The following is a 70,742-nucleotide window of genomic DNA, read 5'->3' on the forward strand; positions in this document are numbered from 1 at the left end:
TTTGGCTAAAGAATTCAGAAAGTACAAAATAATATCAAATAGAAAAGGAGTAAGTTTTCTCGTCGAGAGACTGTCTTCCGTTCCTTTGGTGATTAGCGCTGTGACTGTAATGTCTATGCTGACGTCACAGCTTCCTGATGGCACAGCCTGATTCAGTGTCTACTAACTCCCTGCTGTGAATGATGAGAAATACAGTCACATCTGAGGCCTTTCCATTTCCTGTTCCCCTCCTGTGTTTTTCTTACTTTATTGTTTTCCTCTTTATTTTTGGTTGTGACTGTAAATTTATTTCTTTATCTTTTTTTGACAGGGTCTCACAATATACCCCTGACTGACCTGGAATTTGCTATCTAGACCAGACTGGCCTTGAACTCACAGAGATCCACATGCTTCTCAAGTACTTGGATTACGCCCTGGAACTTTAAATTCTTGTTTGGTCAGTATTAGTGGAGGCCTCATCAAGGCTCTGTTGCTATACAGAATACCTACATATGAAGAACAGAGGTTTACTTTAGTTTATGGTTCTATAGGGAGTGAGGAATCCACGATCTAGACTAGACTTCTGGGTTATTGACAGGAATATTTATCTTCTGGTTGAAACTGTGGATGTTCCCATTTCTCAGCACAGATCTTGCAGGGTTTTTTTTTCTTCATATTCATTGAGGGTCTGTTATTCGGTTTATTCATATTTAGGATTGTATTTTCCCCTTAAGAACTGACCCATCCTTTACTGGTATAAAATGACCTTCTTTATCCTATTAATAGTTTTTGCTTTGAGGTATTTTGTTTTTTGCTTGACTTTGAAAACAAAACAAAACAAAACTGGCCTCTCGTTTTCTCTCTTCCTTTCTTTGTGTGTGTCTGTGTGTATATGGGGGTCTCTCTCTGTCTCCCTCTCTCCCTTCACCTCCCTATCCTCTGCTCTGGTGATTGAACCCAGGGACGTGTGCATGCTAAGCACATACTCTACTATTGAACTATAGTCTCTGTTTCATCTTAAAAACTTTTAATTACACTTTATTTATTTGTATGTGGGAGGTGGTGGTGGTGTGTTGGAGGCGGGGCATAGAATGTATGTAGAAGCCAGAGAGCAACTTGCAGAAATCAGTTCTGGATTCCAGGAATTGACCTCAGATTTTCAGGCTTGATGGCAAGCACCTTTGTATGCTGAGGCATCTTGCTGGTCCTTTGTATTTCTTGTGATTTATATTAGTGGTTTATCTTTTCCCATTTTTAAAAACATTTAATTGGTTGCTATACCAACTCAATAGCTACATTTAAAGTGTGCTTTGCAGGCAGTGTCTAGTAGATTCTTGCTTTAAAAAAAAAGTTTTATTTTAAGTGAAATGTTTATGTGTGTCACTGTGGGGGTATGTACTTGTGAACACAGGGCCCACAGAAGAGGGTGTCAGTTCCTCTGGAGCTGGAGTTACATGAGGTTGTGGGCTGCCTGAGGTGGGTGCTGGGAGTTGAAATCCGGTGCTCTGTAAGAGCAGTGTGTGCTCTTAACTATTGAGCCTTCTCTCCAGTTCCAAAGTCCTACCTTTTTTTTTTTTTATTGGATCGAAGACTTTGTCTTCTAACTGGTGTTCTAAAATATAATTAGTAATGTTGTTCAAGTAGATCACCTTCTGTTTGTTTTTCTGTTTGTCCCATCTGTCATTTGCTCCACTTTTTCTGAACACCTTTATAATTCTATTTTACTAGCTTCTTAAAGATTAAAATATAATTATTTTTTCCCTCTATTCCTTTCCCTTCCTCCAACTCCTCCCATGCCCTGCTCCTTTGTTCCCTTTCAAACTCCTGGTATCTCCTCTCCCTAACTGGTATCATTATATATATATATACATAAACATGTAAATAATATAGATATAATCTACTGAGTCCTTCAGTGCCGCATGTATATGATTTCAGGCCTGACCACTTGGAATCGGATAACCAGTTAAGAGGTTCCTCCCTGAAGGAAGATTATTTGTCCATTTTTTTGAACTAATAGAATTTGTGAGAGTGGAGTGTGGGGCAGAGGTATAGTTCCTGCACACACACATGTACACTGAGGCCAGAGGAGAGCATAAAGAATTCCCTTCTATTGCTCTTTGCCTTGTTCCTTTGAGGCAGGGTCTCTCCCTGAACCTGTAGCTCATGTTTTTCAGCTAGACTGGCCACCAGCAAGCCCCAGTGATCCTTTTGACGCTGCCTCCATAGTGCTAGGTTTAAAGGCAAGTGAGAGACCACACTTGGCTGGTTACACGTGAACTGAGATCTGAGTTTAGGTCCTCAAAGCTGTGCAGCAAGCACCCTTAGTCACGAGCTAGCTCTCCAGGCCCATAGAAAACTTCACAATTTTGCTTTATCTCCTTTATTGCTGTATCAGATAGAATTTATTTTTGAGGCAAGCACAAAAAACAGCTCAGTAACCTGGGACTCTATTTAGGTTGGGTTATGCACTTCCCGAACTTTGCTTCTAATAATGCAATCGATAGCCCAGCTCCGTTACCGGGAAGTGCTATGCATGTACAGTGCTCTCTGAATAATGGCCCCAGCAACCCTGGACCTCCACCTGCATGGAGCTACACATACATCTCCTCTCTGATCTGTGGGGTAATTTTTTTCCCCCTGAGCAACGAATTTTTTTTGTCAATTCTTTGAGAATTCCATACAATATATTTTGATGATATTCATCACCTACTTCTCCCCCAGATCCTCCCAGATCTACCTTCCCACTTGCTATCAATTTCATGTCCTTCCCCTTTTCTCTTTTATTTATTTATTTAGGTGGTTTTTTTTTTTTTTTGACAGGGTCTTTCTATATAGCTCTGGCTGTCCTGGAACTCGCTCTATAGACCAGGCTGGCCTCCAACTCACAGATCCACCTGCCTCTGCCTCCTTAGTGTTGGGATTAAGGATATGCACCACCACACCCACATGCTCTTCTTCCTCCTCCTCCTCTTCCTCCTTCTCTTCTTCTTCTTCTTCTTCTTCTTCTTCTTCTTCTTCTTCTTCTTCTTCTTCTTCTCTCTCTCTCTCTCTCTCTCTCTCTCTCTCTCTCTCTCTCTCTTTCATTCTCCTTCTCTCTCTCTCCCTCCCCCCTCCCCTCCCTCTCTCTCTTAAACAACTCACTTCCAGTTTGTACAGACATACACTCCAGGGTTTATCCATGGGAGCATGGTCAATTGTGCACAGGGCCACACCCTTAAGTAAAAGTGTCTCTCCATCCCCTAGAGGCCATCAACTGTTAATAGTTCCTTGGTTAGTGGTGGGAGCTCACGGACAAGCCAGTCCATGTTATAAGGTTGATTGTCTTGATCTTGTGCAGGCTTTGTGTAGATAACCACAACTGTTGTAAGTTCACGAGTGCAGAGGTCCTGTCATGTCCAGAAAATATTGTCTGGTTCTTGTCCTCCCAAACTTCTGGCTCTTACAGGCTTCTTTCTGCTCCCTCTTCAGTATGGTCCCGAGCCTTGGGAGTGAATTCATGATGCAGGACCCCATTATTCTCTGCACTTTGTTCGTGAAAGATAGTTTCAGTTCATATACATTACCAATGTATCTGGGTACAAAGAACGGAAAGATCTGGCTCGAACTGGTTTGGAGTTCATTCACAATCAAATAAAACTGTGTCCTCAAGTGAACTTCTAGGGAGAATCCCCAACTTACCATCTCATACCTATGCATACTTGAGCATGCTTATGATTAAAATCAGATGCATTGTGGGCAGGGGCACATACCACAGAAAAACGATTACACAGAGTCATCTATCAATTAGAGGAGAGAACCACTCTCACTGTATCCCTTAGTGACTGAAGTCACCCTTTCACTGAACTCCAGAAGAGGAAGCCCCGAACAATAAGAGGGGCACTTCAGTGTCTCCACTCATGTGCTCACTGCTGTCTTGCAGCGTCTTCTGATCTGTTCTATTATTTTGCTTTTAATAAGGTTTCTTTGCTACTTTTGCAAATCTGTGTGGGCTTTGATTTCAACTCTTCCAATAAAAGGCCAAGAACTTGGAAACCCCTCCCCCCATCCTGACCCAACCACCGGTAGCCATTTTGTCCCTTTAGTGGCTGCTCAAAAGCTTATATTATCTATCATTTTCTATCTTAAAATATTATACACATATAGTGTAGGAATTTTGCTATATATTACATAGCATGAGAGCTTTACAATAGGGGTTGGAAAAGATGGTTCAATGGATAAAAGCATCTGATGCTCTTGCGGGAGACTCAGATTCAGTTCCCAGGACTCACGAGGTGGCTCACAGCTATCTGTAAGTCTATTTCCAAATCGGATGCCCTCTCCTGACCTCTGCAGGCACCGAGAGTACACGTGGTGCACATATATACACGCATGCAGACAAGACGTTCGTACACATAAAATAAAATTTAAAAAAGAACCTTATAAGAGTGTACTTCCATTTCTCCCCTCTGACATGTTATTGTCATACAGCCTACCTTTCATTTCTATAAGTCCAGATAGAGTCTTTCTAAAAAAAAAAAAAAAAAAATCCCTGCCCCACTTTGAGATAGGGATTTATACAGTCAAGGTGACCTCTGTAGTCACCCATGTAGTTTTGGATTATCTTGAACTCCAGATCTTCCTGTCTCTAGTTCCCAACTTCTAATTTTACAGGCATGCGACACCACACATGGCTTTTTGTTGTTTAATGAGACAGTCTATGAAGCCAAGGCTTGCTTCAAACTCACATCCGTCTTGCTGCTCCAATTGTTGAGAATACAGACACGAGCCACTACAACCAGCTCAACTTGTTGAATGTGTAGAATATACGTATAGCTGTCTTAACACCCATCTCTGCTAATTCTAGTATCAATCCCAGTTCTAGATCACCTTCAGTTGATTGTTCTGGATAGTGGTTGTTTCCGGCCGATTTGCGCATCTGACCACTTTGGATGTCAGGCATTATGAATTTTATCCTGCTGGATGTTGGGTATTTTTACATTTCTACAAACGTTCTTGATTCGTTGGTTACAACTTGCTCCTCTGGGGTCTTGTTAGGCAGGTCTGGAGCAGCGCTCAGGGTAGGCTAATTTTCTACTGAGGCAGGCAAGGCTCCTTTGGGTGCTCTGCCCAGTGTCCTGTAGATAAGTTTTTCTACTCTGGTAATGGAAACCAACACTATTCCCAGCCCGATGCAAAGGACCAGAACTGTTTTCTCTAGTCCTTAGTGTCCCTTGTTTTCTTTTCCTTCCCATTCTTCCTGCTCCTCCCCAAACGACGTTCTGTCACAGCAAAAATCCCACTCTGGGTCCCAATCTGTCTGTTTCCCATTGCTGTGACAAAACACTGCCCCAAAGCAGCTTTCGGAGGGAAGGGTTTATTTCTGCTTACAGCTGTAATCCTTCATAAAGGGAAGTCAAGGCAGGAACCCAAGGCAAGGCTGAAGCACAGCCATGGAGGAGTACTGTTTACGGCTTGTTCCGCCTGTGTTCTTGTATAATGCAGGGCCACCTGCCTAGGGTTGGCATCCCCTTCCATGAGCTGGGCCCTCCCACAGTAATCAGTAATAAAGAGAATGCAACACAGGCTAACGACACAGGCATTTTCTCGGTTGAAGTTCTGTCTTCTCAGATGACTCCAGCTTTTGTCAAGTTAAAATCTAACCAGGACCCTATACTCCTCCCGTGTGATAAAAGCCTGATTCATGGATGTCTAGCAGTTCAAAGCATGTTAAATTCAATTAGTTAAAAGCTTTTCTTTTACCATCTCTCTGGGTGGGGAGGTAGTTCTGTGGGGGTATTACCTTGGCTGTCATTCACATGTGGCCCCTTGGCTTGGTGATTGTTCTAGTTTATTGGCATTGTGATAAACAAACACCATGACCAAAAGTAACCAGGGGAAGAAAGGTTTTTATTTACTCTCATGTGTTACAGTGTATCATTGAGAGAAGCCAAGGCAGAGACCGTGACAGAGACCATGAAGGAACTCTGTTTGCTGGCTTGCTCACTTTACTTTCTTGTATAGCCCAGAACCACCTGTCCAGGGGTTACACCACTTATGTGGTGGCCTTCCCACAGGAACTTGTAATCGGGAAAATGAATCCACAGACCCACAGGCTGGTCTAATGGAGGCCATTCCTCACTTGCAGTTCCATCTTCCCAGATGACTCTAGTTTATGTCAAGTTGATATAAAACTAACTGGTATGATGATTTTAAAAGGATTTTGGACTCAAGGTGTGCTTGTGAGGAGAGGCTGGGAGTGGTGATGGTAATGTGTAGTTGGGTGGTAGTTTGTCTCAGGTAGCCCAGGCCTTGGATTCCTGTCCTTAGCACTACACAGTAATGAAATACATAAATAAATGAAACATTAAAAATTGTTAACTTGTATCCATGGGACCAAATTGGGACCAGTCCTCTACAGGGAGTTTCCATTGCTTCTGCCCAGATCACAGCAGTCCCGGGACCTCTCTAGTAAGGCAGGAGGCTCAGGCTCCAGGATGTGTGTGTCACTCCCATGTCACAGTGATGACTAGGACACGTGATCAGAATGGCCTTAGATCTGTTTAAAGCTCAGTGCCTCAGGGCTGCTTCACAGTTTGCTCCTTGAGGGCAGTGGTTCTCAGCCTTCCTAACGCTGTGACCCTTTAACGCGGTCCCTCATGTGGCGGTGACCCCCAGCCATAGAATTATTTCATTGCTACTTCATAACTGTAATTTTTGCTACTGTTATGGATTGTAATGTAAATAGCTAATATGCAGGATATTTGATACGCGACCCCTGTGAAAGGGTCGCGACCCGCAAGGTTGAGACGAGAATCGCTGCTTTAGAGGGAAATGGATGGGGGTGGTTTTCATATAATTTTTCTGAGAGAGCTGGTAGCATGTGGTCTGCTGTCCTGTGTGCCTAAGCAGAGCCCACCATTATTTTTCCAATCAAATTTTTAGTGTAAACATCTTTCTGTCTTCAATTTGGTACAATGCATGGCTGAGAAGGCTGCAACCTGTCGGGACTTTAGAGTTGCTAAATGTAGGTCCAACCCTTGGCCCAGATCAGTTATGAATTCAGCCCAACATAAAATTGTAAACTTACTTAAAACGTTCTGAAGGGTGAAGAGCTTCCCCCCCCCCCTCCATTTCAGGGTTCTCGAGCGTGAACTTTGTAGACGACGATGTCGCCTGGTAAAGTCACGCAAAGTAAACACGGAACTGCAGACCTCTGGATTCTAGGATGTGGCCTTCGGCCACTCTTCACTCCGCGTTGCCCAGAGAAGCGAAAGGCTTGCACATTCCTGCGAGTCCAAAGCGTCATTTTCCTGCTGTGTAAAGCAGGGGGTTTCAATCTCTTTTCCAGGTTCCGGTGACGGCCCCGGGGGATGTCGCTAATGGCAATAAGGTTTGTGATCCCCCAAAGGCTGAGCTGTGCATCCTTTCTTTTTCTCAAGCCCCCGCAGCGCGTTGATGGGGCTGGCCCGGCCGGCCGGTGGCGCCAAGTCCCGGGAGAAGCGGGCCGACCCGCCCCCGATGGCATTGCGCTCGAGGCGGAGCCGGGCCTCTAGGGCCGCCTCCTGGCGGCGCAGTCCAGGAGGGAGATCCTTGGGGCTGCTCCTCACCACCTCCCCTTCCCCGGGCGGCCTCACGGTGGCCGCGTCGGGGTGAGTACTAGGGGCTGGAGATCCGCGGCTGCGCGCTCCGAGCGGTGCTCGCCGGGCTGCGGGGCTGGTGGGTCCATCGGAGAGGGCCGGGCGGGCGCGGAGTCGGCGCGGTCAGGCCTCGATGCGGCGGTCCAGCCTGGCGAGCGGCCGGCGGGGCTGGGGGACCGGCAGAGGCCCACCTCGGCGGGGCTCCCCCTCGGGCTCGGGCTCCGGCTCTGGCTCCGGTTCGGGTGCCGGCGCCCCAAACGCCCAGGACCGGGGAGATGTTGCGCGCAGATGGGGAGATGCAAGGCGCATCCGCAGCGTCCAGCGTCCCGGTGCTGGCTCAGGCTCCTCCACCAGGAAAAGGCCCATCCTTGTGGGTCAGGGTTAGACAAGGTTTCACCTGGGGAGACAGCTCAGTGGAGCTGCACAGGTGAGGGCCGGGCGAGCGCTGAGCGTCCTCAGCAGGAGGTAGTCACCGGGGATTTGAAGGACTTGAGACACACCTGCTGTGGGTCGGGCATCTGATCCCTCTAGGGTCTGTGGATCCGTATCTCTTGATGTTCTGGCTTTTCTTAGATAAAGGTGATTAACTCTTGGTTTGGGGTTCGGGTGTTGAAGGGTGTGGGTGATAAATACCTAGCGAAGGCCTTTGGGGGCAGTAAACTTAAGATTCTGAGGGCGCTTGTGGTTGCAAAGTGTGGCCAGCTGCTCAGGTTCTGACTGGTCTCCCCACTGTTTTGGTGATGAAAGAGCAGAAAGAAGGTAATTTGAGAGCTGAGAAAAGGCCTCTGTCTCATTTTAAAAACAATTAGCGCTCTCTCTCTCTCTCTCTCTCTCTCTCTCTCTCTCTCTCTCTCTCTCTCTCTCTCTGTGTGTATGTGTATGTGTATGTGTATGTGTATGTGTATGTGTATGTGTATGTGTATGTGTATGTGTATGTGTATGTGTATGTGTATGTGTATGTGTATGTGTATGTGTAAGAAACTTAAATCTCAGGTTGAGAAAGTGAAATTTAAGATAGAGTGTTTTGGAAAGCTGTTCCAGCACCCTGCCAGAGAGTGATGGAACCTGTCTCCAGGAAAGGAGACAATGCTTTGTTGGTTGGTTTTCTTCCTCCTCCTCCTCCTCCTCCTCCTCCTCCTCCTCCTCCTCCTCCTCCTCCTCTTCTTCTTCTTCTTCTTCTTCTTCTTCAAGTTAGTTTTAAAGAACGGGTTTGGGCTCTGTGGACACTGAAAACTCCATGAGATAGCACAAACGTTTGTGTCCCTGACCGCACTGGAGAGAGGTCCACAGTTTTGAGGGTTAAAAACAATCTCAAAGAGAATTGCTGACCATGCTGAACTGACTGAGGAAGAGTAGGTAGGCAGGGCCCTAACAGCGACTCGGTTTATTACATCTTATGTGCCACTTGATGTAAGTATTTAGTACCTTTTCTAAGCTGGGCTAGTTATGGTGTGTGCTTTATCTGGAGATTCGTCCAAATGCCTTGGGAATCAACCACCGAATCTCTCCTAAAGACCTTTTATCCACAGTGGGGACATCCGAAGCAAGTCAGTCCTGGCCTGGAACTCGCAATTACAGTCCAGACTGGCCTGGGAGTTGGTGGTGGTGGTGGGGCGGCGATTCTTCCGCTCCAGTCTTCTCAGTACTGCTATTATAGCCATGAACCACAGGTGACTCCTGGCTAGTCTAGTCTTTTTTTTTTTTTTTTTTTTTTTAAACCATCAGTGAACAATGGTGTGTGTCAGAATTATCCAGGTTCCTGTTTAAAATATAAATTTCTTGGCTCCGCCCCAGACCATTGGAACAAAACCTTTGGGTGTGGACCCAGGAATAGGAACTTTAAGAAGAGTACACAGGGTTACGGTTCTCTGGCTAGTGCGGAAGTTCACTGACAGCTGTGTGTGTGTGTGTGTGTGTGTGTGTGTGTGTGTGTGTGTGTGTGTGTGTAGACAGGTGCTGTGGGATGTCTTTCTGTACGCTGTGAATATGTGTTGCTCTGATTGGTTGATAAATAAAGCTGTTTGGCCAATGGTGAGGCAGAATAAAGTTAGGCGGGACATTCCAACCGGAGAGAGAGGAGATGAAAGCCTCTGAGTCCTCACCCAAAAGGGTCTCAGCTGAACTGCTTTAGTTCCTGTTTCCTCACACCTTACATACCTTTCTCTGTCCAGCCGTCACTTCCTGGGATTTAATATATTGGCTATAATAATGGCATTTTAAAATTTTAGAATATTTTAATGGACAATTAGTTACTTTTACCAGAAAGCAACAACATTGTTTCTGGTAATGAGCCACCCCCAACCCTGAATTAGAAACTTTCTCAGATTTGTCTCAGTGACTATTTCTACTATTTTGTACAGGTAGAAGAAGACATGCACACACACATATGTTGTAGAATTGGGATTGTGTTTTATGACATCTTTATGGTTTTTTTTCCTACTTGTCTATGGTGAGCCCTTCTACCATAGTTAGTGTCTTTTAAACACCCACTTTGGGGTGTGCATGCTCATGTGCACACTTATGTGCACACTTGCATGAGGAGGCCAGGGGACAGCCACTTGTGTCATGGGTTAAAAGCCTGTGTCAGCATGCCTGGCTCTTTTAGGTGGATTCTATGGATCAACATCAGGTTCTTATATGGTAAGTACTTTATTGACTGAACTCCAGTCATTATACACCCTTTTAATAAAAGCATATGTTCTAGGATTTACTCTGTCAGTCAAATCAGGTTCCTGTTATTAACTTTTAGGTTCATTTCAAGATTTTGTTATTTTAGCAATGCTGATATCAATACCACTATCTCCTCTGATCATACACTCAATGATGGAATCAAGAGTTTTATGTATAGCAAAATGCATTTTAAGCATCCCATTTTCACATATCTTCTTACTGTTTTTCCTTAACTGATGTATCTCAGGGTTCTCTTTCGTCCCGGGCCCATTCTCTTTCACTGGATCTCAGACTTCACTGCGTGTACGAGTCACCTCTTGTATAAGTTTCAGTCCGGGTCTCAGATGTAGCTGTTTGGATCTCTCAGTTCTGGAGTGGAATTTGGAAATCTGCCGCTTTCTACACTCCTTGAGAGAGCCGCCAAAGCACATTTGGAGCCACAGATGAGAAATGCTTTTAAATAAATGGCAGATACACTCAGAGAATCCAGATTACTCACCTGTAAACAGTCACACACTTGGTAAGAAGTTGAACTATCACTTTGAGATATCAGAGGCCTGTTTTTTTTCCCCCCAAATTATCTCAGAGCTTCTCAGCTCTTAGGGCCATGGGTAGACCTGACCTGTAATGACTGCAGAAGGTGGAGTTTTTTTTTTTATTTTTTAATTTGTTCTTTCATACAATACATCCCTACCAAAATTTCCCCTCTTCCTCCCCTTCCAGTTCCTCCCCCATCTCCCTTCTCCCCCAAATCAACTCCTCCTGTTTCTCTTAAAAAACAAAAACCCCCAAAACAAAACAAAACAAAACAAAAAACCCAAACAGGCCTCTCGAGGATATCCACCCAACATGGCCTAACAAGTTACAATAAGACTGGGCACAAACCCTCATATCACAGCTGGACATGCAACCCAGTAGGAGGGAAAGGGCCCCAAGTGCAGAGAAAAGTGTCATTCCCCTCCCCCACTCCCATTGTAAGGAGTCCTGATAACACCAAGCTACACAACTGTAAGGTATATGCAGAGGTCCTGGCTCAGACCCATACAGGTCCATACTTGTCACTTCAGTTTCTGTGAGCCCTGCCTACTTGATTCTGTGGCCCGTGTTCTCCTGCAACCAGAAGGTGAACGTCTACTGACCCCGCTGCAGAGTTCTCAGAGAGCTGGGAATGGCATAGAAAGACAGACTCAGTGAGCCTCTACTGAAAACTCCCAGTGGAAATTCTTGTGACTTCTGCAAACGTATATTACATAAAACAACTTCAGTCATTTGCTAGTTGGGCTTACTTCATGTTTCCTGACTGTTTCCTGGCAACTTTGGTTATAAAATGGGTCTTGGGGAGCCACACGCATGCCCTTGACGGGGGTAGTGGATCCTTGCCCCTTCCTCTTTCTCTTACTTTTTGGCTCCAAGGTAAGAACTTGTGCTTCCTACAGGCTGCCTACCATGATAGGTGGCCTCACCACAGCCCATAAACAACGAGGCCAATCGACCATGGGCTGAACCAGGTCACACTGTGAGCCCAAATAGTTCTTTTCTAAGCCCATTATCTTAAGACTGTGCACTATCGGACAGAAAGTTAGGAGCAGCTCCCACAGTACAACTTGGGTTCACAGAAGGGATGAGCTGAGGTGGTGGGTGTCATCCAGAGCTGCTTTAGAAAGGTAAATGGAAGGGTGCTAAAGTGAGCCTTTTCAATTGTTAAACTTCTAAGATGATACTTTGTATCTGTTTAATCCCTTTTCTTCCTCCTTAATCTCTGTTTTCCACATTCTCTCTCTCTTCCTCTCCCCCTCTCTGTTCCCCCTCTATTCTTCCTCTCTCTTCCCCCTCTTTCCTTCTCTCTCTCTTCCCCCTCTCTCCTTCTCTCTCTCTTCCCCCCTCTTCTTCCTCTCTTTCTCTTCCCCCTCTCTCCTTCCTCCCCTCTCTTCCCCCTCCCTCCTTCCTCTCTGTCTCTCTGTCTGTCTCTCTCTTAAATATAGTCTCCCTTTCTTCAGTAGGCTTGAATTATGTCATATCCTTATTCATATAGTGTATCTTAGAAAGTTATGTGTTAGGTTGATTTGAGGCATCAGGAATACACAGAGTTGGAATCTTTTTCAGAATTGAGTTAACTGGAGCTATACTCAGATTCTGACTTTATGATTTTTTTTAACATTTTATAATACTTTAATTTTAGGTTGCTTAAAAGTTTTGAAAATGCTAGAGAACATTCATCTAGCTTCTTCTAATATAGTAACCCCTTTACACAGCCACAAGACCTCTTATCAATACTATCTAGACTTCATTTCTCAATACTGTTGATGGTCTTTATTTGTCAATACAATATTAACAGGTTTGCAAGGTGGGCAGGTCTCACCTGGTGATGTGATAGCCTCTTTAAGATTATGTTAGTTCCTCTGTGTAATTCCCACTTGTGGTTAGCACTTGACGGAGAGTCTTTGCAGCTAAGCAGAGCACAAAACTGTTCATCCTCAAATTTCCTCCATTAATTTTAATGTCCATTGGTGAAACTGGCTGGAAGCAATGATGGCTGTAGTATTTGATTTTTTTATTCCTGGCTCCTAAATTGGAAATTTCCTGTAAGAGAGAGCTACCTTTTTGTCTCCTATCCCTTTCTTTATTACATTACTTATATCAGTATATACTCATGGAAATTCATTGTATTCTGTGTGTTAAAATACAGGGCCACATTAAAAAATATTATTAAACGTTTCCAGTGTGGAAGTTGAAATGACTTAAATTTTAATACTTGTTTATTTAGTGAGTGTGTGCGTTTGTGCAAGCCACCTCTGCACATGTGTGGAGGTCAGAAGACAACTTGTGGGAGTGAGTTCTATCCTTCTACCATGTGAGTTCTAGAGATCAAATTCAGTTTGGCAAACTTGGTGACAGGTGCCCTTATCTGAGAAGCCATTGTGCTGACTCCTATGTGGTAATGGTTGTTATCATTTCTATCCCATTCTTACCTCAAAGGTGCCATAGGCTTCAGGATAATGGTTACTCAGAAGTAGTCAGTTCCTGGGAGCTCTGGTGGAGTACCAGTCATCAGCTTTTCCTCTGTGCTGCCCCAGAGAGTCTCAAGCAGCAGAACCAAGTGTCCAGGGCTACGTGCCCACTCACACACCCTGTCTGTGGTACATGTGGGTAGCCTCAGAGGTATTGAGATGCTGACGTTAGTGTTCTGAATGCCACCACATCCTTTCTGTCTGGTGCAATGAGAACACTTAGTGCATAAATGTGTGGTACCCACCGTATCTGCTGTGGAGGCACCGAGAGGGTGTATTGCTAAGAGATCTCCCGAGAACGGATGTTTATGCCACGTTGCTATTGGTTATAACTTCCATATTAGGTTGTTTTTATTATTATGGAAAGTTTAAAAAACACAGACATAGAAAGACAAGGGCCCTTAGGTTAATATCACATACCTAGCTCAATGTTTTACCAATTTTGTTTCATGTGTTACTCTTCTTTGGAGTGAGGAGGGGCAAGCATATTTGAAAAACAAGTTGCAGACATTTAAGGTCTGGGAAAAGACTGAACTAAATAAAGGCAATACTTCCCTTTCTGGCCCGTGGATGTCTGAGCCTGTGCTTAAAAGTGGCAGGTGCTCAGAGTGCAGTTGATGTGTTGAGGGAAGAGAAAATAAAAACAAAGTCTAAGGCAGATTTCTAGAAGGGAAAGGTGGGTGAGGGTCATCCTAAAATAGTTCCTTGATGTTGTCTGAATTTGCTTTCTGCAGATTGCTCTGTCATATCCCATATCAGTGTCTTGATTAAATACAAGAATGGCTCTGGGAAGAGGGAGAGTCTCACAGTTATTTAAGGAATAGGACAAATAAGCCCGATGGTGCCTTCCCGAGCACCATCTGGGAGTCACCGGCCCTAGAGATAATTTCCTTTTGAAAAGCCACCCTGTTTTTACTGATAAAAGTATTATATACTCATTAAAGAAATGTGGACATTATTGTTAAAAGTATCTGTACTTCAGCAACGTTATGGTTATTATTTTGGCTAATATTCTGATAACACATGAGTTAGAGTGATAGATGACAAATGCTTGTAGCTCCGGGAATATATGGCAGGTGTTTGGGTGTGCCTTCTCTTTAAATTCTTACAACATCATTATGAAGTGAGTATGTTCCAACCTCCCAAGCTTTACATAAGCTAGGGAACTGTGGAGAGAGGTTGTCCCCAAGTCTCTGGTCACTTAGCTGACATGCCGAGAATGGGGTGGGAGATCCCTCTTGAGCACAGAGAGGCGTTTTAACCACTTCGTCTGTTCTTTTCCCCCACAGAAACAAGTTTTAACCTTGAACTTTCTTCTGTATCATCAGTTTTATGGAAGACACTTAAGCTTATAAGGGGTAAGTGATTATTTTTTTACCTGGGCCAGATTTAGTCTCAAGCGGGATTAGGAATGGAGGCCTAATTATTAAGCATTAGTCACACTCTTTGCTTTGAGCGTAAGTGTCTTGTCTTTGAACAAATTCCATATATTGCAGTTCAGAAATATGAGTTTGTCATTATTCATAGCTCTTTAGTTCTCAGGTAGAATTCTTAAAAAATATTTTTAAGGCTGGTGAGATGGCTCAGTGGTTAAGACTACCTATTTCTCTTCCAGAGGATTCATATTTGGTTCCTAGCACCCACATTGGGCAGCTCACAGCTGCCTGTAACTTCAGCTGCAGGGGACTTGATACTCTTTTCTGGTCTCTGTTGGCACCTGCACTCACACGCATATACCCATACACAGGCATATACATAATTATGAATACAATCTTAAAAAAATCATTTAGTGCAATTTTAGATTCACAGAAAAATTGAACAGAAGGTATGAAGTTTTCAGACCTCACCCTTACCCCCTGTAGTTATTTACTTATTTATTCACTTATTTTGTTTTTTTTCAAGTCAGGGTTTCTCTGTGTAGCCCTGGCTGTCCTGAAATTTGCTCTGAGACTTAGGCTGACCTCAAACTCACAGAGATCCTCCTGCCTCTGCCTCCCAAGAGCTGGGATTAAATGCGTGTGCCAGCACCACCTGGCCCGGCCAGGTTTTAAAATTAAGTCAAGCCTCCCCACATCCTGTAAATGAGAGAGCTACATGTGTGTTTTTAAAAAAATCTTTTCTGCTCCTTACACTGCATTCATTTTGTGATCGTAGGTTCCTTTAATTCATTGAGAATTTCCAGGCAGTATTTCCATAACTAGCTTTTAGAAAAGCAGTGTTCAAAGGCCATATTTACAAAAGACTCTTATAAAACATGATCACCAATTCCCACATTTAAGTTTCCCGAAAAGAAGTTCACCAGTCCGTAAGGGTTTGTCTAGCTGGCCCAGAATCCTGATGGCTTCCTGCCAACTGAGAGGAAGAGAGCAGGTCTCCAGAAAGGCATTTGAACTAGTCCCAAGGAGAGGGACAGGAAGATGTAGGAGAGTGAGAGGGCCACAAGAGGCACCTGGATGTTTCAGTTGCATGCATTGAGCCTATCCAGGCATGAAGGAAAGAAATGAACTGCCCACATGAGGGGTGTGGTTGATGAACACAGGGGCTTACACCCACTTCCCCTCTTTAACCAGGTATGTGGTCCTGGGCAGGTTAATTGGCCTTTGTGGGCTGGTTTAGTGGGTCAGGGTGCTTGCTGGTGAGTCTGACACCCCAGTTTCACCCTTGGGGCCCACACGATGTAATGCGTGAACAACAGTTCCCACAAGCTGTCCTTGAACCTCTGTGCCCAGCCCCATAGGTAAATGTCATTTTAAAAACTAAAATTCTTACAGAGAATTGTTTGCCCGTTCCCATTTTCCATATGTATTGAAGTCTTAGTTCCCAATGTGATGGTACTTAGCGGTGGGGCACAAGTACCCCACTCCTTTGGGACATTTAGGTTAAGGTAAGGCCATGAAGATACAGCTTTCATGTTGGGATTAATAGTCGTATAAAAAGAACAAGAGATATGCAATCTGGATTTTAATCTTCTCTCTCTCTCTCTTCCTCCCTCTCTCTGTGTGTGTATACATAAATAACAAGGAAAAGCCTTTGGGGATTTAACAGTACGAGGGCCCCTAACTAGAGGCTAGCCCTACTGGACCCCAATCTGAGATTGCCAGAAAGCCTCCAGAAGTGGGAGAACTGAAGTCATGGTGTTTTCTTGTAATAGTCGAGCAGGGGTGAGGCTGAGGGACTGCAGTCTGTGAGGCTGCCTAAGAAGAACAGGCCCGCAAAGAGCCCCAGGTCACCTGGCAGACAGGTCTCTTAGTGTGCACAGGGAGCCGTAGTTCCCATCAGGGAGAGTGCCAGCCAGCTCTGATGAGGACCTCAAGGGGGCTGGCATACATACTTTATGTATGTATGCATTTCCCTTTATTTTCTTGTCACTGGTGATTTAACACCTTGTGCTCAAAAGAGCTCTCCTACCCCGTTGGTTTGGCTATGGAAATGATCCCGAGTCTGACTTTAGTACTTGCTGCATTTCCCTTGATAAGATGTTTAGAATTGGAGGCGTAATGTGACTTTGCTGGTGCAGAGAGGATGTGGGGGTGTTGTAAGCTGTGCCCCACAGGTCCTCAGCAAGTATTCTTACCATCTAGTGAATTTACCGGTATTGGTGCTAGACCTTAAGTACCCTGAAAAGCTGCATTTTTGTTAATAACTAAGCATAGCTCCTCTTAGAGGCGAATTTATAGTATCCCACCTCATGATATTGAAGTATGAAATCAGGACACTTTATCACCCGTGAGAAACACCATTGATAAAGTGGTGGTCCAGGTGGCTGCCACTGGCCATGCCTGGACTAGTATCTTTAATAGCAGTGAGAATGACGGTGACTATTTGGTGGCCGAGTTAGAGTGTGGCAGGAGGGTGGTCAGTACTTTATTTGCTCGTCCAGCCCTGTAGGAAAGTAGATGTTATCTAGGTAGGTGTTATTTTACCCCCACTTTCCAGATAAGCAAATCGAGGCTCAGTGAGGTGACTGGGAATAGATCTCATGGCTGATATGTGGTAGAACTGTGGTTTCTGTCTGAACCCAAGTCACTGATCTCTACTTGTTTTTCCTCATAGATTGTTGACCTCCTCTGTTTGGGTCCCCTGGTGTTTCTTGTCCCACCCTACCTCTGTTGGACTCTGTCATGGGCTAGCGTTTCCCCGAGACTGCGACTTGACTGGGATCTGGTTTCTAATATGTGCTGGGGTCTGTCATTTTAGGACAGGATTTCCATCTAAAACAACACATCCTTTGTGACTGCCTTTCGGTGGTTTCTGGACCAGAACTGCTGGGCAATGGCAATCATCGCTCCTAAGTTGTCGTCGTCGTTACCTTCTTAGTCAGATTGGAAAAGTCTGATTGGAAACGTCTCCACTCCAGCTGAAGCGGAGATACGCACTGCTCACAAAATAAGAGACATGGGCTGTAAGCCACCGTACCACCTCTCCCATAGGTTACGATTATTGTTGCTCTTTACCCTGTGCCTGACTGTGGTTGGATGGGCCACCAGCAACTACTTTGTGGGTCCTATTCAAGTGATCCCCAAGGCAAAGATCTTCATGGCTAATTTCCACAAGATGCTACCTCTGGGGAAGGCAGAAACTCTGGCCCACGATGTAACCATGAAAAAAGCAGAGCTTGGTGACTGCCCTTCTGTGTCTCCAAACCTCAGTAAGTATTTGCTGTTTTTGTTTTGTACTACAAAAAATGATTTAACAGATGTGCAGAGAAGTACAAACATCTGGAGAATACAACCTAATGAAGTTTCACAAAATGAATACACCTTGGAGTCAGCATGCCAGTTAAGAAATGGTGTCTCCTAAGGATTTTGTAGGGCCCATACTTTTTTCCTTCCATATCCTGACTTTAGGATTCACTGGTCTTTGAACTCGACACTGGCAGCATGTGCTGTGACTCAAAATTCTGCTCAGCTGCTACTTGGTTTATTCTCGTCCACATACAGTTCAATCCTATCATATGAGTGAACATCATTTTATCATCCATACTGCATTAGGTCATCTGATCTGGACTTGTGGTTCTGTTCCACGTGCTTCTCACTTTCTTTCTAAGACAGTGGGCTGCCTGGGCATGCTCTCCTGGATTAATGGTGGAAGATGCATGTAGCTAGAGTTTTCCTGCCTGGCCCACAGTCAGGACGAATCTCTCTCACCTGCCAGTCCCACAGCCACTCAGACCTGACCAAGTAAACACAGAGACTTATATTGGTTACAAACTGTATGGCCGTGGCAGGCTTCTTGCTAACTGTTCTTACAGCTTAAATTAATCCATTTCCATTAATCTATACCTTGCCACGTGGCTCGTGGCTTACCGGCATCTTCACATGCTGTTTGTCATCATGGCGGCTGGCAGTGTCTCTCTGACTCAGCCTTCCACTTCCCAGCTTTATTCTCCTCCTTGTCCCGCCTACACTTCCTGCCTAGCCAGATGCAAGCATGGGCAGTCTTTCATTTGCGTCTTATCTATTAGTGCTCCTTTGGCCGAAGGAGTCAGGAGATTAGACTAAGTTCTTCAGCGTTGTTTTAGGCTTATTTCTTCAGGATGTTTTGATTTCTTGCCTTTCAGCGTCAATGAACAATGCATTGGTTTTAGTGGACATGGTATATTAGAAAGAGAAAAATTTTCACATATATTGATTCTTCAGAGCATCAGAGGGCTCATACTTTCCCGGAAAGCTCTTTAAGCCCTGTCATGTATTGGTCCCTGCTGTCCTTTTTTAAAAAAATGGTTGCTGCCTTTTAAGCCACAGCTGTCTGAATCAGCAACTGCAACTCTGCCGCTCCCAGCAGTGGTTAGGCCGCAAGGGCCACAGCTGGAGGAAAACCTGTTCCTTCATGCTCCAACTCTTGCAAAGCTACGAAGGGAACTTAACTAAACCTCTGTCCCTCTAAAGAACTCAAGATTCAAAGGTTAAGGTGGAATTCTGCTCTTCAGAGAGACTAACTAGCAAGTAGCTCACCACCTCTCCTTGCTCCAAAAAGCCCTGTACTTCTTGTCCCTTCTTATAAACCCTTTCTCACCTGGCTTCTCCCTACCTCTTCCTGTCAGCTAGTTGCTGACTCAGCCTCCTGAATGCAGATGAATTTTATTTCACCAAACATATCTTTGCATCATTAAACACACGTTCCAGAGCATAAGCGAAAATAACACACCTTGAAATAACATTCTACAGCAGGTCCCCTTTCCCGGAATGTCTTTCCTCAATCCATGTCTGTCTAGTGGGTTCCTATGTAATCATCTGAAACTCAGCTTAGATCGCTTTCCTCTTCTAGGAAGGACTCAGGGATTGCCCCCGCACCAGCCCCAGCCGGAGCCCCAGGAAATCTCAGCTCCTTGTGTGCTACACCTGCTGTTCTGGTCACAGTGTGGTGCTCATCTGTTTGTGTTTCTTTCTCTGGAGAGACAATAAACAGCCGTATGTGGACTGGGTGCCCTGTTCTAACTGCATAGTCCAGCTGCTCTCCCAGACAGGCATCTGTGGCTCCCTGTGTACACTAAGAGAATGGTTGTTGGGTGGCCTGAGGCTCTTTGCAGATCTGTTCCTAACCTGATGTAGAAACTGCAGTCTCTCTATCTTAGTATGCCTCAGGCTGTTGAGAGAGGCCTTAGGTACAGCGTGTAAACAGCTTGAGAATTTAAAGCCTGTTCCGTGTATGTGGGGTCTCAAAGCCAGTGTAAGGTACTGGGAAGGTTATCTTAGTCCCTAAGCAGAATTCTGCCTCCTCCCTTACTAGTCAGGACAGCCTTTGAGTTCAGGTCAGAAAATGGGGATTCGTTACTGCAGTCTGATATTTGAAGCCTTGCCCAGGATTGATTACCATGGACAGTCTTGAGTTTCACTGGCAGATGCTGTGTTAGCTGGAAATGTCTACCCTAGTGGCTTTATGGGAGAGGAGTTGCAGAGTATGGGTAGTTGTCACCCTGGCTAGGGAGTAAGGTGGGCTTCAGCTCCTTCCTAGCGCCTTGCCTGCAGGAAGCTAAGCATGAGGGGTGGAGGGCAGAAGTAGGAAAAGGGCCCTGTGCAGGAATTGAGTCTACAGAATGTTCTTGGCTTTTGTATTTCCCCCTTCTTTTGGTGGAGTGACTCAGTCTTTTCTGATCTCTAGTGAGCAGTGAGGTGGCAGGCACGCCTCATTCAGAAATGGATCATGGAGCCAGAGTTGATTGCCCAGGCACAGGACATGCTCTCAAACACCAGTTATGTGCTTTGTCACCAGGCTGGCATTGTCTTACCGTTCTATGTACAGTTCATGACTAAATGAGACTCCTCTGGTGCCCACGGTGCACCAGGTAGAGGTAGAGGGCCAACCAAGCCTTCATCCGAAAACCCCAGGGCTTTGTGCCACAGCCCCTCTTACGACATGTGTCCTGTGCTGATTGCAGGAGGCCAGAGCAAGCTCATTTTTAAGCCAGACCTCACTTTGGAGGAAGTACAGGCAAAAAACCCTGAAGTGTCTGGAGGCCGGTATCGCCCTGAGGAATGCAAGGCTCTGCAGCGGGTTGCCATCCTCATCCCCCACCGGAACAGAGAGAAGCACCTGATATACCTGCTGGAACACCTGCACCCCTTCCTGCAGAGGCAGCAGCTGGACTATGGCATCTATATCATCCACCAGGTGAGTGTGGGGCTTTCCCCGGGCCTGCACCCCTCGGAGGTAGCATCATGTCTGTCTGTCTGTCTGTCTGTCTTGGGTGAAAGGATTATCATCAAAAGTAAAGTTTTCTTCCTTCAGAGAGCAGAGGAAATTCTGATCCTGAGTGTGGAGTCACGGACCAAGCTCTGTGTGAAATGTTACTATCCTAAAATGTACCCTGGGAGGAAGCCTGGTTTTTGTAAGCCCTCCCACATTAACCAGCACTAGCCCATACCCACCCCTGAGCTCTCCTGCCTCTCCTGTTCCTTCTGGGTTGGTCTTCTGCCTGTTGTTATTGGGTGTGGCTGTGCAGGAGAGATCTCAGGGATTTCGTGGAGTGCCAAGTGGTACAGCCCACCAGTTCTGTGGCTTTCTAATCGCCCCGGCCTTTAACTCCACCACTATTTATCATGTCAAACAGGCTAAGTTTATTTTTCACTTTCCTGACTCACTCATTTGGCTTCCAGAAGCAGTTAGTAGGAACAGCATGTAACCAAGGGTAGTCCACCTTGGAAGAGCTCAGCTTTAAGGTCAGTCAATGGTGGGTGACTAAAGAGGCCTCTATTTGGTATTAAAGTTTATTAAAAGAGAAATAGAGCATGAATTTAAACATCTGTGTCTAATCGTTTTACTATCATGCTGGGCCATTTAAATAATACCCCTTCAGATATTTATAAACTAAGAAGAATGGGGGCAAAAGTCATTTACTGCTTACTTAATATTGGATGTCGCTGATAATACCAATTTTGGGTAGAATTGACAGCTCTTGGGTTCTCCTGTGTAGAATATACTTTGAAAGACTTGATAATCAGGGCCTTATCTAGTCCATCTGTGTCCAGTTTTTAGGCCTTGAAATAAGACTTTAGAGTTTTCTTTTTTAAGATTTATTTTTATTTTATGTAGATGAGTGTTTGCCTACATGTATGTAAGTGCATCGTGTTCATGACTGGTGCCCACCAAGGTCAGAAGAGGATGTTGGGTTCTCTGGAACTTGAATTACAGACGGTTGTGAGGCGACATGTGGGTGTTGGGAACCAAACCCACATCCTCTGCAAAGCAGCAAATGTTTTTAACCACTGAACCACTTCTGTAGCTCCAATAGCTTCTTGTTTGTGGTTTCTTCTTTGAATGGGGTCATATGTCACCCAGGCTTGCCTGAAACACAGCCAGGGATGATCTTCAATTTCTTATCCTCCTGCCTCTGCTTCCCAAATATTGGCATTGTAGGTAGGCATCCCCACACCCACTTCCGCTGATGCTGGAGGTTGAACTCAGTACCTACTGGGTGCTGGTAAGCATTCAACCAACTGAGCTAAATCTCCAGCCCACTTACATGGTTTTAGAATTAATTTTGTTTTTAATGTCATTGGTCAAAAATGGTGATTTATTGAGTCTGAGTTATTACTCGGGATGGGTAGCTACCAAAGTATGGTACTATTTTTAGTTTGCTTTCCAAAATTATTTGTGTGGGGGGTGCTTGTGCTTGCTGGGGCATGATGGCTTGAGTTGTTTGTCTCCTTCTACCGTGTTGAGTCAGGGTCTCTCTTACTGTGTCTGCTGTTGATACGGCACGTTAGCTTACCTGAGAGCTTCCAGGCCATTCTGTTTCTGCCTTCCGTCTTTCACAGGAGTGCTGGAGGTGCAGCTGTTGCACCCCATTTGGCTTTTTTTTTTCTTTAGTTGGACCGGTCATTGGTTGGCCACTCCCACAAGTTCTGTGCCACCTTTACCCCAGCACGTCGTGCAGGTAGGACAGCTTGTAGGTCGAAGGTTTTTGTGGCTGGGTTGGTGTCCCAATCCTTCCACTGGAAGCCTTGCCTGGTTACAGAGTCATCTGGCTTTTTATGTGAGTTCTGGGGATTGAACCCAGGTTGTAAGGCGTGTGTGGCAGTCTCCCAAGCCCTCCTTTTGTCTCCTGCTCCTCTTCCTGCTCCTTCTCCTACCCCTCCCACACACAGATTGGCCAGGCTAGCCTGATGAAACCCTCAATCCTCCTGCCTCTGCTCCTGAGATCATAAGCATGTGCCATCACCCCTGGCTAGGTCTTCTGTCATTTGTATGAACAGAAACGTATCTACTTTGTTACTCTTCCAGGAAAGTGCTGTGGTAATGTCTAAATTGCATGTACTCTTGTTACGATAAACTGCCAAATCAGACTTTATTCTCACAGAATTTGATTTGCCTTGAACAAAGCAATACCGAAAAGTCCTTGGGTCATACTCCGTATGGAGTGTTGATGGTATTGCAGGTGGAGTTTGGTTAGATTCCTCTGTAAGGCCACTGAGGAATAGCCTCTGCCATTAGTGTTGTAACAAGATTTTTTTTTTTTTTCTGAAGCCGTTTCCAAGAAAGTTTTAAGTAGCGTAGAAGTATTAGCAACAACCTTCTCTGTTGACGGGTCACAATTTCTTGATCTTTGCTGGCAAGCTCTTAACTTAATCTCTGGGAAGTTCAGTGCCAGTGTGTAAGGTTAGCCGGAGATCAGCGGAGGGCTGACAGGACAGTGATGACACAGATGGATGTGACAAGTCCATTCAAGAGGCTTTGCGGTTTTATATGGAGTAATAAAGACACTCTAGAAATCAAGCTTGGAACACTTAACATGAGCTCTAGCCTCGGAAATTTAAGTACCCCATTAGTGTTGCTTTGTTTTTATTTGTATTTTTAAGCTACATTAATTTTTTTGTGTGCTAAAACACCACATAAAATTTATCATCTCAGCTGCTTTTTTCAGTTGTTAAGAACTATCTCGTTAACTTTTAAGCATACTTAGTATTCAGTATGTGGGGTGCGGTAGGGTGTGGGAAGATGATTCAGCAGTTAAGAGCACTTTGTGCTCTGGCAGGCGACCAGTTTGGTTCCTTGCACTCAATTCCAGCAGCTCACATCTGCTTGTAACTCTAGCTCTAGGGGATCTGATGTCTTTGAGGGCACTTACTCTCTCGTGGCATATACTCACATGAACACACACGCACGCGCGCGCGCGCGCACACACACACACACACACACACACACACACACACACACACACTGAAAAGTATTTTTAAAACAGTAAGGATGTTTTCTGATTGGTATCTCAGCATTTGGGAGTCTGAGCAGGAGGATTGCTGTGAGTTCTGGGCCAGCTTGGTCTACAGAAGGAGGAATGTCTCAAAGACAAAAAAAATTAAAAAATTGTAGAATATAAATATGTGTGAAACGCAAAGCCCAAACTGGTCTTTTGTGATCATTGCTTTTCCTCTCTGGATCCTGGTGTGCGTTGTCTTGTGAATTCGCAAGGGTAATGTGCCACCCCGGAATGGGTGTGGAGGGGAGAACATTGGGGAACCTTATCTCCAGAGCTCTTTTCATTTTGATTTCCCTCCTCGACAGACTGGAAGTAAAAAGTTTAATCGAGCCAAGCTCCTGAATGTGGGCTATCTGGAAGCCCTCAAAGAGGAAAAATGGGACTGCTTTATATTCCACGATGTGGACCTGGTGCCTGAGAACGACTTCAACCTTTACACGTGCGGTGATCAGCCCAAGCACCTGGTGGTCGGCAGGAACAGTACTGGCTACAGGTAAGGCAGCTCTGGCTGTGCAGCGGATAAGACTGATCAAGGCTGTAATGTCGTATCCAGAATGAGGTAGAGAAGCAAGAGATGAGGCCCATTTTCCCTTAATGTGCAGAACAGCAATTAAAGGATGAAATGGGGGGGGGGGGGAAGACCTCCACAGCCTTGGCAAGAAGCACAAAGACAAAGGGAAAGGAGAGCAATGTAGTTCAAGCATAGCCAATCCTGGTGGCTTCACCCTGCAGCACCTGTGGCGGGACTTGACAGGCTTTCACACACAGTGGGATTCTAGTAACTGCCCATCCATCCTGATTTCCTCCACTGGGCAACATGATCCCCCCCCCCCCTCGCCCCCGGCCAGTGTTTGGACATGCTGTCTCTTTTGAGGATAGCTTGCCAGAGTTCTAGGGAAAGGTGGGGGTACACGTGTCCACCTTAAGAGTCTGTTTGGGAACCGGGATATTCAGGACAAATTCCTGTCTTTCAGAGCCACCATGGGAAATGCCACCATCCCTTCATTCCTCTCCATTTTGGTCCCCAGGAGAGGAACACATGGTTTTTAATTGTATTTTATACCAGCTCCTAGTCAAATACAACTGAAGGGAAATATGGATTGAGATTAAGTTCTAGGGAAATTAAACTGAGTGCGTGCAGCACACACTTCCCTGTTACCTTCCTCAAAGCCCTGCCATTCATGTATAGACACTAGGCTAGGGGTCAAGAGGCCAGTTTGAAGAGGCAGCGTAAGTACTGGTAGACTGGGACAGGAAGCGCCTGTGGACATGCGTTAATCTGCAAACACAGCTGTAAGTGCTTAAGTTAGGAGGGCGGGAGAGGAAGTCAGGATGCAGCTAAAACTAAACGGTGAAATACATACGGTGGGGGACTCTGCCAGAACTCAGAGGGTGTGAAAGTCTCTTGACACTTTCCTTGGTCTTGGCTCCCATGGTGCGTCTGCAGTACAGGCCTCTCACTTTTGGACTGACTACCTAAGAGATTTCTTTTGTAACTCTCCTGAGAATTCCTCTCAGGGTAGGAGCGTAACCCACACCTGCACCCGGCTTATGAGGTCCCTGGGACGAACCAAAGTTTGATTCCACCAAAGTTCACCCTGAGGAGCAATGTGTTTATTAGGCTTATTTATATAGATCATGGGTGAGAGGCCGCTGCAGTGCAGAAGGATGTGTGACCCTAAAGCAGCCTTTCTGGATGGTCTGCACTAAGCATGGGGGGCAGTTTCCCTGTGCCCACATAGATGGTGGTCCATTGGGCTAACCTTCCCTAGCCCATGTCATGTAGCACCCTCTTGAGACCTCAAGACCATGTGTAGTTAGGGCATTTCATACATATGGCTGGGAGGAGTAACTGGGAACAGAGGTGAGGGTCCAGTGATCCTCTCTGCTCCCTCCTTCTATACAGAAATGTCAACAGTCCACATGCCCAATTGGGATTGACTCTTTAACTCTGAACTTTAAGCCTCTCATTCTGTCTGAGCAGTTACACGGGATTGTTAAGGACAGATCTTGGACTGAGAGTCTAGAGTGCATCAGTGTGTTAACCGGTCATCAGCGGGCGGAGATAATTGCTTATTCCTGCTGGGAACTGCTGTTGACTTATACTTTGGTGTCACCATCATGGATTCCATCAGATGCTGTGCACTCTAAGAGACAGCCCATGCCTGAATCTTGCAGTTCAATTTGTCCTTACATTGCTGCTATTCCCAGACACCACCCACAAGCCTTTGTCTCCCTTGCATAACTGAATATGCTTACCTTTTGATTTAAATGCAAGCTCTGAGGAAAATGATGACCCTCAAATAATCTTGTTTGATGACGTGTGTGTGTGTGTGTGTGTGTGTGTGTGTGTGTGTGTGTGTGTATGCATGTATGCATGCGTGTGTGCACACATGCTGATTGATGGGAGTTAAACATAAGGCCCTTCTTGCAATAGGCAAGTTCTCCATCACCGAGTTATACTTGCCTGTACTCCCCATCTTCATCTGTTCAGACTTAGATTTTTATATTGCATGGCTTCCATTTTTCCTGTCTTACTGTGCGCATCATGCAGACGCCTCCGTTTTCGTGGCTGGGGAGAGGTAGGCCTTCTTTCTCCTTAACATTGCTATCATGAGCAAAATTCTGCTGGTGGCTGGCAGGTCCGATTGTAGGCACTCAGTGTCTTCTGCCGGCAGCTCTGTATCGCTGTGTCATGGAGCATCAATCAGCTCAGGGGGTTCACTGTCCCCTTTCGGCCATGGGGGAGCCATCTTCCAGTAAGTCCCCCAAAATGACAAACACGAAGGGAAAGGGGAAGGACACCAGCTCTGTGTTCTCTAGGCCTTTTAGGAAGCTTAGACTCGTTCCTTCGGTCACATACAAGCGAGTCTACAAGAAGGGTACTGTTGTAGGCATCAAGGGAGTGGGCACTGTTCAAAAAGGATTGCCCCATTAGTGCTATCATGGCAAAACTGGAAGAGTCCACAACATTACCCAGCATGCTGCGGGTATCATTGTAAAGAAGCAAGTTAAGGGCAAGATTCTTGCCAGAGAATCAATGTGCGGATTGAGCACATCAGGCTCTCCCAGAGCCAAGATGGCTTCCTGAAGCAGGTGAAGGAAAACTACCAGAAGAAAAACGAAGCCAAAGAAAAGGGCTTCTGGATGCAGCTGAAGCGCCAGCCAGCCGCTCCACTCAGAGAAGCACACTTTGTGAGGACTGATGGGAAGGAGCCTGAGCTGCTGGAGCCCGTTCCGTGTGAATCCATGATTTAATGTACAAGAGGGAATAAATAGCCTAGTCTGTGAAAACAAAACAAGCAACAAGAAATATTTTCACTTGCCACGCGTTCAGTGCGAGGAAGTCAAAGTGACTGGCCCAAGTAGTTCAGCCGCATGATGAATTTTACTGCCAAGAGTTCCTCTGAACCTCCCCCTCTCTCCCCGCCATGTTCTCCAAGGACTCCATTGTTAGTGTGTGACTACATTTTCCTCATTCTGGGGACCTTACAGCCCTTTAAAATATATGTGTAAACTCACCCGAGGGCCAGTTAAAACAGAAAAGGGACCAAAAGCAGAAGTCGGTAAACACAGGCGTTTGGGGGATAGCCGTGGTGAGAGCAGTTCTGTAGTTTTCCACGGGAGCACCTGCTCCTCCTCCCCGCAGCAGAGCTGGTCTCAGGTGCTCTGGTCTTAGTGCTCCTTAGCCTATGCTTGTCCTCACCAACTTCTCACCACCGGCTCCTCCCCTTTTCTACAGATCTGGGTCCTTCCAGGCTCTACTCTTGCTGTGGCAATGAGTCCTTTCTAAGAACCCTGGCGTTGTTCAGTTCTGAGCTCTAGGCAGGAAGAGCCATGATAGCACTGTGCTCTCAGCCAGCTGCTGAGGCATCAGGAGTGGTGGTATTGGCAGTCCCCTCCAGCACGTGCATGCTGGGTCTCTCATGGAGACTGCTCTTTGGAAGGTTGTGTGGGCTGATATTTCTCTCCACAGGTCCAGTTGTAGCTGCTGCTTTGGTAGTTAAGAGTCCCTTCCCTATTAACTAGACCCTGGTAATCTTAAACGACAATAATAGCCATGTTCTACATATTTTATTTCTTTTTTATTGGTTTTAGGTTGAAAAATGTCATTTGCCAGAGTTTTAGATGCATGCATGTAACTGTGACGGTCAGTCTTGGTTATCAACCTGAATAGACTGAGAAGTTATTTGGGTTTACCTCAGAGGTGCGTATGAAGGCATCTCTAGAGACAATTAGATCCTGAGGGCTCTGACCTAATCAGTGGTGTCAGTGATAGGTTTGTAATCTGATGGCAGTAATGGGAAATGATGGATGTTTTCAGAGGTGGGGTCTACTCGGAGGAAGTAGGTTCCTCGAAGTGTGTTCTTAGGGGTATATCTTGTCCTGCTCTCTTTCCTCATCTTTCTTGACTGTCTTAGAGTAGCCTTCTCCACTGGCCATACCTTTCCATCATGAAACTGTCACTTGCCACAGGCCTGAAAGCAATGGAGCTAGCTGGCCATGGATTGGAACTATGAGCCAGAATAAAAACTTCCTCCTTTAAAATTGTTTCCCTCAGATATTTGTCGGGATTATATTCTGGTTAGCATAGCTAACTCTGTTTCTATGATGGCATACCTAGGGTTACTAGATTGTAACTAGTGTGTAGAAACTCCTCAAGCTCAGAGAAGTCTTGGGATGTCACTTGTTAGGTGGGAAATGTCTACAGTGTATTGAGTCTTCCTTTTTGGTTTTTCTTCTTGTCTGGGAAACATCGGTATTTAGTTGGCTCCAGACATTTTGAACTGAAGTTGATTGAAGTTAGAAATCCTCCATGCGGTCCCTCCACCTGCAATTCCAAAGGATGTCAGAGTTGCATTGAGGGCTAGCCTCATCTCAGCTGGCTGACGTGTCGCTAGAATGCAGAACAGTCCTTTGAGCCTGGAGGATTTGTGATGTGTCTCCCAGTCCTTTTCCTGGGCTCTTAGCTCTCACTCTTCCGTGTCAGTCTTCACAGCAGTTCCACAGATGCTCAGCTCTTCCTGATCACTCTGTTATTTTCCAGTGGTTCCTGCTACTCTGGGATCTTCAGGCACTCACAACTGCTGAGTTATCCATAGCCACAGGTGTCTTGTGAGCTTGGACCCTGTGTCCTTTGTCTGTTGTCAAAAGGCCCAGGAACATATCAAATTTAGCCAAAGAATAATTTATTGTCTTGCCCTCAAAACCATACTCAATTTTCATGAAAGGCACTGTATTCCATCCAATTGCCCAAGCCAGCAGTTCAGGGCCGTGGGGTGGTGTGTTGAATTCTGTAGGAAACTAACTCTAAGATGGAGATTGGCAGAGTGAGCACACTCATAGCATGGACTGGAACTGTCTCCCGATTCACACTTCTTCACTCCCAAAAGAGAAAGAGGTTAAAAAAAAAAATTCATCATGACACTCATTCATGCTGAACGTGGATCCAACCCAGAATCCTTCCTCACCTGCTGCCCTTCATACTCATCGGATTGGTATGTGGGATGAAGTCTTTCATTGACATTTGAGCAATAGTGCACTCCTAGGTATCTTTACAGATCTCCGAATACCAGTGTTATCAATAACAGACATGTGGGGGTCACCTTGCTTAGTGACGTCAACAGCAGATTGCGTGCCAGGAGGACAGGGAGGTGGACACGAGGAAAGACTAAATGGATAAAATGGGCAGAAGTGTGTCCTCCTCAGGTGGTCCTGGAATGCCATCCCCAGAACCAGAGATAGCCAGTGTGTCTGTGGGACCAAAGGGTTCTTGTGCTAAATGTCACCACTTTTCTCTCTTCTCTTTTGCTGCAGGTTACGCTACAATAAATATTTTGGGGGTGTTACTGCCCTCAGCAGAGAACAGTTTTTCAAGGTGAATGGATTCTCTAACAACTACTGGGGATGGGGAGGCGAAGACGATGACCTCAGACTCAGGTGAACAACAGAGAAGGGGGCCTTCATGGGGCTCTTCTAATCAGTGGTGACTCTGGAAACTCGTGCTTGTGTGTAGTTCCTGTAAATGACAGGCCAGCAAAGGGTGGCAGGATATGAAGGGAGGGCAGAGTGACCTAAATTGTTCTTTGTCAAGTCTAGAAACCAAGGAGGGTCGTCTGTTGCTGAGTTTGGGGTGCAGAAGTATTGGTGGGGGTCTTGGGCACACTAGTGAATGGGAAGGCCCAAACTTAAGGTTGTCTGTGAGACTGCCACTCTGAGAATGGCCTATGATAAGTCTTGTGTTTTTCTTCAGGCCCCCCAGGGCCCTGACACTGTTCCCAGCATATGGAGCAGAGTGCTGTTTCCTCTATCAGAGAGAGAGAGATACCTGCCCCAAAGAAGGCAAGGGTATCCTTTAGCTACATGCTGTGGGAGCTCCCTGACTTAGAAGACTCACTCTGGGCTGCTAGTGTAATTCCTGGATCCCTTCAGACAACTTTCTGCTCTGGAGGACCAAGAGAAACTCCCCAGGATGCCTGGCCTCCTCTTTCATTTCCCTCCCCAGAAGTTTTCTTTCTTTCTTCCTTCCTTTCTTCCTTTCTTTTTTTCTTTTCTTTCTTTTTCTTTTTTCTTTGTGTGTGTGTGTGTGTGTGTGTGTGTGTGTGTGTGTGTGTGTGTGTGTGTGTGTTGATGGATAAAGATGTTCTCATTACCTGGACAATTCTACCTATTCAAAGCCCAGAAATTCCTAACTATTCAAAAGCTCATGGCCCGTATATCAGAGTTGTAATCACAAGGGCCTCCTGGCAGTCAGGGGACCTTTTCCTCTTCCCACTGTCGCTTGGAAAGCATGTTGTAAGCTGCAGCTCTAAATTAATAGATGTGTGACTATCAAGTTCCCACTGGGCTGGTGTGAAGGAACTGAAGGCCTCATGCCGCTCAGTCTTGTTCCCTTTGGGCAGAGAGCCTTTGCAGTGTTTCTGAAGAGGAAGATTTTCTGCCTAAGGACCCCATGTCGCCCAGCCCCCTCAGCAGTCACAATCCATGGTCACACAGACTGCTCAGTTCAGGGTAGGATAGAAAGGGTTGGAGGAAGCCGGTGCTCCCTTCTTCCCCAAGTCCAATCTTGTACCACCTCGCTGGGCTGACCAGTAGTAGACTGTTGCTATGACATTCCCTTGCTGTCTCCCTTCCTGCTGTCCTTCAGCTTTAAGGGAGAGGGAAACTCTTGTTTTGATTTCATTTGGTAAGTGTCTGGCGGTGGTGGGACTGGCACCTTCAACAACCTCTAGGATGCTTTTTAGAGATCTCAGCTGGCTGCGGAAAAGAACTTCAGGACAAGCCAGTAGAAAGCAGAACTGGAATTTACTTAAAGGTATTCTTAATATAGATTAGGTTCAGGTGTTCATATAGAGGTTTTTTTTGGGGGGTGGGGTGGGGAAAGAATAAGACATACCCATGTATAGGTGTGGACTTCTCTCAGGGAAATTACGCATGTCTCTTGTGCGCACGCACACGCACACAAAGGTACACTCCCTTAATCCTGTGGGTTTCTAAGTTAGATTGCTTAAAGGGTATAAATTACAACAACATCTTAAGAAAATTTTTAATCTTTTTTATTTTATGTGTATGAGTGTTTTGTGTGCACCATGTACATGCCTTGGCTGTGGAGGCCGGCAGAGGGTGTCAGAATCCACCTGGGACTGGAGACGGTTGTGAGCCATCACGTGGGTGCTGAGGATTAAAGGCAGGTTCTCTGGAAGGGCAGTAAGTGCTCTTAGCCATTGAGCCATCTTTCTAGCCCTACAACAAGGTTTAAAGATTAAGCAGCACTTAATGTCTAAGTAGAGTTTAAAATCTATGAGCTGGCTTACTTATTTGTCTCCCAAAATTCTCTTTTGCAAATGAAATTAGAATGTGGTTTTAGGAGGTGGGTGATTTAGATTTAGGGATGAGAGAGGAGTGCTAACATGGAAAAACTCAAGGGTATAAACATTCTGTCCCTAGGCAGACACCGCTTGTTTTTAGCATCCTGGTGTGAGGTGTCTGTGGGAAAACCGTGCATTATCTCCGCAGGCAATTTTGGCCTTTTCAGCAGTGCTGAAGTATCCTTTCTGTCTGCAGGAAAGGCAACTAGATCCCAGGGTGAGGGGCTCTTATTCTTCTCACGTCCCTCTGCTTTTCTGTCTTTCTCTTCTGCCTCTATGGGAACATCAATGGTCTTCAGAACAGATCTCCATTAATGCACTGGATAAGCCGGGTAGGACAGAACCTAACATGGGCTGCAATTTGCTAATGTTGAGCACCACGTCTGTGCTCCTACAGACTGTGTTACCAGCTGCAAAGCACGTTCCGTTGAATCCTGTTACCTGGGCCTTTGAAATGCATTCTTTGTCCCCAGCCTCACTCCTAGAGGAGGCTGAGATCTGGGAGAAGGAGTTGACTGACCAAAGTTGTCAGGGGCAGAGCTCAGGCTGAACCTTGGTTTGTGGCTTTAAAGGTTATAACTTCACACAGTCCTTCCTTTTCTTGTGAGGGGCAATGTTATTAGTTAGAGAGCCTGACAGACTTGATTGTCTTGCTCTTCGGAGTGTATTAAAATTAGTATTTTTATCAGGTGTTCTCTCTTTTTAAAAACCACTAACGGCAAATTGGTGTTTCTCCGCTAGTAAGTGTTAAATATTAATTCTTTGTTTATGAGACAGGGTCCCATCGGCACCTCAGGTCAGCTTGGAACTCACTATGTAGCTTAGGGTAGCCTCAATTTCTCACTGCTCCTCCTGCCTCTGATCAGCAGCTTCACTCAACCTGCTGGAATCACAAGTGTATGTTACCACTCGAAAGCTCCTTTTAGTGTTTGAATGATCTTTTTCTAAAATAGGATGCTGAAATTTTTGCAAGTCTTTTTTTTTTTTAGAAATCACATAGGGTTACAGGATGCATTGCTTGTTAATTCCTTCCTTACAAGATAGGACTGCGAAGTATCTGGTAGCACTTTGTTTACAGAGGACGGTGACTATGTCTCCGAGATAATCTTTGCACATGTGAGTAGGCTCACACTGTGCCAGCCACTTTTGTGTGTTCCTTTGTGTGTGATTTTTTTTCTCGAATCGCAGGTGATTCTTTTAAGGACTTAACGATAAATAGATGGGCTAGATTTCAAAATCAACCTCGTTGTCTTTCTAGGGTTGAGCTCCATAAAATGAAAATCTCCCGGCCCAGCCCTGACGTGGGTAAATACACTATGATCTTCCACACCAGAGACAAAGGGAACGAGGTGAACGTGGACCGGTAAGATCTGGATCCCCCCACCTGGCTCCATCTCGGTGCTGAGTCTCCTGTGTAGCCAACACACCATGCTGAGATTGATCGCATAAGCCGGTTGACCTTGTTAAAAGCTTTTTACGAAGGCGCTTTTAAAGCAGAACCCAAGTAAGGGAGAATAGTTTACAGACCCCTTATTTCTGCAAGGGTGAACTCCTGGCTTCTCTGCTTCGTCCCACTTTTTTCTTCTGCTCATTGGATTCTTTATCATAGCGTCTGTGTGTATTTTCACATGCATCCTTAAAAATATAAAGAGTCCTATAAGGAGAACCATAGTACCGTTATTATGCCTAAAATAAAATTAAAAAAATAATTCATTATGTCTGTTATGAATTATGCACTCATGGGAAACCCCCAGCTGGCCTGGCCAGGGTATCTCACGATGCAAGGGACCGTGCTGACATGCTGCAGCGGATGTGGCGGCAGGTGATGGCATGCCATACGGGCATGGTGTGGGCAGTGGCGGGTGGACATTCACAACCCCGAGGCTGCATCTGCTTGGAAATGGTTTATTATAACGAGGGATAAAGAGAAAGATAGGAAAAGACAGAAAGGAGAGGGAGGAAGAGAGAGGGAGCTCGAGGGTGCGCACGTCTTGAGAGGAAAGAGGAAGAGAAGAGAAAAAGGGGCGGAGTTTTCCTTAAAAAGAGGCTTTTAGGTCAGGACGCAGGGTGGCACCAAGGGGCAGGATTCCAAGGGGCGGATCAGAATATTAACAATGTCACCGCACGTCCAAAATCTGTTTTTAGGTTTCCTGATTGTCTAATATGGACCTTAAAAAAAAAAAAAGCATGGGTTTGTTCAGTGTGATAAATAAACAAGGTCCACATTATTATCAGGATGATCTTTGGCCCTGGAGGTTCTCTTTTGATTCTTTTCTTTTTTTGAGACAGAGTTTCACTGTCCACGAAGTCCTCTTTAGCCTCAAGTGACCCCACTGTCCCAACCTTCCGTGTGCTGGGAGTATAGATGTGTACCACCGTTCCCTACCCTTCCTTTTTCTTGTTTATTCCTTGTAATTCATTGCTGAACACATCAGGCCATGTATCCAGCAGATTCAGAATCAGTCACCCTCTTTAGGAATTTTTGCTAATTGCTGCCTGGAGATTTGATGTGTTCCTGTGACCTCTGTATTCCTTTTTATTTACTTCTTTCTTTCTTTCTTTCTTTCTTTCTTTCTTTCTTTCTTTCTTTCTTTCTTTCTTTCTTTCTTTTCTTTACAAACTAGGAGGGCAAATTTCAAATTTGGTGTCAGGATTGTTCTGGGGCTTGGGTATTGTCAGCCCGATCTGCTCATTTTGAGATTTCTCATCAGATCTTTACCTAGTGATTTTTAGCACCTGTTGCTCATCCCTTCAATCAAGGGTTTCAAAGCTGTGATATCCTGATTCTACCATTCCTTCTTCCTTTATTAAATCTTCTTACAAAGAAGGACATACTCTCTTTATCTGTTTGAGTACCTTGGGGTATAGTTCCTATAGGAAAGACAGACCGAAGGGTGAGAGCCCAGCACGGATGGGTCGTTTTCCAGAGTAATCACCGGGTATCCTTGAACATCCTTCAGTTTGTGGTTCATGCTCTTCTTGATAAGAAAGTGGTCTCGATTCTGATCAGCTGGAGCGCTTCAAGCTGGCCCAAGGATGTAACTGTGGCTGTCTTTGGGAGCTTCCTGCTCTATGCTCTAGGGAGAGTTGATGTCTAAGCCCTGTCCTGTTTCTTCCTGCCCAGCTTTGGCCCTTTCACTGAAGAGCTCTGGCAGATAAACACATTGTGGCTCTGATGGAAACATTTATGTTTTTTGTTCTGAGTTTTTTCCCTTTGAAAAGTTGTATTCAAGAATTCTTTTGCCCATTTATTAATCTCTACATGTTAAGATGCTGTTAAAAATCTTTTAGCTCTTTTGTTAGAGGCGACAATTTCAAAGGAATAGACTTTTCTATGCTGTTCCAGTCTTTATCAATAGTTGTGCATTTTTCTGTTTGTTATTTAATATTTACAAGAGAATACTTATAAATTGTATGACAAGTGTGAAGTATCTTGATACCCACACTGACCCCTTAGGTATGTCCATGTGGCCCTCCCTAAACCCACACCTTACTCTTCACACCCACCCCTGCCCTAGGTGACACTTAGCTGAACTTTGTGATACTTATTTGTCATAATGATAATTCTTTAGGCTGTTTCTTCATTTATTATTTTTTAAAGTTTTTTTTTTAAGTTTTTTTTGAGACAAGGTTTCTCTGTGTACCTTTGCGCCTTTCCTGGATCTCACTCTGTAGCCCAGGCTGGCCTCGAACTCACAGAGATCCACCTGCCTCTGCCTCCCAGGTGCTGGGATTAAAGGCGTGCGCCACCACCGCCCGGCTGTTTCTTCTTTTATTGTTTTCCATATGTTTTTATTCCTAAATCAAACAGAAATTAGTTTTGCACATCTTCAACTGTGCGTTAGTGAAATCATACTGCATTTCTTCTCCTTTGACGTTATGTAGTTCAACGCTGTGCTTCTGATCTCCACCCATGTTGTCACTGTCATGGCTGAGCTCCTAGAGAACTCCTCAATGCCCACTTCTCTACCCCTGTTGCTCAGCTCCTCCAGCTACAAGGGGCGGGCTATCCTTCCTCAAACGCATCCTGTTCCTTTGTCTGCCTGTGCCTCTTGCCCTGCAGTGTTTGCTTTCTTTCCTTTTTCACTTCCTGAATTTCCTATCTTTAACCTTCTGTGAACCTATCACCTCGAGGTCCCTCCCTAGAGTCTTTCAGGAAATAAGGTGCCCCTTAGTTTATCCTCGTGATGATCAGAGATCCCGTGATGCTCAGCCAAGGATGTATTCCGAGTGGGCAGCACACCCCCTTTCTATCAGTGGTTCTTGTAACCCCTCTGCCCTATGGATGGGAGCCCATTGGAGGCAATGTCCACTCTTGGTCCAGGGCCTGATGTAGGGTTTGATCCACAAACACACAGCTGTCATTCATTAATGCCTAGTCACTGAGGAAAACACGTTGTTGTTTTTTTTTTTTTTTGGAATGGGAAACTCGGCAGGTATAGTGAATTGTAAAATTGCTTGTGCTACATACACTCTGGAGAAGGACAAAATGCAGTGGAACTGCATGCCACGTTCTCATTTTCATCATGGTCATTTGCTCTTTTTATCTTAGGATGAAGCTGTTACACCAGATGTCACGAGTCTGGAAAACAGATGGTTTATCGAGTTGTTCTTACAGATTACTCTCTCTGGAGCACAATCCTTTATATATCAACATCACAGTGGATTTCTGGACTGGGGCATGACCTGGATCTTTGGATGGTGTTCAGGAGAACTGATGATTTGATTGCAATCATTTTGGCCTAGAGACTTCCACAGTAGTACACTTTGAGAACTCGTTCCAGCTGATTATTGGGCCAAATTTTTCCGTTTTGTGTTTTCTCAGCAAGAGCTCTTGGTTATGTGGAATGTAGAACCATCATAACAGGACAGCTTTCTTAGCTGTTTTGATCATGGTAGTGAAATGTCGTAACGAACATACTTGAAGGACTAAAGATAAAAGGTTGCAGTGAAGGCAACTTAAGAGCTGTGTCTTCAAAAGATTGACTTCCGCAATGCATTATGAGATTAAGGAGTGGGAGAATCAAATTCCCACGTGTCTTAGAGAACCAGCATTGCTCGGTCTAAGATAGGAAGGTACTAAGATGTGTCTCTGTTACTCATCTCTCCTGCATGGCCCCCTGTGAGGTGATGGATTCTGGATGAGAAGAAAGCCACGGAAGACAGGAGCAAAGTCAAGAATCAGATGTCACGAACTTGACCATGAAGAGGTGGCGGAGGGCAGAGGGTGGGGTGAACTGGCAGCAGTGGCTGTGCTGGCTGCTACCCCCAATTCTCCGTGGCGGATGCTTCCTCACCAGACACACCTTCCAGTCTGCGGCCACCCGACCTTGAATGTACCCAGTCTCTTCAGAGGCAGTCACTAGTAATAACCTATCAGAGAACACACACTCTCCTAGTTTTTAAAGCATTTTTATAAAATGATTTTGTACGTGTAGGATATGAATGAGCAGATTATAAGCTACATAGTGACCGATAATACATCTATAGAGTACCTCTGTAGTAAAATATGAAAAAGCTTCCGGCTCTTGGTCTTGTTTTTTTTTTTTTTTTTTTTTTGGTTTTTCGAGACAGGGTTTCTCTGTGTAGCTTTGCGCCTTTCCTGGGACTCACTTGGTAGCCCAGGCTGGCCTCGAACTCACAGAGATCCGCCTGGCTCTGCCTCCCGAGTGCTGGGATTAAAGGCGTGAGCCACCACCACCCGGCTTGGTCTTGTTTTTTACTGTTCATTTAGGCCAGAGGTTAATTCATTTCAACCCCTCTCATTGTAAATGTCTTAAAAACTGAACAGTGGACTGGAGAGATGTTTCAGCATTCAGGAGTATGTGCTGCTCCTGCAGAGGACTTGAATTTGGTTCCCAGCACTCCCTTGAGGGGGTAGCTTACAGCTGCCAGCTTCAGGGGATTCCTATGCCTCTGGCCCCCACAGCCAACTGCCTCAAGTCACGTCTCAGTCTTCTTCCCTGGCCTCTCTGAATTCTTACTGTTTTTATTCCTCTGTGTGTCCTTTCCACAGTCAGAAGTGGGAACTGCGGAGCTTTGAGTGCACACCTGTCTGGCTAGTGCTCAGGCAGGGTGCAGGAGGCCATTGAGGGGACAGGGTCTGTCATCTGGAATACCATTGGGGTTGCAGTACTGACAGAGAATTATAGAGATGTGAGAGAGAAGGCCCCAGCACCGCTGAGCTGCCTGAGGAGCAGGGCAAAGGTGAAATGGAAGAAAGGTAGTGGAAGCCATTCTGTTTCTGTGTCAGAAGAGTACTAAGAATATTTCAGTTGCTTAGGTAGATGAATGCACAAGTAACACAGATGTTCTTAAGTATTGTGTGGCTGCATCCCAAGGCCTTTCAATCCATCTCCATTATGTGATTCCATCTCCACTAAACCTGGTTAGTAAGTGTAAATATCTATTTCTGCCAAATAGGAAGAAGAATTGGAGGATTTGGCGTGAACACCACCAAATGAGGAAGAAGGATTTGAAAGGTTGTTATTTTTTAATAGGCTTGGCAGGTTTGCTTAGGGCTAGTCTGGTTTATCAATAACTCTACACAGGAAGCAGAAGTATTTTTTTCTCTGTTTAACAAAATCATACTCATGGTTTTCCTGTTTTTTGTGCCAAACCTTATAAAGGGAGTTGTGTTCTTGGGAGATTGGGTAGTGGCGTAGGCTAGTGAGAAAGTCCCTCCAACTTCCCTTCTTTACTCAGACTTTGGTATTGGTCCTATTTCCTCTGAAAGTGAGTGATTGGGGAGGGTAACAGAAAAGAAGGGCGTGGTAGGGGATTTGAGACTCAGACTCCTAACGGAAGCAGAATATAATGAATGCCATATAGAAACTCCCTGCCTTTTGTTGCTAGTCACAGGCATCTGCGTTAACAAAATGTTGGGGGAACCACTGAAATGTGCCTTTGACTTTTCTTCAGCTAATTCTTTCAACCAGGAAAATGTACAATGACTTGTTACAAAATTTCTTGAGGTGAAGGTAATCTTTTGGGGCCTTCATGCTACCCTTGTGCCATTTGGCTTGTGCAAGTGGTCCAAGGCCCATTGAGGGGCTGGAGCCCTGGAGTACCTACTTGCTAATACCTACCCCTCCCCAGCTGGTTTCAAAGGAGCCAAGCTCCCAATTCCTGCATATGTATCTGGTCACAGTCAGTGCCATAGCATCGCACATTTTGAATGTTAAAGGTAGATATGCCTACCATAGCATGGTTGCTAAGAACTATATGAGTGCTGGCTGTTTGGGCATTGAAACTCCCTATGGTCATGAATGGCGGTTGCACAGTTTTTAATTGTTTTTCTTTTTTAATTACTTGGGCTGGCACTCATTTTTATGAGGCTTACAGGTTGTAATGTTTTTATATAATCTCCTGAGATTAGAGGGCTATGTGAAGGGGTGGAGACCCGAAACAGATGGGCAATCGCTAGAAATCTCACAGTTGGGCAATAGCAAAGTCAAGCCCAAATTCAAGTCATCTGACTATAAGACTATTGTTCCATATTGTCTCTACCAGGGCTTCATTCTTTGGGGGTAACTTTCCTGAATCTATATCCCTGCTGTGACTCCTAAAGAGATTTGGTATCTTCTGGACCCTAAAAATGACTTTCAGGAATTCATCTGCTCTCTACCCCTAGTTACTTGGCTCTTAACCAGCACCTACACTTCTTCCTATACTCCAGTTGGATGTGTTTCTTGGAGATGCCCACATTTTCTGTGGATGGACTCCTGAAGGAGATGAAAGACGTTTTCTGCTAGACCCATACTTTCCACTTTCCCCCAGGTCCTATAGAAGCACAGCACCTACCAAGAGCCATCGATTAAGGCAGAGTCTCAAGTTCTCGTTTGCCAAGATAGTTTAGACTGTTGCACTTTCATTGTTTGTAGTATAGGGAACACTCATGTCTGCTGAGAAAGACAGACAGGTCTCTAAAATGCACTCATGTAAGTGGCTCAGAGGTCCCCACCTCCAGGAGCACACCTGAGTAGACAAAGGGTCCATTGACGGCTGTAGAGAATTCAAATACATCTTGAGCCCTGAGTATGCATGTGTCTAAGTGTGTAGTTTGGGAGCTTAGAAAAGTCAATGGAGGGCCGGGCGGTGGTGGCGCACGCCTTTAATCCCAGCACTCGGGAGGCAGAGGCAGGCGGATCTCTGTGAGTTCGAGGCCAGCCTGGACTACCAAGTGAGTTCCAGGAAAGGCGCAAAGCTACACAGAGAAACCCTGTCTCGAAAAACCAAAAAAAAAAAAAAAAAAAAAAAAAAAAAAAAAAAAAAAAAGTCAATGGAGGATAGAACACAACTGAATGTTTATTCTGTATCCATTTCTCTCTCTTTTAAAACTCTGTCTCTCTCGTGTGTGTACAAATGTGGGTGACTACAGAGGCCAGAAGAGAGTGTCAGATCCCTTGGAACTGGAAGTCCAGTCAGTTGTGAGCCCCTGATGTGGATGCTGGGAACCAAACTTGAGTCTTCTGTAAGAGCAGCAAGCTCTCCGAATCACCGAGCCGCCTCTCCTCTGTCGTATTTCTGTTTGCTGTATTTTTTTATGGTACTGGACCTCACACATGCTAGGAAATGCCACACTACTGAACCACATCCTTTGGTTTTTAAAATTTAACTTTTTAGTAACCATGTAGGGGTGTGTGTGTGTGCGTGTGCACGTGCGCACCCGATTGTGCCAGGCACAAGGACCGTGGACTGGAGGGAGGCTGGGTGAGAGCATCTCCCACATGTTAGCAGTACCACCTTTCTCTAAGACAGTGGTTCTCAGTCCACTGGTCTCAACCCCTACAGGAGTCACATGTCAGACATCCTGAATATCAGATATTTACAGTACAGTTCATAACAGTAGCAAAATTACAGCTACACAGTAGCAACGAAACAATGTTATGGCTGGGGGCGGTGGGGGGGGGGGGGCGGTCACCACAACATGAGGGACTGTATTAAAGGGTGGCAGCATTAGGACAGTTGAGAACCACTGGTCTAAGACTTTTCTGACTATCTTTGTTGACTATGACCACTTGAACCTTTGGATAAACATGCATGAAACTGGACTCAGTCACTTACCTGGTGGCTGCTGGATGTTCCCTAGCCTATCTCATAAGAGGGGATAAGAAGCCAAATGAGGTGAGACAGGAAAGAGAAGGGAAGTTCAGATGGAGAGCAATCCTTTAGTCTATAGTAAGAAGCCGGGCTAGTGATTGGTTTTTAATGCCCTCTGCACCCTCCCCCCAGCACTGCTTGTCAATCAGACAGGAAGGGGCGGGGTTAGATGGGACAGCAGTTTTTCAAGTTTGTCTACTACTGTTCAAACAGAAGCAGATTCTTCATTCTGGTTCCAGGGCTGACCATTACAAGCAGTGGGCTTTGAAGTGTTCAATGTAATCAGGCTGCCACGGCTTAAGGGTAAGGCCAACCAGAGACAGGGTGACCTTTCTGTGTGACAGTCAATAAAACTTGCCCCAGAGTTCGCCTGACTGGTTTGGGGTTTGGTGATAGTTCCTGGACAGGCTTATGGCTGAGAAAAGGAAGGTTTCACAGATGGCCTGGATGGCTCTCATGGACAGCAGCCTTCCCTCTCCTTTCCCTGGTTTGGGGGCGCTGGGCCTGGACCCTGCTGAGCTGGGGCTGGGACCTGAGGCTTGCCACCCTATTTCCAGTTCCAGGAGCTGGAAGGAGAGAAGAAAGCCGGGGGGCACCAGAGAAAGAGGCGGGGGGGGGGGGGGGGGGGGGGGGGCGGAAGTGGGAAGCTGTGAAGAAATTGCTGGGTGGCCTAAAGGGAGTGGTCATGGTAGTCGCAGCTCATGCCTGGGAATGGCAGAACAGGGAAGGGGAAATGAAGGCTTGTTCCTTTTAGGCACTGCTCTCAGCCACTGGGGTACCTGGGTTCACCATTCTTCCTTGGTTTGGGGAGGAGCAAAGCCTATTCCTGTGGGTAATGGAGCTGGAACTTTCTATACCGGGCTTTTGAGGCGGAGATCCAATCACAAAGAGATGAGGGGTTTGCAGCAGAAAACGTTTTGGAGCATAAATCTGAGAGGGAAGGCGGGGGTAGGGTTGGGCAGGAATTACTCAGTCAGTGGAGCTCAGTGGAAAGCCTAGTTAATGGTGGAAAACAAAGGGCACCAGGGGGCAGACATACAGCTTAGTGGGCAGAGTGCTCACCTAGCATGCACGAAGTTCTGGGTTCAATTCCCAGTGTGTGTGTGTGCGTATACATATATATATATGTGTGTGTGTGTGTGTGTGTGTGTGTGTGTGTGTGTGTGTGTGTGTGTGTGTGTGTATTTTAAAGGCATCAGACAGGAAAGATAAGGAGAAAGTTTAATTCCACACATCTCCCTCCTTTTAAGAACCACAGAGGACCCTCTGTGCCAAGTGCAGGTGTTATCCTGGTACCCAAGATGCCTTTTTCCGAAGAGACAAAGTCAGGTGGAGGGCTGGAGGCAAGCTCTGCTCAGGATCAGAAAGTGGGCTTCTGCTGCAGGGGCGTCCACTCCTCTTCTCTGGCTGCTCCTCTGCCCCAGGGTTCTGCCTAACTACAGGGACCTGGTGAGGCAGGACTTCCCGTGCCGGGGTTGACTGTTCCTAAATGATGGGTGTGCTTTCTGCATAAGGAACACGGAACACTGTTGGGCTGGGCGTGTTTTCTGCATAAGGAACACGTGGGGCTGCTGGCATCACTTGTGCTGCCTCCACGTACAGAGGAGCAATAGCTTCAAAGGTCAATGCAGCCGGAGAGAAAAGAGAGAGAATTCCAGCCATTTCCTGTCCTTCCGGACAGTGCGCCAGCCAGCAGGAACTCACGGGTGTGTGTCCCCCACTTCTTCCGCTTTAATCCCCACAGTTGGGGCTTTTCTTTTGGAAAGCCCGTTTTGTTAGACTCAGGCAGGACCAGCTGAAATCAGATGAAGTGGGCATATTTTATGGGCTTCTTGTTAAGCAAACAATGGTGAGTTGTCAGGACTTCCTGCAGGATCAAACTATTTTGACAGCAAACAAAAGTCCCTATAAATCACCTGCTCTAATAAGCTGGCTTGGATCTCCACGTTGAAACCGTTGAGGGCAAAGACCGAGCTGGTGTAAAATGGGCAGTGTCAACGTCCCTAACGTTTATGTACTTTCAATTAACCGAGAATGAAGTTGCTAAATGCACGTCACTCCACAGGGCAGGAGAGGAAGTCAGAACACTTATTAAATGAAAATCAAGGATCATCCCAGAGAATAAAAAGTATCCAAAGGTGGTGGGTGTGTCAGGAGCACTGCCAGTGTAGACAGAAGCCATAGCAGAACCAGAAGCAGAGGCACAGCTCTGCAATCCCCACTCCTTCCCTCCCCCAGTCTACACTGTGACAAACAAAACCCTTGCAAGGTTGAAGAAAATAGTAGGAGATATGGGGCTCCCTGTTTCTTGAGTTTGCTATTAAATACAGACAGAGCTTGTGATGGTAAGGCAGGTTCCCTCGAATGTCGTTGTGCCCCCCACATTAAACATGAGCAGGAATGAGAGTCATCTCCACTCTCCAAATTTTCTGTCTCATAGTACATAAATATGTTGCAGAATGTTAGCCAAGGATGAGAACTATTTCTGCTGAGGATTGCAGCAGCCTGAGAGGCTAAAGGAAGCCCATTCCACCTGAGCTGGCATTTGAGTGAGAAAAGCATCTGTCACCATGGAGCACACAGAAGGCATGTGACGAAACAGCGGGGTTCCAGCACCAAATCCAGAGTCACCCGAGGCGGGAGGTATGGCGGAGACGCTGTGTGCTTAATATTCAATCCTGCTCCAGTAGAACATGGTACCCAGGAGAACCCAAAACTAGAATTAAAGCGAGAAAAGGAAAACAAATGATTAAGACAGGGTTTTAAAAACATCCACCTTAATATAAAACAATGACATTTCTTTTGTTCAGACTTAGGTGACATGGAGTTTCTAGCAGTAATTTAAGTGACGGTAACCTTAGGGGCCAGCTGCTGCTGTGTCCATTCCACATGAGAGCATTGCTTATAATCTGCCACTCAGAGCAATTTCTCCATTCCCTGTGTGCCCAGCACTTCCTACGCTGTCTCTCTGACCTCTCAAGTGCTCTTCTCATTTCTGCCCTGAAATAGCCTTGGGAGAATTCTTCCTGCCTGTTATCAAAGCTAAGGACTCTCCTGTGATCCGGTTTCTAGTTAGAAACTTGCAGGAGGCCATGGGAGTATACAGCAGGTGACAACTAGTATTTAACAGGTCAACCCACCAGACCCACCTGATGGGGAGCCCCACCTGGCAAGGCCATGGAGTCACTGACTGTAAATGACTGGTTGGTCTGTAATTTCTCTCATGTGCCACTTCATTTCTTCCCTAATAACAGCTATGGGTATTTTCTCTACTGCTTGTGTGTTTATCTCAAGAAAATATCCCGTCTTTGGACACATGCACTGCTGTGGATAGTCAGGAAGATGATTTCTGCTTAATCTGTATAATTCTGATAATACTAGAATATTTTCCATAGCTGACACAGGAAAGTAACAGTATTCTCAGTCACAAAGGCAGCTAATTTTAGATTTCAGAACAAATTCAAAACAGACCAGCTGAGAATACACAACGACAAATTCCCAGGTGTTCATTGCTAAATCAAGGTCAAATATGAAGCAGCTTTGGTAGACGTAACCCTCAGCAGTAATTCTCTTTCTGCATGTACCCCAACCACTCAGGGTTCAGCAAACTACTGTTAATTGTTAAGTCCTGAATTTCAATGACATTCTCTGTTTGGAAATGCTAACCACTCAGGCTACGTGTTTGGCCAAGCATTACTCACTGGCCAGTCAGCACGAGCTTCCTAGCCTGAGAAAAACTGCGTGACTTATTATGTGTTATGAGAATGGGTCAGACCCTGAATATGTAACATATAATTGTCCAGAGTATGGCTGTGTGAGAGAGAGTGAGTGAATAATGTGTGTGTGTGTGTGTGTGTGTGTGTGTGTGTGTGTGTGTGTGTGTGAGAGAGAGAGAGAGAGAGAGAGAGAGAGAGAGAGAGAGAGAGAGAGAGGGAGCAGTGTGAAGGAGATGTTGCTATGTAGAGGAGCTGTGTGAAGAGTTAGCTGTGAGTGTGTGTGTGTGTGTGTGTGTGTGTGTGTGTGTGTGTGTGTGTGTGTGTGCATGGGTGTACAGAAGGAGCTGAGGAAAAAGAATGAGAAGCTAGGCAGGAGAGAGAGCAAGAGAGATTTTTCAGAAAGAGATTCTGAGATGTGTGTTTGCAAAGAGAGATATATAGCTGTATGTTAAGAGATGTAGCTGTGTGAAGAAAGAGATTTTCAGAGAAAGAGATTTTTTTTATATGAAGTAAAAGAGAAAGTTACCATCAGAAAGAGTGTGTTTTGTTATTTTTTTCCCCCTCAGATAGAACTCAGATACCCTGGTGGTGACTAGAGGCTGGCCCTCCAGCTACCGATAGAAACTGCATAGATTCTATCTTTTTGCTTTTTATTTATTTGTTTATTTTTGAGATGGGGTCTCCTGTAGCCTAGGCTGTCCCTGAACTTGCTACATAACTGAGGATGACCTTGGACTTTTGACCCTTCTGCTCCCAGTTTCCAAGTAATGGGATTATAGGCATGGCAACCATACTTGCTTTGTTCAGAGCTGGGATATAATTTGGGGGGTTGGGTGTGTTCAGCAGGTGCTTCACCAACTGAGCTACATCTCCAGGCATTTGGGTCACTTTTTCCTTCTAATCTTGAAACCCTTTCCTCTTAAAATGCCTGCCACCTGGAATGACTGCCTCTGAAGAATCCCGCAGAGCCTAAGACCTCTCACTCAGGTGTGGAGTTGGAAAGTCTGGCCTGTTCCAGATCTACCATCTACTGCCAGGGATCCTAGCCCTGCCATTTTACTTTCCTGAGCCCCAGTCTCTGTGTGAAATAAACTTCATACCTTCTCTCTCTACCTCAGATCTAGAGCTGTGAGGGAGACAATGAAATAATTACTGGGCCTGATGTTTATTATAACTCGTATGCACCGGGCGCATTTGTTCTCAAAATTCTCTGAAGAATTTGAAGCACAGGGAAGTAACAAACCCAAAGACATAGAACCCAACAGGCTTTAGGGCAGCGGTTCTCAGCCTTCCCAATGCTGTGACCCTTTAATACGGCTCCTCATGCTGTGGTGACCCCTCAACCATAACATTATTTTGTTGCTACTTCATAACTGTATTTTTTGCTACTGTTATGAATCATAATATAAACATCTGATGTGCAATCTACAAGGGAGTCTCGACCCACAGGTTGAGAACAGGAAACCCCTCTGTGAGCGGAAGTGAGCTGGCTATGCTAGGAGTTCTTCTCAAGGACGGTTCCTTGTTGGGCAGACCTACTGATCTTGAGGGGGTTTCGTGTGAAGACTAGCTGACATGATGTCTCATCCACAGCAGACCCTCAGTATCTCTAGCTCTTTTCCCCCTCTACCGAATTTCAGGAGATTTACAATATCTATCAATTAGAGTTTGATACTTGTGTACAGTCAGTTGGCAACCCCATGGTGCTCCAAAGCCTTTAAATGTCCTGTAGCTCGTGGTAACACGGGACCAATGGACACTTCCCTGTTGTCATTTAAATGGACTTAATAAATAACCGAGCCTTTACTCTGTTAGGCTAGGTGTTGGGGAACTAAGAACAGCTGGCCCTCTGCCTCTGGCAGCATCCAATATGTCATTGGGACATTGTTTCACAACAGACATGAACTCCTAAGGCTGATCATAAAACACTTCCTGAAGGAACAGCTTTCTCTCTTCTCCCTCATTTTATACCCTCTCACTCAGCACTTTTCAAAGCATAGTACACAAATGCCCTTCAGGGGTCAATGAGGTCAAGAATATTTAGGTAAAGGGACTTCATTTGCCTCGTCAGTGTCTTTTACATGGGCACTGGTGGTACAAAATCAGCATAAGGTAAGACTGCCAAGTCTCAGAGAGAGACAAGGCAGAGGCACTGAACTGCATTAGTTCTCGGTGTACCCTGCATGGCTGTGCGCTTGTGGGGAGAAGGAAGAGGCAGGGATTTATCTGGGCTCGTCCTTCATGGAACAACCAACCCTACCGATCCTATTGTACTGTGACCTTTGATTACACATCCTTTTAATATTCTGTATGATAAAAAACACACCAAGTCCCATGGCATATTGAAATACAGTTGTGCAAAAGGAAAGCACATATGTAGTTGGTTATACACTGACCCAACTTTGTTTTGCTTAAAACACCATTTTTATTTGAAAAAAAAAAGTTAAGAAGTTATGGTTATTTAGGCTTGGATATTTGGGCAGATATTTTCTTCAAAACTTATGAAATTAGTCTGTTACCTCAAGGAAAACACTTGACAATATATGGGCCAATAATAAATTTGAGTTTTCAAGCAAAAATCAGATCTCTGGAGAACTGATATGCTGCCATGGGTTTGATAGTATCCTATTTGAGAGCTTTTCCAGGGTGTTAATGAATATGATCTTTTGGTGTCCCATAAAGAAATCAGCAAACACCAGCAAATGCTATGAAGCATAATGAGGCAGCATTTCCCCAAACAGCCAGTTCGTGACTTAGGTATTGATCAAAGATTTGTGCAAATTGTACAGAAAGTTCTTCATTAATCTAGTTTCAGATTCTGTATTGCAACTGATCTTGAAGAAGCTTCTACAGAAGGGCACATAGTTTCAAAGGAATATTCACGATATTCACCTTGAATAAGGTTACCAAAACATTCCTGTTTATAACTTCACGCTGTAATGAAGGATCCAATTTCTTCCTGTCCTTCAACACTGGTGATGCGTTAGCACAGAGTGAACGAAGGAGCACCTGTGAGAGACCCAGCTTCCTTTACGAAGCCAGATTCCGACAGGATCGGAGGAACCCTCAAAGCAATACTACTTCACAAATTTTTCGTTTTGTGAAATAGTTACTATTTTCTTATCAGGGTTATGTTGTTTATATGAACTTGTAATTGGCCTATTAAATATTTAATTTTTTCAGTCATTATACTTAGTGGAAGTAAATGTCAGTAGACACTGGCCACATAGAGAAAAATAGCTTTTTTTCTTTCTTTGAATCCTTAACACATTTCAAGGTGTACCAGGGTAACCAGTATCAAAGTTTGGAATTGTTTCCCAAATATCATGGTTCTCAGCTGGAACAGAAATTTAGAATCATCTAGAAAAATTACCAAATCAAAACACAAACACAAGCCAAATAAAACAAAATGCCCAGGCCCAGCTGTAGGATCAAGTGAAGAACCACAGAGTGGTTGGTACATACAGGTTCTGTCTGTCTAGGAGGTTTCAATGTGCAGCTAGGGCTGGGAGCCAGGGCTCTGACCTCCCTGTGTTTTTCTCACAGAGAGTCAGCAGGAAGTGATGAGACCATGGAAAGGAGCTAGACAACTAATGTTGGGCCTCAGAAGCTGTCTAGGGAGGTGACAGGATGGGCCTTGAACTCTAGCTGCAATGAATGACTTCAACGTGGAACACAGCCGGAGTTCACTAAGAAGCCCAGGTGGATTCATCTGGGATAGCTAGAAGAAGGGTTTCTAGAGTAGGCCCGTCCTTTCCCTAGGAGGGAGGTTGACATCCTACACCTCAAGGGAGCCCATAATCCTTGGTCTGGTGCTAGATATCTTCTGACGACCTTAGCTGCAAGAATTGGTTTCCAGACTTTTTAGGGTTGTTGAAATAACCAGGTACTGTCTCAAGGTCTCTCATTATTGCCCCTTTCTGAAATAAAACATGTGCTGAGGATACTCACAGTCCAGCATAGGATGGCAAATCCAAACCAGGCAACTCCCCAGGCATGCCGATCCATTGGTCCAGAGATCAGTTCATAGCAGCCCTGGGAAGGTGGCATGAGTTACATTAATATGGAGAGATCATCTAGAGCGGAGATAAGAACTGATGCCGGTGGATTAATAATTGACAACCACACAAGGCTAGAGTTGCCATTTAAGGGACTCTACACAATCTTAGGGATCATAGGGAACACCCAGGAAATGCAGAAGCCAGGCGATTCCATGCACTGAAAGGTCCAGAGGCAAGTGTGCTGGATTTGTCTGCAAATTTCAACAACTATTCTAGGTCGGCCATGAAGTTCAGGCTCCACCCAGTGGCTACAGGTGTGCACTTGAGGTTCTGTCTCCCATGATTCGGTGTCCTCACCTTCTTAAGCCATATATACATGCTGATTTCCTCCACCCCTGTACTTGAATAGTTCTCTCATTTACTCTATTACATTGCAGAATGCCCAAATGAAGACTCCTGAAATTTTCCTTGCTTTCTTTATCCAACATTCAACACTTAAGCAAATCCTTTAGGGTCTATTTAAAAGTATCACAAATGCAAACACCCCGAGTCTTTTTCCTTGTACCACTCTGGCCCCTCCAGGGCCTCCCTTGAGGGTTAAGTCCATCTCCAAGAACAGCATGCATGGGCATCCTCCCATGCTACTGATTGAGCAGATCATGGAACAGGGCCTAGCACATCTGACCGCACTCGCTAGATCTAGGTTTACCCATCCCTTCTAGACATCTCACAATCACTCTGGCCTTGTAAGGCTCCAAAGTGCTAAGGATTGTACAGGCTGCTTCCTTTGCTTAGAAGTGTTCCCTAACACTCCAGTTCCCCATCTCCGCACACAATTCAGAACTCTGCAGATATCATCTCAACAAAGGCGTTCTGGACAGCCGCAGAAAAAGCAGCTTTCTTTTATCATACTCCATTTACAAACCCTGCTTTATGTCTGCCCCTGGCACTACCACTATCTGGAATTTGTGTATTTGCATGCAGTGGGTTCCTTATTTGTCATCTATAATAAAAAGCAGCCTCTACAAGGGCAGAGGTTTTGAGTGCCTGGCATCTAGTAGGTACCTAATAATAATTTACAGAACGAGAGCTTGTAATCCCAGCATTTAGGAAGCTTAGGCAAGAGAATTATAAATTCAAAGCCAGTCTGAGTTACATAATAATGAGTTTAAGGCCATTCAGAGCTACATAAAGAGTTCAAAGCCAGCCTGAGCTACAGAATGACATCCTATCTTAAACAAATGAATGAATGAATGAAAGAACAAGAAAAGAGACAATGAAAGGATATTAATTAACATTTACAATCTCCACTTGGAAAACACAGAACACTCCCATTCTCTTGAAAACCTTGGGAGGTAATCATTCATCAAATACTATATGTAAAAGACAATTTATGCCAGGTGCTGGGTCCTGAGTTGGTGACTTAGCTGGGGCAAGACAGAAAGGACTCTTGTCTTTATGGGACTCACAGTCAAAATCCCCAGTTTTCCATCTCATTACTGAGTTTCCAGGAGGCTAATCATTTCATTGGGACTTTACACTCTTAGTATATATTAATATTCTTGAGGTAAAGACATCAGAATTTGTATGTAGCATTTTTCAATGCTTATGAAGCCTAAGTATGTGTGTGTGTGTGTGTGTGTGTGTGTGTGTGTGTGTGTGTGTGTGTGTGTCTATTTGACCTACTATGTGGAATTCTGGTTGATTTTCCTCATTTTCCTCATTCTATACTTAGACTCTCTTTTCTAGTTTTACCAGTTTTTATCTATAGCAACACTTTGGAGCATTGCAAGTGTTGAAAAGCTTCAACATGCTTATGAAAGGGGGGGTCATCCACTCCTTCATTCCCTTATCTACCCACCGAACATTTTTTGAGTATCTGTCTTGTGCCAAGCCTTGAGCCAAGTACTGAAGATATAGAACTAAGTAATACAGTCCAAGGCAGCTCATAGAAATTTATGGACAAGGTACATTTAAAAACAACAGCAAAGCATAGCAGGTATTGGGTGAACTGTTTTCTTGTGTAACCAAGGATTGCTGGAGTGGAATTAGCAGCACCTGTATGTCAGAAAGTGGGGATGGATGGGAATCTGGGGGAGCAAGATAGGGGGAGTCAGACTGATAGATCTGTTTAGGTTCAGGGTGAAGAGCGAGTGAGATTGAGTAAGTGGGAACGAAGGAACAGAGGAAGAGATGTCAGAACTTGGGAACTCCGTTGAAGAGTGGGGCTAACTGGTGATGTTTTATGCCTGTGGTTCAGCTGGCTGGTCGTGGAGCTGGAGACACTGAAGGCAGATAAGGTCAAAGGAAGGTGTCCAGATGGGTGTGGAGGTCCCAAAACAGTCGAAAGAAAAAGAGTGAATTTGTGTTTTGTCTTCAAACTCACCTATCTAAGCCTGAGTAAGTGGTTTTAGTAGATTTTCATAGCTGGAGTGTTCTGTATTGTAGGGGGAAGACAAGGCTATGCAATAATTGGAAGGTGGGTGCCCTTTTTGTCCCTTTTAGAGAGAAGACATTGTTAGCACATGACTGTAATTCAGTAAAGACTGGTGTGCATGAGCCACTTCCAATGCTGAAAACATTTCATGAGTAGTTTGAATAGTTGGAGTGATGGTTGCATTTTATGCTGATTATAAGCAATACATTTATTTTTTTTATTACAGCCCGAGTATAACTGACTAAAACAATGCCATAACAAGGTTGCTATAAAGCTCAGTGAGGGTTGCTCTGCTACAAAATCCTCGGTATCACTCCCATGTCCTTTGTGAATGAACACATCCACTTGCAGTCCAGGTACCCGCCAGGTGTAACAATGGCGTCGCTCACTCCAGATGTATGGATGGCTTGTGGCATTACTTCTGTAGGGAAAAGCCTGATGCTTCTCAATTATTTGACAGACTGACGTACTGCTAGGCTTCCTCACAGTGACCACTCCCAAAGCAGGGCAGCAGAGTGTTTCGGTGTGCTGTGTCAACAGACGCTGGTTTACAGGGCCTGGGAAAGCTCACTAAGACTTTGGAGGACTATGTCCAAGCCTTTATGGATGTGGTGTCTGTGCTTTCAAGCTCTATGGCTTGGGGTTGAAGCCTGGCAGCCATTTACTAATTGTGTGAGCTCGGGCAAGGCCCTATTAGCTTCTCTCGCTCATGTACAGATCACAGAGCACAGCCAGCACCAACGTTTGAGCACCCCAGGCATTATAGTCTCTGTGTGGCACAGGACACAACATCTGGCCTTCAGGAAGACCTCAGTAAGTGTTTCGTGATCATCATCAGGGCACTTTCGTCAGCCCAGAAGCACTCTGATAAAAACCATATATATGTAAATATTTCAGCCCAAATCTCCAATCTAATCCTGCTAAACACTGCCTGCCTCTGACCTCAGCAACTGCCATTGTTTTGGAGCTGAATAATATTGTCTTTGTATATCAACCTTTCCAATTTACATTTTGCAAGCCTTCCTCTAATGCAGATATTTCTCATAAAACCAATTCTAGACATGACACAGATAGATTGTCTTTATTGACACCAAGTTGGTTTGTGCTACGGAAATCGTCATGTTGCAGTAATTTTACTAAAATTAAATTTGCAACAGTTCTGAATGAGCACTCACAGAGACGGAACTAGATAACGCGAGGTTATGTAGGGGAAACATGCAGACTTCCGTATGACATTACTCACAGCTGACTATTATTTTCTTCATGAAGCGCAGAAGCACTTCCTGCTAGGTCTTCGGAGGGGAGGGGACTCACCTGACTGTGGTAATAACCGGGCACTCCGAGTTTGCAAGCGTCCAGGTTGACAGGCTCCATAACCTTGTTCATGACGCAGCACTGCCGAGGCCAGGGATAGTCAGCATCGTTGTTCTTCACCCGGAAGGCAGAGGTGTATTTCTGCCAGTCTGACGGACCATTTACACCACAGCAGTGGTCCTGCCAGAGGATAAGAGCCACAACATTATCTTTATGGCCCATAATAAAGCCATCAATGTCACCACCTAAAGCTTTGTGGAGAAAGTACTAGAGAGCGTACCACATCTTACATGACTAAAATATTTCCAAACTGGAACTTAAGGTTGTTCTAAGTTTCCAAAAATGTTTTTATGTTATTCATTTACCAGCCATTAATGGGCATAACACTGTAAGTCTCTAAGGCAGTAGTTCTCAACCTGTGGGTCACAACCCCTTGGGGGTTGGACTGACTCTTTCACAGGGGTCTCATATCAGATATCCTGCATATCAGATATTTACTTTTTGATTCAAAACAGTAGCAAAATCACAGTTATGACAGCCAGGCAGCGGTGGCGCACGCCTTTAATCCCAGCACTCAGGAGGCAGAGGCAGGCAGATCTCTGTGAGTTCGAGGCCAGCCTAGTCTACAGAGTGAGATCCAGGACAGGAACCAAAACTACATGGAGAAATCCTGTCTTAAAAAAACAAAACAAGCCGGGCGGTGGTGGCGCACGCCTTTAATCCCAGCACTCGGGAGGCAGAGCCAGGCGGATCTCTGTGAGTTCGAGGCCAGCCTGGGCTACCAAGTGAGTCCCAGGAAAGGCGCAAAGCTACACAGAGAAACCCTGTCTCGAAAAAACCAAAAAAAAAAAAAAAAAAAAAAAAAAAAGAATCACAGTTATGGAGTAGCAATGAAATAATTTTATGATTGGGGATCACCACAACATGAGGAACTGCAATAAAGAGTTGTGACATTGAGAAGGTTGAGAACCACTGTTCTAAGGCTTATTTCATTTGACTCTAAATTTGAAATGAATATAAGACCTATCTTATAGAATTTTTGTGAGGATCAAGTGTGTTAATATAATTAATTTACTTGGTACAGCACCTAGCTCATAGTAAGCTCTTAATAGGCATTTATTATTATTAATATTTGTAGTAAGATACATTACCACAAGAGAAATACAGTCATTTAAAAATCATAAAATGAAAAGTTTTAGTAGTAAAGACATCATTAGCAATTATTCTTGTTTTCCTTTTCTGTATTTGTAATATTTTCCTAGAGTAATTATGCATTAGATTTATTTATTTATTTATTTATTTATTTATTTATTTATTTGGGGGCAAGGTTTCTGGCTGTCTTGGAACTCACTCTGTAGACCAGGCTGGCCTTGAACTCACAGAGGTCTGTCTCATTCTGCCTCCTGAGTGCTGGAATTAAAGGCCCGTTTCAGCACCTCATTTTATAAAGGAGAAAGTAAACTGGAAAAATATTTCAGACCTGGTGGCACAGACCCGTTCCTCTACATAAGAAAAGGGGGTCAAGCAGACACATATCTGATGCCCATGACTCTGTACACACTGGAGAGAGGCTATAAAATCCATACTGTGTTCTCTCCTTACCATTATCTGCTAAAATGTTTCAGGGAGGAAGTAAAAATTATAGGCCTCCTTCAACTTTTAGAATGAATATAAACAAGCAAATCTAAGGACAAAGATCATCTTGAAATAACGTGCAATTTCACCATTTAGATATAAGATGTAGCTAACCAGGAAACAGACTCATTCTGTGTTGTCTGTGTTGTGATAAGTGTGTGTGTGTATCGCGCTGTCAATACTGTAATCCTCAGTGAAAGCAGGGGATGACTGGAAGGTGTTGATAAAAAGCCCCAGTAAGGAGACCACAGGCTGATGGTGTGGACTTTAAGTGTTTGAACAAGGAGGGAACCAAGGGAAGAGAGAATACAGAAGCTGTGCAGAGAAGCGGGGAAACCTAATCGATTTCTAGGTCTTAGGGCACATGGGGGTAAGAAGACAGGCAGGGGACACTAGGGGGCAGCCAGGTTTCTGGTGAAGCAGAATGTCAAGACAGTGTTGAAAGTAGTAGACAGAAAGGCTGGGATATGTGTGAGTGTGTGTGTATGTGAGAGTGTGTGTGAGATTGTGTGAGTGTGTGTGAGAGTTGTGTGTGTGTATGTGAGAGTTGTGTGTGTGTGTGTATGTGTGTGTGTGTGTGTGTGTGTTGGGCCAATGAAGAGTAGGCTCATATTAGAGGTTATACACAAAAGACAAAATGGGGCAATATTCTTGGAAGACTTGGGGTTCTGATGGTATTTGGAATAAGTTTGGATATATGGAATGATGGCCACTTAAAACTGGGTGATTAAATCAAATCATATCTCCTGATACTTAGCAGAATTCTTCATAGGAGATATAAAAAGGTGAGACAAGTACCTATCACTATTTGAGTTTGCTGTTCTGTTAAAGTAAGGGAGACCTAACATCATAAGAGGCAGAACATATTATTAATCTAACGTTTTTAACATACACCCTATAAAGGTAGGCTAATCAGCATTGTAGCTTGATATAAAATATGGATCCAGAGGCCTCACTGAGTCATGTGTTTAGCGTTCCCCCTTCCTCACCCTCACCAGTAAACAAGAGGCATTGCTGACCCGGCCAGGAACAAGTCTCTACCTGAAGGAAGCCCCTGGAGACACTGACCTCACTCCCACCCACATTCAGGTTGTTACTGGTGCAGATGTGCAGTGGCCCACCGCAGGACCACACGCCTTACCTGTAGCATGAGCCTATCCCAGGTCTTGGTAACGCCGGTGTTTTTCCACTCATCGTCATTGGTTGGGGGGCTGTTGTTTTGATACCTCACCAGCATCTGCTTCAGGAAGAGGTTGGTTGTGAACTGCAGGGGTTGGGGGAGACACAAGAGGGAGCATCAGCTCACCTGCTCCCCAGAAAGGCATCATCTTCTGCGGGGCTGGTTGTCCAGGACACTGAGCATCCTCTTGGAGGGAGGCTAAACTCGGGCACCGAGCACAGTGGGCTGGGGCTGCTGCGGGTTTCCATGGAAGAAGAAACTACCGCCTGACTGGGGTAGACAGGTGTTCTAAGATGGTATAGATTAGGGAAACAGTGAGAAATAGAACAAGAAAGAGTCTGAATGGTGTCTTCCACAAGGCAGAACACGCAGGGAGGCCACAGCATGGTCGAGTGATGACCAATGCTAGGATCACAGGCTGGGCACTGGGAATCAGGTTTCCTAGGATCAGAAGTCTTGCTGTTGCCACTTGTCAGTTCTGCATCTTTAGATAACTTTCTTTGCTTTTAAGGTCCCTGGCTCTCTCTGAAGGAACCGCCTCTCTCTTTTCATTTAGAAAAGACAAGCAATACTTCCCATTCTCGGTTTCTGAGTATTAAGTAAAAACGCACTCATTAATAGTGTGCATATCAGCATGACCAGCACACAGCCAGGGCTTAAAGCATGTCGCTTGCTCCGGTGTCAGCGCGGTCGTCATTTTTGCTCTATGCTTTGGGGACCATACTCACAAAGTCTCGCTGTGTCGCTGCTGTGATACAAGATGCCACTTCAAAACCATACACTATGAACATCATAATGAAGTACTGGGAAGGAAACAGAGGACAACAGAGAATTATAACAGAAATCCCACCACGTGATTCCTGTGAGTTTTAGCACATTCGTCTAAATGTAATATCCAAGTACTGCATAGTACAAGCTCTCTTTGATCAGGTGCTTGGAACGAGGCTAGTGCTAGGTACTAGCGACAAGGTGGCATGTGGGTCAGCTCAGTTCTCGGCTTATCTCTAGAGAAATGGCCATTCAATTCAGAGGTTTTTCATCCAGCACCATGCATTTCAATTTTAACTCGGGGGAGCTGATATAAACAATGAAGGAATGTGAAGCCAGGAAAAGATGACAGAACATGTTTAATGCCTTGTGTCTTTCCTACCCAGGCTCAGCTGTAACAAGCAGGCAGCCTTCAGGCATGGAGACGCATTGGTGAGCTCCTGTCACCTACCCGTGTGATACCAGCTCTGGTGAGGGCAGAGCAGAGCTCTCTGTGCGCTGCTTACGCTGTGCGCAGGCGACAAGCACCTCCACTGTGGGTGACCGGCTCTGCACAGCCCTGACTCCAGTGTCTGGTTGGAAAACAGCAGAACAGTGAGTGGATGCCTTTCAGTGCGTGTCAATCTCTTGTGAGAACTTGATCTCTGCCTTGCACACTTTTATACACGCACTGTTGCCCCTTATGTCCTTCTTGTGCAGAAGGACTATGGGAGTCAGTCGGGGGGAAGACAGGGGAAGTTGTCTTCCCTTTTGTGGGGTATTTGTGGGTTCAAAGGTCAGGACCATTTGCTGCTTTCACTATTTGGCCCTAAAACAAAACAAAACAAACACAACCACCTCTGTGAAAAAAATCAGTAAGAAGGGCCTTCTGAGACACCAGAGACCCATAACCCCCCCCACGCCCCCCACATTAGCTGTTGTCCTTGCTTCCTGTCAAGAGCTTTGGTGGCTCCCCTCACAGATCCTCAGGATCCTCTACAATTAGGACAGAAAGGAGGCATTGGTATAGGCATTTCTCCTTCAGCTTCACAGAGAGGACTCTGTTCCTTGCCTTTCCTCCCCAGCTCAGTTCTGATTTGTCAGGCACATATATATGGCTGGCCCAGAAGGAGCCCAGGGTGCAGTGGAAGTTGTCTTCAGGAAGATCCCCCTCTTCTCTCCCTCCCCACTCCATACCCCCCCCCCCCCCACGCCTCAGAGTGAGTGTGTTTGCCCTGGAACTAACGCACACAAAGGAGCGGAGAAGGTAAATATTCTGCAATATTCTGCGTTCCCAGGCACTAGGGCAATGCTTTACCTTAGAGAAGTGAACCAGCAAGTCCCTTAAGCGGCCAAGTAAGAGAGTTTCTTCCCTGCTGGCTAACATTTCCATTTGCAAAGGCAGAGGAGCATGATCTAGTGAGTGGCTTGGGACCACAGAGTGGTGTGAACTGGGTCACTCCCAATGGTGCTGTTCAGGGTCTCCCAGGGTTCCTGTACGGCAGACTCAGGGACAGTGTGGGAAGTCCGGGCCATCACACAAAAACCATAGGCCAGCCGGGCGCACGCCTTTAATCCCAGCACTCGGGAGGCTGAGCCAGGCGGATCTCTGTGAGTTCGAGGCCAGCCTGAGCTACCAAGTGAGTCCCAGGAAAGGCGCAAAGCTACACAGAGAAACCCTGTCTCGAAAAAAACCAAAAAAAAAAAAACCAAAAAAAACAAAAAACAAAAAAAAAAAAACAAACCATAGGCCTTGAACTCAAAAGCCTTCAGGAAAGTTCTTGTTTGGGGATTTCGTGTCTGTTTTGCATTTTGTATCTTAACACACCAATATCTGACTAATATTAAAACAATACTTAGAACTAGCTCTTATCAAGGGAAGAACAAAATCTAACAAAAAAGCCCTCCCTGCGTCTTTTCTCCTGCTCACATGATTCCTGGCTGCGAATGTTGGGCACATGCAGACTGGTAGCTGGAGAAGAATGCATTGGTGCACATAGTCACTAGGCCACCTACAGGTGTTGCCGTTTTCAGTTATTTTTACTGGAACCTGAACTTGCAATCATGGAGGGCACCTTTACAACCCGCATGGATGATCTCGCAACAGGGGATCTTCATTTGTTGTTGTTTTATTTTGTTTTTACCACTTACCCGGGACTCTTCCTCCACTTAGCTCAGTGCAAACCAAAGCTCTGTGCTCAATGGAGAAGAAACAGTTCAGCGAAACCGGCCCAGGAAGACAACGGCAGAGAATTTGCTGTTGTCGTTTTGAGGAAGAGTCCCTTGTAACACAGGCTGACCCTGAACTTGCTATGCAGTCAAGGATTACCTTGAATTTCTGATCATCCTGCCTCTACCCACAGAGTGCTAGGATTGTAGATGTGCAGTACCATACGCAGATAATATGGTGCTAAGGTTTGAACCCAAGACCTTATGTGTGTGAGGCAGGCACTCTATCAACTGGGCTACACCTCCAGCTCTCAGAGGGTTGTAAGGTCTTACCGCCAAGAGGATTTTCCTGTTGGACTTCATAATTCCTACTATGGCTAGAACGGACAAGCAGAAGAGGCAGATGCCCACAAACATGCCTATCCAAGCTGCCCCGTAGATATCATCGTTGTTGGTGGCTTCAAGCAGTGGGTAGAGACTGTGTTGGTCCGATACAAAGAAGATACACTCTGCCGTCAGGGCGATACCACACATCTGGAAACAAGCCACGAGTGGATCTGTCAGGCTGGTGGCCAAGAGCAGAGCACTGGGAAGGGAATGGGGGCCAGGGTACATTCTATAGCCAACTCTCTTCCCTTACAGAGGCTTTATGCAATGGATTCCTCATTGCCAGGGAATCCAACAACTATTTGTACTTTGCTTCCTTCTTCATATACCCTCTGTCTTTGATGCTTCCTGCCACATATAACTCGGTCTGTTTGCTATTTGGGAAAAGATTTAGGTAATCTCAGACCATCCATAAAGCCCCTGTGATATGACCCACTTAGCGCTTTCTTGTATGAAAGTTATTCCCCATATCCTGTCTCATTGCAAATCTTCCTCTGTTGTAATACTTGAAGTGCCCGGGCCATTGTCACAGTGGTTCTGGAATCTTCGTGACTGTCTTCCCAGTGCTCATATTCTATGGGTGAGGAATCATGGCCCCAAATGATGATGGCCCATCCACAGCTCTACACAGAGAGGCACAAACGGAACGGAGCCACAGACCAGCTCTCTCGACTCCTGGACTAGTGCTCTTCCCGTATCCTCATGCCCACACAGCTTGGCCTCTGAGACACTCTCCCACTCTGTACAGAAGAACGTCTATCCCAGCACCTTCAATAACAGAGTCCCCAAGTCAAACCAACGTGAAACTGGACAGAAGCATAAAGGAATGTGTTAGCAGGTGTGTTTGGATGTTGGCCACAGTGAACATGACTCTTAAATTCATTATGTCTTAAAATTGGAAAGGAAATATCTATTTTAAAGTTGATCATGGTATTCTGTTATAATAGGTAGTTACATATGACTATTTTAAGATTCTAGCTAGCATATTTCTTACCGCATTTCTTAAAATGAAGACGCTATAAAGGGGAGCAGTAATTATACCATTCTCTTAAACTTTCACTTTTAATTAATCTAAAAACCATGCTTACAAGAAGAACACAATGTTCTGAAAACTACTTATGACTTACACCAACAATCACATGTCCAAAAATCAGCAGGCCCTGGAAGCAGCGAACAGTGGAATCATCTTTGGCCATCTTCAGGATTTCCCACAAGCTGAGGACACAGTGAAGAGTGTTAGAGTTTGATGGGAGCAGGTAGCAAATATTGCCTTAGTTTCTATACTGTCACCAAGTTATGACATTACCTATTTCCTTTTTTTGCATCCAAATAAAAGTTGTGAGAGCTTTTAGTAATGATAGAAATTTGATACCCGAGGTCAGCAATCCTGGGAGTTTTACAAAGATTTTAAAAAGGCCTTTATAAAAATAAAGGCTTTCAAAGTGATCAGTGCCTATCAGGAGTCCTTAGGGTATGAAGGACACCAAAGTCATTATCCTGAGAGGCATACTGAGATTCTTCAAGGTTACCAGGGGAACAAAAAGTAGGTCTGTCATGGTGATGACCAGGCTGACAGAAACTGATAGTCCCTGGTATGGCCTCTGCCATCCTTGGACAAGGCCAACTGTAGCCACAGAGAAACGAAGAGAGTTGGCTGAGGTCACTACCGTAGCCTGTGGGTAGATGTTAAATATTTTGTTATCCTAAAAAAAAAAACGTAAGTTGCACATAACGATGTTTTCTGTTACATAGGAGACGTGCAGAGAGAAGAGGAATATTTAGCTCCCCTATGCACTCTTCTAGGAACCTCAGGTACATACCAGATTCTCAGAACCTAGCTAGAGCAACAGTGTGGGAGAGGAGGAGGCTCTTTTGTACACCAGGAAATCAAAACCTAACTAACTGATAAAGCAGTACCTCTGAGGCCACATAGACCAGCGATAGCAGATATGGTGGCGTCTTTGGTCTGTGTGACTCTGAGGCCCACACTCCTTCCTGCAGCTCACACCAGCTCCTAGAAACTATTTATACTGTTTATGCCAGATGCAACTAAACCCAGACGTCTGTGTCCTTGAGGAGTCTCTGGAAGGAACACAAGGTTAAGTGTTGGGGTCAATCGGTTTGGCTTCTGCCCTTGAGACACTGAGAAAGGCTGTTCACATCCCTTGACACTTAAACCAATTGCCGTTCTAAGTCTAAAGGTATTAAATAACAAAAGTGCATGTTGGGGCATGTAAAGATGCGTAAGGAAGATCGTTACATTCTAGGATTTTGTACTAGGAGAGAAGCTAAGTTCTCAAGTAGCTATAATACTTAAGCAGATGTCTAAATGCATGAGTGGGGTCTGGGTGCGAAAGACTCCAGCCTAGCTGATGATAGAGTCAGCCTTTGGACCAGGAGAAGAGAGGAGGGTGTGTAAGGGGAAAGTGAGATGGGCGGTAGGCATTCCAAGGAGAGGACCAGGGAGCGAGGAGATTCAGAAGAGCAACATGAAGATCAAATATCGCGTCAGCCAGTTTGGCTGAACTCCTGGGTTGTGGATGAGATCTGCTGGGAGGTGCGTCTTGCTTGTTTTATTTCTCCCCTTCATGCTTAAAATCCCCTTCATGTCTTCTTAAAATCAGGTGTGTTTATGTGTCTGTGTGGAGTGTATGCCGTATGTGTGTGTGGATGCCTGTGTAGACCAGAGACTTCGGATCCCCTGGAGCTGGAGTTAGAGGCTGTTGTGAGTCACCTGATGTGGGTGCTGGGAAGTGAACTCAGGCCTTTAGGAAGAACAATTTGTGCTCTTCACTGCTGAGCCATCTCCTTCAGCCCAAGTCTTTTATACGACTCTGGCCTTGATAAATGTTAACTCCATTGCTGTACTATAATGTATTAATAGCCTAAGTAATTTAAACATCCCTAAATATTTTCCCATTTCTTTTTACCTTAAAGGCTGTGGATATTTAAGGAGTTAAAAATGTATGTGTGTTTTTGTCTCAGGGTTTGGCACATAAACTCCATCAGTGTTTGTCAAAGGAACAGAAGAATCTGGGCCCTTGTTACACCATCTTTCGACACCACCCACCCTGCGGAGTTTCTGCTTAGAGACACCGTTTATTTATCTGGAATAATTCTTCCACATCAGAAGGGTAGAACCTTACGGTGTCTTGAAGGCTCAGCCAGGAAGAACCTAACTGGTACAGCCGGATCAGTTACATTGTAGAGTTCAGTATTGGCATGCACGGACATCAATCCTGACCAGTTGGGCTGCTCTCTAAACTAGACACACAAATAAACGGACTTTGAAAGATAGAAATTCGGATAATAGGAACAGAGAGTAAAGGGCAAATATCTGGAGAGGGCAAGTTCAACATTGTCACTGACCAGCCATGTACTGACTCTGCAGCCATTTGTCATGCAGCAGTCTCTTGGTAGTGGTTAGTTGGGCTCAGAGAACAGAGATTGTTTTTTCTTTCAGGGAATCTAAAGCACATGAATTTAAAAAGCACATTCACTGGACCAAGTGTTAATTAAGGGAAAGCTTTGAGGGATGCCGATAAAAAGGAAGGGACCAGATGGAGGTGCAATAAGGGGTCTTAACTGGTCCAGAAGGAAGCTGAAGGGATCCTGAGCAAGGGATGTTGCCCCAGTGACTGACAATGATTTCCCAAAGATGCTTTTGTCACCGAGCTTTAGAAGTGGGTAGTTACTGTGTGGCTTCCTGGCTACAACCGGGTGGAAAAAGAGGCAACGACAGATCAGCACCACACGGGAGAATTCCAAGAGCCAGAATTAGATTGAGAAAATGCCGACCAGCATGGAGAAGAGGCAGGAGGCTGGTTTGGGCAAGAAGAACCTAGGAGAAACCTAGACTGTGGCGTGGTAGGAAATGCTGGCGGGAGGGAGGGTGCGCTTCTGTGGGTTGGCAGCTTGAGAAAGGGCTGTATCAATAGGCAGGGTGTACTGAACTTGCTGTCTCTTTTGGATTTTTCAAATAGTAACCCAGAGGGCCACGCTTGTGGCTTGGGGCTGGAGAGGTGGGGCGGCAGTTAAGAGCGAGTACCGCTCTTACAGAGTCCAGTTCTCGGCACCTGGGTTGGACAGCCCACAACTGCCTGTGACTCCAGCTCCAGGGGATCCAATGCCCTCTTCTGGCCTCCAAGGGCACCTGCATGCTCGTGCATGTACCACTCTACTCCCTGACACATAATTAAAAACAAATCCTTTTTTTTGGTTCTGTTTTGTTCTAAAGAAAACTATGCTTATTTTCTAAAATGACCAAAAGGAACGCAAGCTGCCACCTACCAGCCCCCACAGTGCTCTCTATTCTGTGTCAAGTACCTTTTGTTCATCTTCTCAACAGACCTAATAAATGGATATTTTTGCCAAAAAAATCTGTGCTTGTTTCTTATTGCTATAGTAACAGATTTCCTCAATCTTACAAATATAATATCTGACAGCTTGGGGTCAGAAGTCTGAAATGAGAGTCAGTGGGTCAAAATCTGTGTTGGCTGGGCTGCACTCCTTTTAAAATTTTAAATGTTTTGTATTTCTGAGAGTTTCATGCATGAGTACTGTACTTACAATCATTCACGCTTCCTTCCCTCTCCCCTCTAACTCGTCCTGTGCTTACTTACTCCCTCTCAAATTTATGACCTCGTCTATAATTATTGTTGTTTTACACACACACACACACACACACACACACACACACACACCCCTACTGAACCCATCTAGTGTTACTCTTATGAACCTGTATTTAGTGTTGACCACTTGGGATTGGATGACCCATCTGGGGGCTGGCCACAGAGAAAAGGGGTCCTCTCTCTCAGCAGCCATTGACGGCCTACAGCTCTTCATCTAGGGGTGGGGCCTTGTGAGATTTCCCCATCCACACTGGTGGTGTTGTGTTGAGCATCCCTATTGTTGAGATTTCATAGGATACATACTCCTTAAGGATCTAGGCAGAGAACCCTTTTCCTTCCATCTTGACAATGAATAAATTCGGAGAGACTCATTTGCTCAAGGCTGTGCTGCCCGGAAGCCCAGGACCCAGAGTCAAATTCAAGTCACCATGACTCTAAGTTACTTAACACCAGAGTTTAGCAGCCCTGACACAATGCTAACACTTTAAGTAGAAAAAGAAATGCCTGTCTAGCTTCCTTGCCAACTTGGGGACAAAGAGAACACATACGTTTTCTCTGTTTAGAAGATCCTGTCTTGACAAAGGTCAGAAATGCCAGGCTTCCCCTCGAACACTTGACTAGTTTCTTGCCGTAGCCTTTTCACAGGGCATTAACACACTAATATTTTCCCACTGTTATCCAGGAGACCGTACAGATGTTTTCCAAACCCACAGCTTTCCCTTCTACTTTCTGGAAATAAAGGGTGCAGTGTGAAGTCAGTGGGAGACCAGCATTTGACAGCATTTCCTCAGCCACTTGCGTGCTGTTTCACGGAGATAGGGTCTTTGGCAATCGTCCAGACTAACCTCAAACGTGTGAGCTTCCCACCTCGGCTTCCCAAGTGTGCTACGATGCCTGGCTTTGTCTCCTGTTTAGATTAAGTAGATGTTTGTGGCACCCCTCTCATAGCCATAAATGTCAAGAGGAAGCCAAATGCGAGCTTCCTGCTGGTCACGGTGCAGTCCGGTAGTTGTGGTCTAATGCTGAGCACGCTAAACTAGGCGGCAGGATGCCAGATTCAAAGTCAAGCCTTCCTGTCAAGAGTTACTCTGAACGGTGACCAATCTTCCTAGGGTCTATTTCCTCATTTACAAAATGGGTAGAATACAAGTTGTTTCACAGGACTGTTATGATCATCAAATACTAAGACAGTTTACAAACAAGACATTGTTAATGATGACCAGCGGATGTTTGGAAAGGAGAGGGTCTTGGGTTAAGGTTATGTTTAATACCCTAGAGACCCATGGAACATAGGAAGGAGGTACTAATGATGACTGGTTGGTCCTACAGTTAAGGGCTCCCAGGTCAAGGAGAATCAGCCTTGTATGCATTTCCTCTTCCCTGATGGGCAGCTACTCTGCTAGAGGGCACTGGAGGCCTCGCACCAACTTGTACCCTTTTGTGATTCCTTTTGTTTCCATGATTGGCTTGAAGAGGTAAAAAATCTCACTAGGAGAAGAGAAAAAGCCTCTTAGCTGTGCTGGGGTGTGGCTAGTGTCAGGTACCAAGTTGCACGTCTGTCTGCAGGGAGGGTGTCTGTACATTCCATCAGCATTCCTGCCCAGTTAACGCTTGCCCTTGTGCCCTGACTGTTGCTGAACCCTCTGACTCAGACTGTAGTGATGTAGACATGACCTCTGAGGTTTCTCTCGCACAGGGGATGCTTTCTGTCTCTTTTCGCATTCTTCCTCTCTGTAAGAACGCAACGTTAGAATCCAGCTGCTGCTCAGGCTGGCATAGCTCCCAGAAGCTCTTTCTCTTCTATAGATGCTGGCGGGAACCCTACAAGGATACTGTCTGTGAGTCTCTAACTGGATCTGTCACGTGGGATGTGAGCTTACATTAAAGGCAGGTATTGGTGGCTACACATTCTGTTTGCCTTCTCTGCCTCCTTCCAGGGAGCCTGGCTTCAGGCTTGTACTTTGAAAGCTCCCACATCCTCAGATAGGTATAAAAAGAGACCCCACTTCCACCATGTGGTCCCTGATTCCTCTCTTTAGAGACCCTGCGATGTTGTCTGTCTCTGATCCTGGGGCCTGAACATTTCTCTGAGGCCCCACCATGCTGCTGCCTCTGCCTGCCTAGCTATGGCATTAATAACTTTTCTAATAAACTTTTCACTCCCCACGTTCCCTCAGTGTCCCTCTTGAATCCCATTCCCCTGCAAACCTTTTACTCTTAGTATTTCCCATGTAGGGCTTCCCATGTAGGAGCAAGAGGCTCCCCGATGGAAAGCATTGGTTTCTGTTATACTTGTTCTGCTCCCAGAGTGCCAATAGTGTCTGATACACAGGAGGCATTCCGTTATTTTTCTAAATAAAGAGAAAAAGTGCATAGATATTTGTTTGAAGAAATGAGCACGTAACTGAACGTGTGAATGAGTGATTTGCCTAGAGCTTGTTGCAGACGAGGTTAAGGACTAGGAAGGAGCAGAGAGAACATGGGCTTTGGATAGATCTTGACTTGACTCTTAGTTTCATCACTTGGTTCTGTGATGCCAGGACTCCTGTTGAGCTCTATCTGTTAATGAGAGTTACGAGGCCCAGGATCAAGAGTTCTGTAAAAATCGAATGAGACTATGCAAAGGTCTCAGGCCATATTGGTTGTCTAGCCAATATTAATTTTCTTGGCTTTTGCCTCAGCTTCTTGAGGCAGTCAGACGAGTTCTGACAAGCCAGGAAATATTGAAGGCAGCAAAAGCAGTGGTTTCATTTAAAAAACAAAACAAAACAGCACAGCGCAGCCATGATTTCAAAGGAAATGAAGACACACGATTTCAATCTGGACTCTAATATATGAGAGCAGCTCAAAATGGTGCTTCCTCAGGTGGAAGAGGAGTGGGGAGTCTGTGACCCCAGAGCACCCCGCACCAGCTCCCCATCTTGTCCAAAACCAGTGTTCTTGGACTAACAGAAAAGAAAGATGTAAGCAGATCCCTAAGCTCAGAAGACAGTCACCCAAAGAATTTATGGAGTCAGACAGCCCTGGCCACAACAGATGTTGACAGCATACAGTCTCTGTGCAAAGGGACCTTGAGTCGATGGAGGACGTCTAGAAATCGTTCCTGGACAATGGATAAGTGAACTTACTTCTGTCACACACAACCAGAAGGGTATCTGGGAAAAGATGTGCTCCTGGTATGGAGGGAAAAGGAGACAGGATTTGTGTGAAGGCTCATAAATGCCTGGAGGCTGGGGATGCTGCTCAGGAGGTAGGGTGCTTGCTTCATTCACCCAGTGCCCTGGGTTCCATTCCATGCACCGCATAAAACCAGATGTGGCACATGCCTGTTATCTCAGCACTGGGAGGCAGAGGCAGGAGAATCAAAGGCCAAAATCTTCCTCAACTCCATGGTGAGTTCCTGGCCATCCTGGGGTATGTGAAGCCCTATTTCCAAACTAAACAAATCCTGGAGAAAAGAGTGGACTAGTACATGTTTTGGATTAAAGCCAAAAGGTTTGATGAAGTTCTATTGTGAGAGTTATTTTTAGCTTTTTAAAAACCTTTTATTTTTATTTTATGTGTGTGGGTGTTTTGTCTGCATGTATGTCTGTGTACTATGTGTTCACAGGGTCTAGAAGGGTCAGATCCCTTAGGACTGGAGTTACAGACCGATGTGAACGGACATGTTAGTGTTGGTGATAGAACTGAGATCCTCTGGATGAGCAGCCAGTGCTCTTAACCACTGAGCTATCTCTCCAGTCCCCTGGTATTTATATTTTAAAAGACACTATGAATGTCTTACCTTTCCAAGAAGAGAAAGAAGTGGGAAAGCACAAATAGGCACTTCTCCACACACAGGCTACAAACTGTTCTCTTCGCATGTTTGATAAAGAAATATTGAATAAACTGAATTAAACAATTTTTAAGAAGATTTGTTTATTTTATGTGGGTGAGCGTTTTGTCTGTATCACATGCAAGCCTGGTGCCTTCTGAAGTCAGAAGAGGATGTCAGATCTCCTGACACGAGAGTGAGGGTTGGGGGCCACCATGTGGGTGCTGAGAATCGAACCTGACCTGGGTCCTGTGGAAAAGCAACAAGTGCTCTTAACTGCTAAGCCATCCCTCCAGTTCCTGTGATGGCTAATATTATGCGTCAACTTGGATAGGACATGGTGCCTAGTTTTGGCTTGTTTTTTATTTTTATTTTTTCATCCCTCGAAATACCAGTCTAGGTATTGCTATGAAAATTCTTTTGTTCAGATGTAACATTTAAATTAGTAGACTATTTTTTTTTTTTTTAGATGAGGTTTCACTGTGTGTCCCAGACTAGCTTTGAATTTGTGATCCTCCCACCTCAGACTCCCAAGTGCTGGGATTAAAGGTGTGTACCACCACACCTGCAAGGTCAGATGAGAGAGAGAGAGAGAGAGAGAGAGAGAGAGAGAGAGAGAGAACACAGGCACACATGTGGCTTGGGTCTTTCTCTCTGGATAGATGACTCCCAGAGATGTGATATGTCCTCTTATCTTGAATTCCGTTCAGCACACAGCACTAAAGACTGGCTCACAATTGTGACTTTCTGAAACTTTCTCATACTATTCTCACGTACCATTTCCCTCACATATGTTAAGTTTCCTTACCCGGCCGTACTAGAAAGGAAATAGGCAGGCTGAGATGAATTACACAAGCGTCAGGTAGCAGAGAGCAGAGAAATAGCTGTGCACCCTAACAGTGATGGCACCGTTGGCTGACTGTGTGCCTCACTTTCCGGGTTTCCATGTAAGGGACCCCTGTGAGCCCCACCCTAATGAAGAACGTCCCAGTGACCCAGCACCTCCGTGATTTAATTGCTCAACACCCTGAGAGGCTCTTTGCTTTTAGAAGTGCTGATTTTTTTTAGAGGTTAAAAATGTATTTTTTTTCTATTCTTGTGCCTTCATTAAGTTTTTTTTTCTTATGAAGTTATTCATACCCAGGGTGTTGATAGCTCCAGACACGCTGAATAGGTTTAAAAACAATTGCTCACTGCACAAGCCAATGTTCAGAGCAGAAGAGGGGTGAGGCTCACCGACCAGTCATGAGATTGTCTTTCCAACTCGCTACCTCTTTTTCTTACTCAAGTTTCTTGCACCAGAGAATACACAGACCACACCTCAAACTCATGCTAGAGAAATTTGGATTAAGAAAATGGGAGGGAGGAATGCGGGGAGAGGGAGAGAGAGAGGAAGACAAATCGGGGCCTTCTTCAGCGTGGTCTCTGCCCCTGGTGGGCAGCACTGGCTCATCAAGTTTTGGGGCCAGCCTGGAGAGCCAGCAGGCCTGGATTCCAGAGCGGGGCACAGCTGATTCTGCCGTTGATTTATGCTGTTGCTCGGAATGTAAGCAAAAGTGGAAAAAAAAAAAAATTGACATTTCACTTACTTTTTTTTTTTTTTTTTTTTGTCTACATGGTGCCTAACTTTTCTTGCTGTCTAAATGTTTCTGAGTCTTTCTACATAGTTAAAAAATATAGGAAAGTTGATTTTGTAAGCCTAGTATAGCAGAAAGCCGAACAGTGTACTGTAAGGGGGAGGGGGGGGGAGCATTTTTACACGTATTAGGAAGATTAATGAAGAGGAGGACTGCTTTCTCATGGAAGTGGAAAAAGTACAGCCACCATGTTACCTGTAAACATGAAATGATGCACAGGCATGAAACACAGTGTCTTCTTCCGGCTGTGCTTATCAGTTCTACTCAGCAAGAAACGGTCCACAAGCAATTGCCCTGACTTTTTTTTTTTTTTTTGGTTTTTCGAGACAGGGTTTCTCTGTGTAGCTTTGCGCCTTTTTCTGGAACTCACTCTGTAGCCCAGGCTGGCCTCGAACTCACAGAGATCCGCCTGGCTCTGCCTCCCGAGTGCTGGGATTAAAGGCGTGCGCCACCACCGCCCGGCTGCCCTGACTTTTTATAAGGACCTTAAAATTAATAAAAATTCATAAATGTTCTTAAAAATACCTAAAGCTACTGATAAATGGAAATTTAGGCTTATAAACAGAGTCATAAAAGTATAAATACCCAATAATACCAGTGTTAGTTGGCACAATTTGTGTAAAAGTACTAGAATAAAAATATGCGTATCTAGGACCTGCAGATCCTGGTGGGTCGACTCATTGGCAAACAGTAAAAATCAGTCCCTAAAAGTGGCCTTGATTAGATAAAACTAATCTGTTGACTTATTCCAGACCACACACCGTTGAAAGCAGAACTGCAGGGAAGACCCGTGAAGAAACTGCCTCACAAATCCTTTCAAGGCGTGTCAGACCAAATGATTTCTGACAAGAACAGGACACTTCTTGTCAGGCAAAGAGGCACAGGTAATTATCAGAAGAGCATTTCCCAGAAGAGTTACAAGATCTCAAACGACACAAGGGACAGACTCTAACCATTTGGTGTATATCCCCCTTTGGTCCAATCCCACTTCCCTGCTCCCAGGAGAGCGGAGAGCGCAGTGGGCTTCCCTGAGAAGTTCCTGTACTCACACAGAGGCTGCCGGGTGGTCTCTTCTCCCTTTCCCTCTCGACCCTGGACTGCACCGACTCACTCTGCGGTGCACACCAGCCCAAGGTGCTTTTCTACCCTCCTGCGTTCTCTGGAGCTCCAGTCCCACGGAAGGGTGGTCTGTGATTGGGAGGAGGCATCTCACATGGGCTGAGCCTGATGCTGCCTGAACCTGCCCTGCTGAGCAGGAAGCACTGTGGGCAGATTTCTGCCGCTTTGGAATGTACATCTCTGATGGAGAGTTCAGCTTTTCTCCTTGAGTAGAAACTCGGGATTTTTTGTGTTTCGCTGATGTTCCTTCGCTTGATTGGACCATGAGCTTCTAAGCGGTTGCATACTAAAGAAGCCTGCTCATTCTCCCTTCTCTATGTACCTGCACAGGGTCAGGGCCAGGCTCAGTTTCTGTAACCACAGGCTATATTCTCAGGGACAGTCAATGCTTAAATAATGTTCATATGGTGAGTGGTACAGCCACTGGTAAAAGGAGAAGAAAGTTGGAAACACAGATGGGGAAATGCAAAGAGACGGGAGCAAGTAATTATTTGAGGTCTAACTAGGTCCTTCCTTTTTTCTTCCCTTCTTTTGCCCCTTCCTTCAGGACCACTATGAGTCGCATATACGCATGAAGAAGATTGCTTTTAATGGGTAAATAGCAGCACACGGTTAGTTTAGCCGAGTGTTGAGGGGTTAGGAAGGGCAGTCATATTAGAAAGGACTAAGCACTTTGATCAATAGACTTGGGAGTTCCTCACAGATTAGCGCCATCTCATCACAAGCGAAGCTCTTCTTACTCAAGGGACAGCATTAGTATGTAATTTGCCTGTTAGGGAGTGCCCTGAGATCCATGCCCGTAGACTCTCAAGCACAGCAAGGGGGAGACAGCCTGGGGCCATGCCCTGGCAGCTTTGAGGTTTTTGGCCTGTCTGAGTGAGGGTCACCCAAGGAAACAGATTTTCATAGCTGAGGCCAAGTCCTGAGCAAGGGTGACAATGGGAGGCAGTTAGTCTTTGAAAGGGGACAGTATGGGATGTCCATGTCCCTCTGAATGCCTTTTTCCTCTTCAGTGT

At 45.2% G+C, this 70,742-nt stretch overlaps 2 protein-coding genes and 1 pseudogene across 8 annotated transcripts; 2 read left to right on the forward strand and 1 right to left on the reverse strand.

Annotated features, from left to right (window-relative positions):
• Positions 1-5,900: 5,900 nt before the first annotated feature.
• Positions 5,901-37,356, forward strand: B4galt4 (beta-1,4-galactosyltransferase 4). Of its 7 annotated transcripts, none has more exons than XM_052740689.1 (9): positions 7,391-7,607; positions 10,513-10,785; positions 14,563-14,631; positions 17,471-17,921; positions 20,652-20,884; positions 24,275-24,462; positions 29,787-29,909; positions 33,096-33,200; positions 36,390-37,356. In XM_052740689.1, the coding sequence occupies exons 4-9, from the start codon at positions 17,669-17,671 to the stop codon at positions 36,520-36,522; spliced, it is 1,035 nt and encodes a 344-aa protein (XP_052596649.1). In that variant the 5' UTR covers positions 7,391-7,607; positions 10,513-10,785; positions 14,563-14,631; positions 17,471-17,668; the 3' UTR covers positions 36,523-37,356. The 7 variants fall into 7 exon arrangements, 6 of the variants coding, with proteins under 6 accessions (XP_052596650.1, XP_052596649.1, XP_052596646.1 ...); XM_052740688.1 differs by lacking the exon at positions 7,391-7,607 and adding an exon at positions 7,635-8,022; XM_052740690.1 differs by lacking the exons at positions 7,391-7,607; positions 10,513-10,785 and adding an exon at positions 5,901-7,348.
• LOC128112031 (60S ribosomal protein L21-like) lies at positions 24,473-29,780 on the forward strand (annotated as a pseudogene).
• A 10,526-nt stretch (positions 37,357-47,882) lies between the features above and the next one.
• Upk1b (uroplakin 1B) lies at positions 47,883-62,344 on the reverse strand. Its single transcript, XM_052740693.1, has 6 exons — positions 59,653-62,344; positions 58,472-58,672; positions 55,951-56,025; positions 55,184-55,306; positions 52,408-52,587; positions 47,883-48,690 (listed from the first exon to the last, which is right to left on the reverse strand). The coding sequence occupies exons 1-6, from the start codon at positions 59,719-59,721 to the stop codon at positions 48,550-48,552; spliced, it is 789 nt and encodes a 262-aa protein (XP_052596653.1). The 5' UTR covers positions 59,722-62,344; the 3' UTR covers positions 47,883-48,549.
• Between the last annotated feature and the right edge of the window lie 8,398 nt (positions 62,345-70,742).

Source organism: Peromyscus californicus, unplaced genomic scaffold (assembly GCF_007827085.1).
Source record: "Peromyscus californicus insignis strain IS unplaced genomic scaffold, ASM782708v3 Scaffold_16__1_contigs__length_79575227, whole genome shotgun sequence".
Classification (NCBI taxonomy): Eukaryota; Metazoa; Chordata; class Mammalia; order Rodentia; family Cricetidae; genus Peromyscus; species Peromyscus californicus.

Bases quoted from the DNA above. Each gene is read 5' to 3' on its own strand.
- B4galt4 (XM_052740690.1), top strand. From the start codon at position 17,669: ATGGGCTGTAAGCCACCGTACCACCTCTCCCATAGGTTACGATTATTG. The intron at 29,910-33,095 runs GTGAACAACAGA...TTGTCTTTCTAG, and splicing joins GACGATGACCTCAGACTCAG to GGTTGAGCTCCATAAAATGA. The intron at 33,201-36,389 runs GTAAGATCTGGA...TTTTTATCTTAG, and splicing joins AACGAGGTGAACGTGGACCG to GATGAAGCTGTTACACCAGA.
- Upk1b (XM_052740693.1), bottom strand. From the start codon at position 59,721: ATGGCCAAAGATGATTCCACTGTTCGCTGCTTCCAGGGCCTGCTGATT. The intron at 55,307-55,950 runs GTGAGTATGGTC...CAACCCCTGCAG, and splicing joins CAGCGACACAGCGAGACTTT to TTCACAACCAACCTCTTCCT. The intron at 52,588-55,183 runs GTAAGGCGTGTG...ATCCTCTGGCAG, and splicing joins GGGATAGGCTCATGCTACAG to GACCACTGCTGTGGTGTAAA.